Below are 58,834 nucleotides of genomic sequence, written 5' to 3' on the forward strand. Positions count from 1 at the left end.
CAAGGTCAGGCTGTGTGTGTTTATTGAAGTATGCAAAGTGAAAACATCAGCGAAAACGGAATAGACCAGCAACTAAACGTCCTTATACATATTCAGACTCAGTGGAAATAAAACTGTAGCTGTGCAGGAACGGTCTCACAGTTTGATCTTTATTTTTAAAATGACCATTTCCAGTTCAGTAATACTAGGCTATATTACATTATAATCAGGTCTGTTCAGTACCTGTCCAGTGAATACGGCGATGAAGAAATAGAAAGCTAGTATAGATATACTTATAACAAACTGCTCTTGCTGTATACTGTATCATATTTACACATTTTTAAAAACACTACAAAAGAAATGAATAATGGAACAATTGTATGCTCGCTACAAGTCGACATGAAACGCAGCCTGCAACCCATTTCACTTCTATATTGTGAAACATGATATTCGACGGTACAAAAATTATTTTTTTCCCCACCAAGGAACTAATTTAATTTTGATTTCATGGATACTTGACTTTGAATATATATGAAATACTGAACGCTATATTGTGTTGAAATAATTCTGCCTGTAGCTGTGTGCAGGAAGAGTGGGGGTAAGATGTGTCACCCATTTATTCTAGCAAACTTTGCATATTTTTTTGTAGATAAGTGATAAGCAGTAAACATATTTTTGGGTTGGGTTATGACAATGCAAATTATGTGCAGCAACATATAGACTTTAGAAAGGGATTATGCATTAGTAAATATATTTACATTTTCCCAATTATTCAATGTACCCCATTATATGTCACAGGTTACCCTTAAAACATGGGCAAGTTGTGTCACTGAACCACTGTGGCTATTAGACACTTCTCATTTCAGTCGACATCCTGAAATATGATGATAAATATTAAGGTACAGTCACTTTAGTTAAATTTCAGCAGAAAATGACAGGAAACAAAAGGTCCATTGTCTATTGTCAATGGTGTAGCGATGCTTGAAGCACAACACATTTCAAACCCAGCAGCTTTCTATTGGTCAAAACAGCGAATCTGGTGAGAAAATATGTTTCCGGCACAGAATAAAAAAATAAAAAAGGTAACTCGACTTTTTATCTCACAATTTATTTAAAAATTTTTAACGTTTATATCTTATTCATTAGAAAAAAAGTCAGAATAGTGGCATATAAACTTGCAATCGTGAGAAAAAGTCAGAATTGTGAGAAAAAACTTGCGAGAAAGAAGTCAAGATTTGTGAGATAGTCGCATGTACCTTTTTAATCTTTTATAATTCCCTGGCAGAAAATAAGCTTCCATAGATTTCACATGCAAAAATTCACCATACAATGGTAAATGTGACAACACCTTTAGTCTTGTGTTTGAGTCAAATAAATCTTAATAAGCGGCACAGTTTACCCCACTCTCCCCTACTTATCATTCTTTTATTTTGCTTTTACTGACTATTAATAAATTATAAACGACACCATTCAGTAGTTAATATACATAAATTCATAAGAACGTTAACAACAGTTCTCAGAACCTCCTTCTAATTTTCATAAATCATAAACTCAAAGTGCTATTCTAGCAGGTGACCTTTGACCTGAGTGGATTCAATTGACCTATTTCAGCTGTTTATACTCTGAAACAAAAGTAGTCAGTTGTACGATGACAGTAACATTTAAAAAGCGTTGTGATTTTTTTCTTTTAGAGAAAAAAAATCCATTCAGAGTCATCACAATCATCATCGACTCATTAGCATCCTTGAAAGATCACCATTAGAAATGTTTAAAGTTATTTTTACACAGTCCGTCATAAATGCGGTGAACTTTCACTGTTCCTCTGGACACCCCAGAAGCTCCGCCCTCATAGTGATGCGTCCGTACCACGACCACGGAAGAATCCGGATGAATCGGGCGTAGATCGGCGGATCAATCACATTCTTTCTGTGTGTTTCATTGTCAAAGTTTCCTTGGAAGATCTGCCAATGACACAGAAGGACAAAGAGTTATTAAAAATGCTGAATCAGTTGAAAGCAAGTTCTGATGTCATTTTAAAAAGTGCTCAATAATGTGGTGGTAAAATAGGCCATAAAAGCAAACGTTTGGCTTTCATACACCCTTAACCTGCGCTCTTTTAATAGCACTCGTTAAAGGACGTCGTTCACAGATTAGTCCTCGGAGAGAATCTATTCCAGTAGACCGTCTCTTATCAGCGCTGTCAGAATAGATTACCCAGCCAACACCACTAACAACCCCCAACCATGACCTTACAGTGTGTGTGTGTGTGTGTGTGTGTGTGTGTGTGTGTGTGTGTGTGTGTATTCAGAGGACAAAAACTCTGTCTCTGTGTATTCAGAGGGAAGGAAGAGGGTTATGATGAGAAAAGATCACAAAAATGTGGTCAGTATTACTCAACCTCATGAATAAACCTGTATGACTTAATTCCGGGGAACATACAATTTTGAAAAATGTGCTAGTGATTCATTTGCATCATCATTCGGAAGTCATTTATTACAATTATTTAGTCATAAATAACATTATTGGCCTAAACTACCATTCAAAATTTAGAGTCTCTTACAGGATGCTCACCATGCTGCATTTATTTGATAAAAAATACAGGAAAAACTGAAATATTGTGAAATATTTATTAATTTAAAAGACATGGTTGCTATTTTCATATAATTTTAAAATGTAATTTATTCCTGTGATTCAAAGCGGAATTTTCAGCATTATTACTCCAGTCTTCAGTGTCACATGATCCTTCAGAAATCATTCTAATATGCTGATTTGCTGCTCAAGAAACATTTCATATTATTATTATCAATGTTGAAAACAGTTGTGCTGCTTAATATTTAGTGGAAACAGTGATAAATTTTTTGTCAGAATTCACTGATGTTCCAAAGAACAGCATTTATTTTAAATAGAAATCTTTTGTAAACTTATAAATATCCTTACTGTCACTTTTGATCAATTTAATGCATCCTTGCTGAAAAAAGTATTATTTATCTTAATGACCTCATACTTTTGAATGGTAGTGTGCTTATATATTATTACTGTATGTATAAAAGTCTGTTTGTGTTTATTTAATTACAAAGCTGGAAAACATGCTATGATTATTTCAAGACTTTCACTGCATTTTAGTTCTTATATTAAACAATCTACCCGGCAACAGTGGCTGTTAGAAAATAATATAGTTATATATTGAATATAGCCAAAAATCTAAACATATTTAATTTATATTAATATAAATGATTAATATTTAATAATTCTGATTATATTTAGTTTAAAAATAATAAATAAATAATCAATCAATCAGTGCACTCAGAACACCTTAGCAATCGCATAGCAACACTGGCATCAGTCAAGTTATATTTGTCTAATGAACGTTAAATGGAAACAACTGTCTCTCTTCTCCACAGAATGACTCCTGCTGGAGTTTTGTCTGACAAAAGCTTGAAAAAGCTGAAAAAAAGTCTTGTCAGCTGCAGCCGCTCCGGACGGGAAGCATGGAGGTGATTCTTCAGCTGGAGGTGAGAGATTGTCATAAAAATGCTGAGAGCTTTAAAATTTCTCAAGGCTAATGCCAAAGTCATGTCCTTCACTGAGTTTGTGTGAGAGGCTCCATCTCTTCCTTACAATCAGCTGAGGGAGTTTTATAAAAGACATTCAATTCTCGTAAAATGTATTTCGAATAGCATCAAAAACGAAACGTAGGGGTTCGTTCACATACTCTGTTGAACACAGCAAGTGTCCTACCTTATCCTTCTGTTGCTTCTCATCCTGATATATGAGCCATCTCTCTCCATCATTACTGAATGCCAATTTAAAGGAACCAACGAACTGCACATGCCCGAAATCTTTGGCTCCTTGGGTGATAATTCCTGTGATTTTGGTTGTAATCAGCAAATCCATCTGGTGATAATATGAGAGATAGAGAGAGAGAGAGAAATACAGTTCTACATACAGTATATCACTTAAAGGGTTAGTTCACCCAAAAATGAAAATTCTGTCAGTAATTACTCACCCTCATGTTGTTCCAGCCCCGTAAGACCTTCGTTCATCTTCGGAACACAAATTAAGATATTTTTGATTAAATCTGAGAGCTGGCTCACTCCTTCATAGGCTTCTAAGACACTATAACTTGCTGGCCTAGAAAATGCATTAAAGACATTGTTAATATAGTCCAAGTGACTACAGTGGCTCAATCTTAAGTTTATAAAGCGACGAGAATACTTTTTGTGCGCAAAAAACAAACAAAAATAACGACTTTATTCCACTTTTCATTCCCTTCTCTCTGGGCCTCGAGTTGGTTCACGTAGTGTTTTAGCGCAGCGCGTCTGTGTTGTACGTCACACGTAGGCTCACTATTGGCCGACGCTGGTCATGTGTGTGATGCGTGTGACGTGCAACACAGATGCGCTACGCAGTTACACTACGTGAAAAAACTCGAGGCCCAGAGAGAAGGAAATTAATAGTGGAATAAAGTCGTTATTTTTGTTTGTTTTTTGCGCACAAAAAGTATTCTCGTCGCTTTATAAACTTAAGATTGAGCCACTGTAGTCACTTGGACTATATTAATGATGTCTTTAATGCATTTTCTGGGCCAGCAAGTTATAGTGTCTTAGAAGCCTATGGAGGAGTGATCCAGCTCTCAGATTTAATCAAAAATATCTTAATTTGTGTTCCGAAGATGAACGAAGGTCTTACGGGGCTGGAACAACATGAGGGTGAGTAATTACTGACAGAATTTTCATTTTTGGGTGAACTAACCCTTTAAGAAGCACATTTTACGGTAAAAAAATGTTGTTCGTAGAAAATTGTATTTTCTTTCATCAGCATACACAGCTAATTTTGAATGGCAGTCGATGGAGAAAATGGTGTAGTGAGCTCAAAGGTAGATTTCAGCAACAATAAAATAAAATGCTGAAAAGGGGAAAGTGAAATAGCAGGAGTAGCTGCGCAAAAATAGAAACGGGGCATCCAACTGAAGGTGCGACGGGCTCTAGCAATGTAGACACGTCTAAAAGTGGCATTGTAAAGTAGGTTATACCTCTGCAAATGACTAGAAAGGTGTCTGAAGTTACAAACAAATCTCCCACCTGCTTTGGTAGGACTCTCTCTAAACCTGTTATCTGTTTAAAACAGCCCTTCACGGGATGATTGACGTCAGAGTTTCCCCTCGGAGGACCGGAGTAAATCAGCGGCACTGACACCGCAGGAACATCTTCAGGCCGCTGGGTTTTTGTAAGTCTATTACTTTAGAGGTATTACAGGGTTTCAGGGCTGCTGTAATGAACTGCTCTGAAGCTTCTTGTTTTCGCTAAAACAGCCAGACCTGATTAATGAACTTGGCTTTTATTAAAATAAGCCGTGCCTCATGAAGGTGAAGATGACGATGCCCAAAGGCCTGAAACTAAAGTGTGCTTCTCTCGAAATCCATCAAATGCATTTCTGGATGGTTAGGGTTGAACTGAATTGGCCACACCCACAGGGCGTGTTTATGTAAATACACATGTATTTAAAACGTAAAAAAATACCTAATTTAGACCATTTATACCTGATCGTTTGGGTCAAATAACTTTATAATAAGATTATAATAAAATAATTCTAATTATTTAAGTCTCTAAATTCTTAATTCACTGTGAAAATAAGTAATACAATCATCAAAGCAGAATTTAAATAAAAGCACCATATTCTTTTTAAATAGCTCTATAAAATAATGACATAACAATTTCTCACGATTCAGTATTAGTATATAATGAAATAAGTTAAGACATTTGTACTTATTTCATTATATTGAATAAATTCACATCATTTATATATATATATATATTTTTTTTTTATATAATATTTTTATTCTTAGTTTTTACAGTTAAAATTAGTTTAGAGAAATATCTCTATTCAGATGAGAAAAAAACATTAAAATAAATTATAAATGAAAATGTAAATATAATGAAATAAGTTCAAATTTGTACAGCACATTTGTACTTATTTCATTATATTTAATAAATTAACATCACAGATGACACTTTTCAATATTTTATTCGATTTATTTTAAAATAGAATTTCTATTCTTAATTGTTTTTACAGTATTGAAATTAGTCATTAAATTCTGGAAATACCTCAATTTCTGGAAATACCTCATATGATAAGATATTTATGGATAATTCATATTAAACAATATGTAGGCATAGTATTAAAATATACAGCTGTTATATGAATAAGCTATTCCGTTTCCTACATCCTGAACGGGACACAACTGCGCAGTCAGTTTCTCTCTCTCTCTCTCTCTCTCTCTCTCTCTCTCTCTCTCTCTCTCTCTCTCTCTCTCTCTCTCTCTCTCTCTCTCTCTCTCTCCTCCTGCCTCTGTATTATTTTTTCATGAGGACTGAGGTTCTGCTTTCTGACCTGGCCTGACGTGAGCGGCATTCATAGCAGCTCTGCAATCTCAGAGGAGTGTTTGAGCGGCTGGGCTCGGCTCTGCAAGCGTGCCGGTGTCATATAATATATACATTAGGCTGTTCTCTCGGATCCAATTTCCCAATCTCAGTTCAATGGATGCAGACTCAGCCATTTAAAAACATCACGGCCCTCCGTTCTGAGACCGAGCTCAGATTTACGGTTCACTGATAACGATAACAGTCTACCGGTTTAGCTAGATTAGTGATGTTGGTGGTACAGTAGCTGACCTCAAACTGACCTGAGTGTACATGGAAGATTATGGACTAAATGAAAGATTATCCTGCAGAATTTTGATTGCATGAGGATGAATATGTTTATACGGCATGGGAAATTTTGGCTAAAATCATTTAAATAGATTGTGTCAACCCACCATGTGTCAAATTCAGCCCACTTGGATTTCTAAATGATCCCATCGGCTGAAATAACTTTTGTGATATGGTATCCTATTTGGTGCCTCCTTAGAAATCCTGAAATCACCACATAAATACTCTCTGGTTGTCTTAAAAATAATACCAGCTGTTTATCACTCCAGTTTGTGCGTGTCACTGTGTGACTTTTTAACTCCCTCAGAGGCAGAAATTGAAAATGAAAGTTTCTGCGACTGAACAAAGTCATGGATATTTAATGAAGTAAACATTGTATGGCTCATGATTGGCTGCCAGAGAGGGCTTCATAAACCAGAATATATAGTGTTTTTAACTATGGGTTAAAAAACAGCGAGAACACAGAGAAAAGCTTTATATCGTATAGCTTGCTGATCTATTTCATTTTAATGAGCAAAATCTATATTTTTTCACTTTTGATCAATTTAATGTGTCCTTGCTGAATAAAAGTATTGATTTCTTCCAAAAAAAGAAATGTTACTGACCCTAAACTTTTGAACAGTAGATATATACAGTATACACTCACCAGACATTAGGTACACCTGTTCAACTGTTCTTTGGCGCAAATATCTAATCAGCCAATCACATGGCAGCAACTCAAAGCATTTAGACATTTAGACATGATCAAGACGTTCTGCTGAAGTTCAAGCTGAGCATCAGAATGGGGAAGAAAGGTGATTTAAGTGACTTTGAACATGGCATGGTTGTTGGTGTCAGACGGGCTGGTCTGAGTATTTCAGAAACTGCTGATCTACTGGGATTTTCACACACAACCATCTCTAGGCTTTACAGAGAATGGACCGAAAAAGAGAAAATATGCAGTGAGTGGCAGGTCTGTGGGAGAAAATGCCTTGTTGATGCCAGAGGTCAGAGGAGAATGGTCAGACTGGTTCAGCTGATATAAAGACAACAGTAACTCAAATAAGCTCTCGTTACAACCGAGGTGCAGAAGAGCATCTCTGAACACACAACATGTCAAACCTTGAAGCAGAAGAGCATCTCTGAACACACAACACGTCAAAGCTTGAAGCAGAAGAGCATCTCTGAACACACAACACGTCAAAGCTTGAAGCAGAAGAGCATCTCTGAACACACAACACGTCAAAGCTTGAAGCAGAAGAGCATCTCTGAACACACAACACGTCAAACCTTGAACCAGAAGAGCATCTCTGAACACACAACACGTCAAAGCTTGAAGCAGAAGAGCATCTCTGAACACACAACACGTCAAAGCTTGAAGCAGAAGAGCATCTCTGAACACACAACACGTCAAAGCTTGAAGCAGAAGAGCATCTCTGAACACACAACACGTCAAAGCTTGAAGCAGAAGAGCATCTCTGAACACACAACACGTCAAAGCTTGAAGCAGAAGAGCATCTCTGAACACACAACATGTCAAACCTTGAAGCAGAAGAGCATCTCTGAACACACAACATGTCAAACCTTGAAGCAGAAGAGCATCTCTGAACAGACAACATGTCAAACCTTGAAGCAGAAGAGCATCTCTGAACAGACAACATGTCAAACCTTGAAGCAGAAGAGCATCTCTGAACACACAACATGTCAAACCTTGAAGCAGAAGAGCATCTCTGAACACACACACAACACGTCAAACCTTGAAACAGAAGAGCATCTCTGAACACACAACACGTCAAACCTTGAAGCAGAAGAGCATCTCTGAACACACAACACGTCAAAGCTTGAAGCAGAAGAGCTCCAGCAGCAGAAGACACACACCGGTGACACTCCAGTCAGCTGAGAACTGGAGACTGAAGCTACAATTCACACAGACTCACCAAAACTGGACAATAGAAGATTGGAAAAACATTGCCAGGTCTGATGAGTCTGGATTTCTGCTGGGTTGTTCAGATGGTTGGGTCAGAATTTGGCGTAAACAACATGAAAGCATGGATTCATCCTGTCTTGTATCAGCAGTTCAGGCTGCTGGTGCTGTAATGGTGTGGGGAATATTTTCTTGGCACACTTTGGGCCTCTTAGTACCAACTGAGCATCATTAAACACCACAGCCGACCTGAGTAATTGTTGCTGACCATGTCCATCCCTTCATGACCACAGATGGTGCACCATCTTCTGATGGCTACTTCCAGCTGGATAACGCTCCATGTCACAAAGCTCAAATCATCTCAAACTGGTTTCTTGGACATGACAATGAATTCACTGAACTCAAATGGCCTCCACAGTCACCAGATCTCAACCCAATAGAGCAGCTTTGGGATGTGCTGGAAAGGGAGATTCGCATCATGGATCTGCAGCAACTGATGCTCTCATGCCAATATGGACCAAAATCTCTGAGGAATGTTTCCAGCACCTTGTTGAATCTATGCCACGAAGAATTAGGGCAGTTTTGAAGGAAAAAGGGTACTAGCAAGGTGTACCTAATAAAGTGGCTGGTGAGTGTACAGTATATACAGTAATAGTGTAATACAGTATGAAAGTCTAAAGTCTGACCTGCAGCCACTGTGATTGGTCATTATGGGCTGATGTCCACGCATTGACCTTGCCCTGTTTGTCCAGTCTGGCCTTGGAGGGTTCCCAGGAGAACATGTCCATGTTTAGGGTCTGAAACACACTGGAGGAGGTTATTTGATAGTCCTGGATGTGTCCGGTTTTCATCCCCATGGGCTCTGAGCATCCTGAAAAACAATTGCAAGAGTGAACATAATTCTCATGACTCATGACTGTGTCGAACACTGCGCCCATAGTGTCAAAACACAGACCTGTGAGCTCACAGCCCAGGAGCTCCATTCGCAGGGTGCAGTGTTTCCTGCAGACTTGTGGGTAAATGCGGATATACTGCGCTTCAATCGGCGGGCTGAAGGAGTTGGCAGAGGGGGCGTTGTTATCGGTATTTCCTGTGAATATCTGCATTAAAATAACAAAACTATTAATAGCTAAAATAATCATGGTCAAATATATCAATACAATAATGCTAAATAAATCATATAATAAGTTAGTTTCATGTTTCATATGAACACTGCACTGTTTTTAACCCACATCCACTACTATTCAAAAGTTCGGGGTCAGTAAGATTAAAAAAGAAAGAAAAAAAAAGAATAATAATCATAGAAATTAATACTTATATTCTGCAAGGATTTAATTAATTGATCAAAAGTGACAGTAAAAACATTTATAATGTTACAAAAGATTTCCATTTAAATACCACATAAATGCTGTTCTTTGAAATTTCAATTAATCAAATATTTTTTGAGCAGAAAATTAAGCATATTAAAATGATTTCTGAAGGATCATGTGACACCGAAGGCTGGAGTAATGATGCTGAAAATTCAGCTTTGCACCGAAGAAGTAAATTACATTTTAAAATGTATTTAAATTGAAAACAGTTACTTTAAGTTGTAATAATATTTCAAAATATTACTTATTTCAAAAATATGATTAATATAATATAACTTAATATATAAATAGCCTTGGTATAAGGCTATAAGAGACTTCTTTCATTAAAAATTTTTTTTTTGTTCTTACTGGCCCCAAAATGTTAAACAAAAGTGTATTTTAATTATTTAATATATTATAATTTTAATTATATAATTTAAAGTCAAATCAATATGTACTTTTATTTATTTATCATTATCATAAAAGCCATAATTCATATATAGCTGGCTTAAATTATGATAAATGCTACATTGAAGGGATAAAATAGTTTTCAGGCAGATTTGTTGCAGATATATTAAATCAGAGGAGTCGGACTGATAAAAATAAAAACTGGAAATAGGGCCGAGTCGGCAGGAGAAGTTCTTAAGCGGACAGTTTCTTAATTTAAAAAAATCCCCCTAGGGCTCTCTCATCTCGTCTGGAACGAACGTCGTGCCCCGTCTTACCATGTCCTCATCTGTGTCCTTGACTTTAAACATGCTCCAGGCCTTCCCGTCTTCGCTGTACGCCACTTTATATGATTTCACATACTCAGGGCTTCCGATTCGCTTGGCACCCTGTGTTATCAGTCCGGTCACCCTCATCCTGCGCTGTAGATTTATCTGTGAGGGTACAGCACAAAATCGATGGCCTCCGCTTACAAGATGAACGAGTGAAGCCTCGTGGGCTGTGGAGTAATAATTTGTCCCTATCAGAAATTGCTGTGGTTGAGAAAATAATGGCTATGTATCTGGAGAGGGGCTGTGTGGAAGTTAGCTATGAAAGTTTGCACTGTAAAAAGAAAATAAATCTGATTTAAATTGCAAATAGAGTTCAACAGTCGAGTTCTGGAAGTAAAAAACGGCATTTAATTTTTTCCACAGGGAAATGTTCTTCTATGCTTATAAACAGGGCCTAAAATTAACACTCGCCAAGCAACAAATGCAAGTAGAAAGCTCTCTTTCGCGTCTTCTTGAACTTGAAAGGACAAATTCACATGAAGTATCCTAGTAAACATAGTCGTTATGTCTTAAGCGAACGTAAATAGTTGAGAAAGAAAACGCATGTGTGTACAGTATCAGTATAGTGGATCCGTGCAGGTCTTAGTGACATCAATAGTCCTTCTGATGTCAGTGTCATTAATGGAAATCATCAACAAAAGACAAAGAGAAAATCACTTACTGCTCTTGTCTGAATAACTTTTTTGACTTTAATAAGGATTAGTCTATGTTTAATTTATACATTTTTACAACAGCCATGTTATTTTAAATTTGTTCACTTTATTAAATTTCTGAACCTGAAAATTGTGAATTTTCACTGGTGTCATTACTGCCTGTTTTTGCAAAAACACTTTCATGGCCGGTAAAAAATATTTACGGCTGGTAACCGTAACCATTGGAAAGAAGTTAGTGTTAGGCCCGGCTTGTAAACCTTACAAGACAGACCTGTTGGGAGATGCGAGGTTGTTAATTATTAATTAGTGGTGAAAAACTACATTACCCATGATGCTGTACAGAAAATTGAGAGAGTAGTGGCGAGAAAATCACCCCCAAAAGAACTGCCGAGTCCCAATGAAGCGCCACGACTCCAGACGGCATATTTTGCAACAAATTTAAAATATATAGATATTATCATCAACTTTAAGTGAATAGCTTTTTACACCATAGTTTTTAATTCAATTATGTAATTTGCAATGCTTAATGGGATTGTAGTTCTTTCCATCAGGAAAGTCGTTAAGTCCGACTAAATGGAAAAAATGCTTCCGCTACAACATCGTTGAAACTTCCCACTGGCGGGAACTATTGAACTCCGATAGTGTTGGTAACAGTTTAACAGTTAACATGAACTAATAATGAACTGCACTTCTACAGCATTTATTAATCTTTGTTAATGTTACACAAAAATGTACTAGATTATTAAAATCAAAAGTTGTATTTGTTAACATTAGTTAATGCACTGTGAACTAACATGAACAAACAATGAACAGCTGGATTTGTATTAACTAACATTAACAAAGCGTATCAAATACAGTAACAAATGTATTGCTCATGGTTAGTTTATGTTAGTTAATACGTTAGTTAATATGTTAGTTACAAATGAGACCTTAAAAAAGTGTTACCATAAAATGAAAACAAATTAAATGTATTTTATTTATTATTAATTTGTATTTACATTTGTTTTTGCTTTAGTAGAATGACAATGTAAAGGCCAATTATTTCATTTTGAAAACAAAGTCTTTACATCACACATTTTTATTTGAGGGTCCTTGCCATCTAGTTGTTTGAAAACCCATTCTGGGTTGGATCACCAGTTGATGTCCAATATAAAATGTGGGTCCTGATGCAAAAACCAACTCTGATGCAGCAATGAGAACATCTTAGGACTAGACAAACAGGTAATGCCGTTTTCCAGCAACAAATTGAGGTCTTATTTAAAAGCATTGGCATCAAAGCCTTCTTTAATCTTGAGAGCACAAAAATTGAGTCAGGCTGACACAGGACGCCAAACAGAACAAGGCCAGGGACGCTGGTGTTGAGTGGGCATAGCTGGTGGCAATGTGTGGTTACCACTTAAGTCATTACTGTGGCTGTGAACACCCACAATGTTCTTTCTGTGTGTCTCCTAATGAAATCGCGCCTTTAGAAGTCCTAAAATCTCTAATGTAATTTGCCTCCAAGTATAAACTAATTACTGTGGGGTACTGTGCTGCAAGGTTGGTATACAGCTTTGAAGTAATGTTAAGTTAGTTGTTAGCTAGTGGTTTTGCTAAGGCAAGCACCACTATTTCTAATGCAATTTTTTTCTTGAATGTGTACTGTATTAATAAATGAATAGTCTTTATGGTGACGTTAGATTGGCAGATTTTCATTTAATGCAGTCAATGTGGCAGGATTACCTGAATCCACGGATATCGGTCGCCCTCGGCTGAGCTCCAGGCATTGACGAGGCCCTTCTTGTTGAGTCGGGCGAAGTACGGGAACCACTTCTGCAGGCCGAACAGAGCTCGATGTGTGGAGGAAGCTGTTACCTGTTGGTTCGAAATGATCCCTCCTTCCATTCCTAAAGGTCCAGAACATTCTGAGAGAATAAACATTGAGAAGAGATGATCACATATACCATATTCTCATCTTAAAATATTCAGTTGTTTCCTTCTCATAGACATTTAACTGGATTTTGCTTAACCCTCTGGTGCTGTTCAGTCATATTCAGGTTTTTTCCCCAGAATTTTTTACTTCATCGGAATGGTACAAAACTTGGTAAAGGTTTTGGCACTTGCTGTGTGAACACAAAAAAAATCATGGACATGATTTAATGGTCCTGAACAAAATAGTCACACTTGCATTGTTTGCGGTCAAAAATGACCGCATTAGAAATTAATGGGAGACTAATTTCACCTATTGGAAAAGTTTGGTACTACGCCCAAACAAAGTCTTACTGAAAGCTCTTTTTTTAAAGATATCAACCTCAAATTTGGAACACAGCTTGTTTAGATTTATGGCTTTGATTTTCCTCACAGTTTTAGAGTAAAATGTGTTTTGGAAAATATATATTTCATATAAAAAAAAATATTTGTATTTTTGTGCATTTTTTTTTAATTAAAAATTGTTGTAAAACTTTTTTCAAGTTTACTTTTTAAACTTTTTTCACTTCAGCAATAATCTCTTTAATAAGAGAAAAAACTTAAGTCTGTGCTCCAAAGCATTCAATATTTATGACAGTTTAAAGTGGAAATTTAATTTTCAGGTCTATGCTCCAAAACTGAATGAACGACTCTTCTTCTTACTGAATCAAATGCATACAGCGCCAAATTAGTATAGTTTGATTTAAGAACGGATGACTCTTATGAGTCAATTGTTTTTAGTTAATCAACAACATACCACTCGAACAGTGAAGTATGATTCCTGCAAAAATGACTCTTGTGAGCTGGTTCTAGTGAATTTAGTGAATAGTAAAAATTCACGTACAGCTTACAACTTTTTGTCAATGAAAATACATTTATGAAATATGTTGTTCAGTATATAGGCTATATAGCTAAGACGTGTTATTTTAGTATTATTGAAATACTATTCTACTTTTCCTTTTTAATTTTATTTTAAATTAAAGTTTTAGTATTTTTTGGGTTATTTTTATTCATATGTCTTTATATATATATATAATAAAAAAACTTATTTCAGTTTTAGTTTTATTAGTCAAGTTAAACCATGAAAATGAGAAATATTTCCTTGCCAACTAGCTGAAATTAAATAAGCATAAGTTTTTGGTAACACTTTATTTTACAGTGTCCTTGTTATATAGGTTACATGTACTTACCATAGTAATAAGAGTAAATTATGCATAATTACATGCAATTAACCCTCAACTAAATCCTAATCCTACCCTAACCCCATAGTAAGTACTTAGTACTTAAATATATAATTACACTGTAACAATGACACCTTAAAATAAAGTGTTACCAATATATATATATATAAACTTGGTTACACTTTATATATATAATTTATTTTTTCAGTTAAAGTTAATTTTATTTGAAGTAATGAAAATGTATTTTTTATGTTTTAGTTAACTCTAATAACCCTGGCTAAGACCAATAATTAGATTAATTAATTGCACCTCAATTTAAAAATATATTTAAAAAGTCTGAAAACTTAACTCATGTGAGAATTGATTTTAATCAAATTATTATCAAAATTATCTTATTTGGAAAAGTCTCCTGAACTATTAATAGAAAATGGGTTTTTTTTTCCTTTAAGAATAAATATAATAAGGGAAGATAAAGCAATTCAAAGGAATACCACAAACGCAGAGTTCTTTGGTCTCAAATGCTAATATCATAATATCATTCTCGCAGGTTCCCGCCACAGGCTCCGTGTCGGCCCCTGAAATGTCATCTTTCTCCGTTTTGTCCTCAAACACCTCTGTCAGCCCTGAACTTCTGGAGGCAGCGTCCTTGGATTCATCGATGGATGTTGTGTCCTTGCTCTCACACACAGAGATGCTGTTTTCACTCTCGAAGCCCAAGATGTCCTCCCTAGGGTCATTGCTGTCATCGTTTCGTCCACCTGCGGAGATGGCTCTCGCTCGCTGGGATATTAACGGAGTACTTGAACCACTTAATGATCCACGCGCCGACTGGGGAGATTCGAAAAGGAGCCGTAGGCTGTTCAGACTTGCCCGAAGGGAGTTTTGCCTGCTGTGCTTGGACAGCATGATTGCAAACCAAACCTTATCAAGGGATGTAACTTTATATATGCTCCTCTGAGAGCCGTGTAAGTAAGAGTGCATGACTTTAATCTTCAGCTAATTCTTTTATGCATTCGTAGAAGTGTTAAGCTACAGATAGGGAAAATCTTGTTTTGAGTCAGCACAAAAAATACCAACAAATAAGTCATGGTTATGTAAGTGTCGGTATCCTCTCGAGTCCTAGAGCGTACCGTGAGTTATGAGGCGTTTCTGGCATGCTCAGGCGCACAAACGTCTAGGAAATGTTGCATGGACAAAAATAAGCAAAACAGAATCAGTTCCCCGCCGGAATTCATTGAAATGACAGAATGATTTCATGAGCAATGTGGTACCCTACTCTGTCAATGTCATATTGGCCTCATTCACTCAGATTCTCCTAAAAACGCGGTCGAAGGGAGATGGCTCTCATCCCCAAGTTGACACACCGAATCTAGTTTTAGTTTTCTCCTCAAGAGATGATAAGAAATATTTACGCACATGGGTTTAATTAAATGAGGTGATGAAGTCGATTCTCACTTACTGTACTGACAGTTCCGCCCCATGTATTCGCCGGGACATTGGCAGGTGTAGTTCGCTCGCAGGTCTGTGCAGCTGCCTCCATTTTTGCAGGGATTTTTCTCGCACTCGTTAACATCTGAAAAGACAAGCAGACATCCACGGACACCTCAGGAAATGATCCAAAGCGACAACTTGAAAAAAGATCCAAAATGTCAAATATTGTTTCTAGGGGTGTAACAATATATCGTGTCACAATATACTGCAATACAAAAATGTAGTTACAATAGTGACAATATTGTGTAAAGTTCACCCAAAATAATAATTTTTCAGAGTTTTAGCGTCAGTACTACAGGGTGGGCCATTTATATGGATACACCGCAACAACATGGGAATGGCTGGTGACACCAAAGTCCCGTTTGTGGCACACCAGTACATGTGAGGGGGAAAACTCCTCAAGATGGGTGGTGACCATGACATATACTAATGTGCCACAAACAGGACCTCAATATCACCAACCACTCCCATGCCACCACGGTGTATCCATATAAATGGCCCACCCTGTACATTAAACTACTATACAGTATATAATGTTGAATATAATGTATAATAATTAGTGGTGGGCCGTTATCGGCGTTAACGTGCTGCGTTAACGCGAGACTCTTATCGCACGATAAAAAAAATATCGCCGTTAATCTATTCTCCAAGTTGGGTTGGGAGATGGCTCTATACTACACAAGCTATGATGACGCAATCTACCCGCGGCCGCGAGGTAAACCCGGCTGCAACGCATATTCGTCGTCATCTTAAGTAAACACGGCTGAAAGTGAAAGCTGGTGAAAAAGATCGGTGCAACATCCATTATTTGGACTTGGTTCGGGTTTAAGCCGTCAGACGAGCAGCAGCAAACTATATACAGAGTGTGTGGGCCGGGGTAACAGTTCAGTAAGTTAACACACGACTAATCCGTTCTACCACCTCAAATTCAAAACGAAACATGATATCACTGAATACCAGCGCGCGCGTATTATTCCCATTCCAATATATCTTAGTGGTGTAGCACATAATCTCGATTTTAAGAATCGTTGTTGTGTTTCTTTTTAACTGAAAAGACATCAGTTAGACAATATTCTCATTTTAAATTTGGGGTTTCATAAGCTCCAAGCCATAATAAACATTAGACCTACTTAAGTCTCTGCAGCTAGTGTACTTAAATTTTATTTATCTGCAAAATTATGTTGTATACTTACAGTTTTGCACAATATATGTTCTCAAAACTACATACACCCTTTAAAAAAAAAACATTTAGCAGTTGTTTAGCAGGGTCTGTAATCTGTTCTGAAATGGTTTTATTATAAAATACTGTATATCGTTATCGCAAGAGGCTGCAATGTATATCACAATATAGATTTTAGGCCATATCGCCCATCTCTAATTGATAGCTTATAGTAGTTGATAATAACATAGGCCTACCTAATGTTGCCTACGGACGGTAACAGTACAGTAGTAACCTTTTACAGTCTATGAGTAGAACAGCTTTCTCAAGTAGTTTGTGATGCATTTTGGAAACAGGAGATGAGCCCCTGGTCTAATGCGCCACCTGGCTTGAGAAACCCGTTCTCAAAGACTTACTTTTATAGTCATTATTTGGGTAGCACACATATTCTGAATGCCTCCGGCAGAATTCAAATGAGCCATTTTAATCTAGATTAATCTAGATTAATTTCAAAATTAATCTAGATTAATCTAGATTAAAAAAATTAATCTATGCCCACCTCTAATAATAATGCAATGGGGGAATATTTGATAATGCCAAATGTCTTATGTTACCAGTAAAAAGTGGCCTACATTATTTTAAATATACTGTATATAGTATACAAAGTGCAAGCATAATTGTATTTTCAGCTTCAGAATCATCAATATTTTTATTCTGGTGTCACTATTGTCCTGTGCATTGGGTTACCAGCACCAAGTCCAAGTCTATTCATTTACACCCACAATGTAATACCAAATTTAATCAACAGTACATTTTTTGTTAACCTTTTACCATATGTCTTGGAGTATCATATCGCGAGTTCAGTATCGTGATATATATTGAATCGTGACATGAGGGTATCGTTACACCCCTAATTGTTTTTCATTATGTGTTGATTTGCCACAGCGATGAAAATTATCTCTCATCATACTGATTTACATCGAAACTTGCTAAGATAAATTAAATACAGAGAGGGAAATAGTATTGCTTAAATGTTGTCCATAGGAGACTTTGATACTGAAGTATCTACTTTTTCTGATGTGATTTTATGGAAATGTACACATAAGATTGTATTTGCCGCCAATTCGCTAAAACGTAAAATAGTTACGAATTGCCACGAAAGTTCGCGTGATGTTAATTTCATAAGCAGGCTTTGTGATAAACTCCTGGCAGAAAAGCTCATGTTGTCGTATCTTAGACTTAAGCTGCACTGACCTCTGGCTTTGATTTTTAAGCAGAACGAAAGGAACTCAAGAGACTCGTTACAGACAGCATGACGCGGGGTCATCCGAGCAGAAATTCGGGGATCTGCAAGGTGGAGCAAGGCTCAACTGTGTCAGGTATCTGACAGAGATAAAGCACACCTTTGGGTTTTCCACAGCAGAAGAACACAGGAGGGCAACAACCAAATCCACAGCTTAAACAGCGTTACAGAACAACCTCAAGAACAAACGAGGGCTTTAAGGATCTGATGTAAGATGGGGTGGTGTCAGAGTAAAAAGAAAAGCTAAAGGAATAGGACTTTTAAAATCTCATTGCAATTTCAAAACTCGACGTTTGCATTTTTAGAAGAATATGTGAGTGGGTCTTGCTCATTGTCACGATGCTAAAGTGTTTTGGAAGGTTTCCAGCACTTTGCTGCAAAGGTTTTCAGGGTAGTATGTTGCTATGCGGTTGCTATTCTAGCCTAAATCAGTCTGATATTCTGGTCTCTAGATATGCCTCAATTCCCTCAGTGTAAGTCTACAGGATTTTTTTTTTTTTTGCTCATTTTATCAGAAAGTAGAGCAATAGTAGTAGTAATGGTGACACAATCACTCCACAGATGTAGTTCAGTTTTGTACTGAAAATTACAATCTTGTTGCATTTTAGGTGCATTTTACTTGCTTGAATTAATCAGGCTGTTTTTGATACTGCACATTTAAGCACTACAATGTAAATCTCCTCTGTTGTGATATGCCAACCTGTAGTTCTCACTGTTCTCACCTGGGTGCAGTGATGAATATGCATTGATATAAATGTAGGTGGTCATATGTCACTGTGCTCATACTGTACTTGTGATGATGACCATTAAGGGCCAGATTTACTAAACAGGTCAAAATTAGCATGCAGCCGATGGGAGTGGAAATTTCTGTGGGTGATCTACTGACATATTAAATTTCATCTCAGGCACACAATCACTTATGCCTTTTTTGGGTTTGTAAGTACTGGTGCAAAAACCACTAAACTGACTACCACAAACCTTAGTAAATCACCTCGCATGATTCATTTAAAGGGATACTTCACCTCTGGAAAGATGAATGTGTATTTAAAATAGGTCATTTATGTAGAAGAAATGTGAAGACATTTTTGAATTTGGAGCTTTCTAGACTGAGAAAAGCCAGAAAATGTATTTTTGGCTTATGTGGATGAAAGACAACAACTCCCAGAATGCACTTGCTTCGCTGCTCTACGAGGCCACTCCCAAGCCACGCCTACCGGTTAGAGAGCGCAGTTGAAAACAACAAGGTTAGACTAAGAGACTCCGTGACGAGTTTGCCCGGGATATGGAGATCTCCCAAAATGTCCGGGATTCGGCTTTTGCGTTCTACAGTCGCCATTCATCATGTTTACTGTGGCGAGCAGGACGAGGCTGAAGGCCGCGGAAGAACGGCGCGAGGCTGGTGGCGTGATTACTGAGACGCACCGATCTCGTATCTCTCACGGAGGAGCGGGAATTTTCTTAGCAATGTTAAAACGCACATCAACCGATCACTTGTTTAGCGTTCATGTAAACACTACATTCAGATTCACCAATCGGAATGAATTCAGTTAGATTGAAACAAAAGGTGTGCATGTAAACAATGAATGGCGACTGCAGAAAGCAAAAGCCGAGTCCCAGACATTTTGGACGATCTCAACGGCCAGACATGTCCGGGAAAAAGAGGATGGTAACCCCTAATACTCAGCTTTCTCCTACTACTCAGCTTTCTCCACAGAACAAGAGCCTGTTAGCTTAGCTTCCAAAGAAAGACGGCTGACACTGTGTACATTCTGTGAGTGAGATCCCACCTCCTATGGGCGGGCTGAAAACATGCGGGACAGCCCCTGCTTCTGGCTGTAGTCTTTAGCCTCTGGCCAGAAAATCCTCCAATGACGCAAAATGACGATTTTTGCGTCATCGGAGGATTTTTTTCAGACAAAAAATACATAAATCTCGCATCTCAGGGAGATATGAGGGTGGAAAGCACGGTAATTCGAAAATACTACAGGTTTTCTACTAATACAAAGCTTAATGCTAAATCCTGAAGTATCCCTTTAAATACTCTCCACCCATACATTTTGCGTCTGAAAGGGAAACTCCTACAAATGCATATGCAATAAGGTCAGCCGCAAAAATCATTGTCCAGGCTTTTTCAGTGCTAATTTCTCATTGTGTGTCTTATGTAAATCCTGTCAGTAGTTTTTAATTTCTAAAGAGGGTTTGCGTTGGCACAAGCTGTTAGTAAATCTGGCTCTTAGAATTTAGTTTTGCATTGTGAACATTAGAATATGTCACATACACACAACCGTTCAAAAGTTGAGGTTAGTAAGAAAAAAATGTGTAATACTTGAATTCTGCAAGTATGCATTAAACTGATCAAAAGCGACAGTGAAGATATTAGGCCTATAATGTTACAAAATATTTACATTTCAAATAAATGCTGTACCTTTTAACTTTCAGGGTTTCCACAAAAATATTAAGCATTAAACATTTTCAACATTGATAAATATCAGAAATATTTCTTGAGCAGCAAATCAGCATATTAGAATGATTTCCGAAGGATCATGCGACACTGAAGACTGGAGTAATGATGGTGAAAATTCAGCTTTGCCATCACAGGAATTAATTATATATACATAAACATATATTTATTCATATATATATATATATATATATATATATATATTAAATTATAAAATTTTATTTAACATTATTTGTAAAAAAAAAAATTAAGTAATTGTGGTAATTCATTGAACTCTTATTTCAAAAAAGAAAGAAATCTGTTTCCATTATATGACCCCAACACAACATTGTTTTGTTCTTTTGGCACATTCATAGTGGGGAACGACCATTGGCATTCAGCCTTCATACAAGTCATGTGCATCCAAGCACCGCTGTCAGTTGCGATAGAACAAACTCGGATTCCTGATTGGAGGGATTCCCTCCGTGGGGCCAAAGTCCAGGCAGTCAAGCAAGTAAATTGGTGTGAGGAGCAGAGGGGGGTTGGTCAGCTGTCACGCTGGATTTGTGGTACTGTACGCTACTTCCATAGAAAAACACAGAGCCTCTGACCTAATAAATGTCATTTTGAGATGCCCAGTCCTTTTGGTTGCCTCTTTTCCTGATCAGAGTTCGTGCCATTGTTGAACACATGCTGATTTCAGCACTCCATTTCTTAAGAAATGCAAATTCATTGTGCTCAGTTGTGCCAAGGCAACTAGGTTAATGAAGTCAGTGGTGCTTGACACAGAATAAACAGTAAGTCAGAACCAGCGTCAGATCCTGGCATAGCCGATAGAGATGAGGATGGCAGCACTCCCCGAGGTGGCATGCACTTCACTTCTTTATGGCTCCTCTACAACAGTTTCACAGGATTGCACCAATTCTCCTGTGAACCTCTTATTGAAAATGAATTGTGATTTAGCAGGTAACTTTTCCCCTGCGCTATACTCAGCTATACACACATTTTAGGCTTAATATTAAGAAATGTGCATTGTGCAATAAAGTACTCCAAATAAAGTTTAATTATAATATTTAGTTAGTAAGTCTCAAGTGATATGTCAGTAAATATGATAATGGATTTGTAGTATACTTAATGTGAAATAAACGTATTTTAAATACATTTTGGTATAGTTTTTTTTTTTTTTTTTTCACTATAGGGCAAGCTTTGCGTTATAATAGGCTAATGGTCTAAGCACCGGATGTCATTTATGTGTAGTGACATCCATGGTTTTTGATACATGTCACACTCTGCTAAACATCCTACATGAGGCCAATGCTGTGAAGTCTAGTTATAATGAAAAAGCTTGAGCAGGTCATGGGGACTGGGGCAGATAATGAATCTGAATGTCATTCTCCAAAAAGAGTTTTCTAAGGCCATTGCTACAGTCTGTTTTCGCCCAGCCTCCAGCTGCTAACCAAGCCTCAGTGTCTTATCTTTCTCAGCTGTACTTTCACTCTGGCATTAATTATAGACTAGGCTCAGAAGTCAATTCAGGAGACAGTGCAAATTAAGGTCACTGATGCACATGTGCGATGCGTATTAGGCAGTATAGCACAGAGCACAATATTCCTTCTAATCCAAGAAAAATGCAGGAGGTGTGAGGTAACCACAGAAACAAGAGAACCGTGACAACAACAAAACAAATAATAACAAGCCCTTACAGCAAACAGACAAAAATAGCTGTTTGCTAATTATGTATTTTATTTTATTTTTTAGATAAAATGAAGCAGAAAAACATGGATATTCACTTTATTGCGGATTCTGTTTCTACACAAGTGAGACTAACGCCAAAATAATACACTATAGCAAGTGTGCTGTCCTGTTGGACATACTTGACATGCGTTTATTCAGTACTCAAGTGGGCGATAGATAATGGGCATTCATTCAGATGTATGTAGCTTTAAACTAGACGTGTTATTATTATGGTAGCAAGAGATAGAGATTTATGTATATTTGTGTGTGTGCATATATATATATATATATATATATATATAGTGTTAGGGGCATTACAAGTATGTGCTTTACTTATTCAGATTACTTTTTTGATGTAACGAGTAAAGTAACACAATACTTTATAACACATTAATATTTGAGTTACTTTTTATAAAAAAAAGTAATGCACATTACTTTTCAGTTTAATTAATTTACTTGAATATTTTTAAACTACTGAATTAAATGTCTTCTCCATAACATAGTCACTTAGACATGCGCACTCATGCTTGCGTGGAAACAGACAAAAAAGTACAAAAGTAACAAAACACTTTCAATCAATTTTCAAAACAAAACAATTTCTTTCATCTTCCAATAAAAAGAGTTAGACGGGTAATATAACCCTATTGTTTAGAGATCCTTTGTATGGCATACATAGCTCTAGGGATCAGGACATATTCTTAGTGGTCAGAGAATACCGGTATAATATTCCAAATGAGTTTTTAAAAGAAAATAAAGGTACATGTTATATAGACTATGTTGTTGAAAGTCCCCCTGTATTCCCCCTGTAATCATTTTATCACTTAAAACTCACCTTTGATCACCAGAATGACATAATTAAGCGTTATTTTCTTTAAAAAAAGTATTAATGCCTTAAAATAGCTTGATTGTAACTCTACACCCTTGCCTCGTTTAGTATACGTGGTTCTCTGAATATGCAAATTAGCCCCGCCTCCACTCACTCACACCAGCTCAGAGATCCACTCGTTGACGATCACATGTTGTTGATCTGATTGGTTACAAGGTAGTTTGTGACGTCAGAAACACCAGCGATTTCAACCCGCGTTTTTGAAACTGTCAATGCAGTTTTAAGGATAAAATACTCAGCAATGGTGTTGACTTATGAATTTACACATTTGTTGACTTATGACTTTAAACACATGCAACAATAATATATATATATATATGTAGGATAGAAACATATCTGCTGATAAGGTACACTCATATTGATAAGTTTACCCATATTATTACTGAAACTATAATAATGTGCCTAAAAAAGACAATGTTTCTTACTGTGTTGGCAGTGGACACCATCGAAGCCAAGTGGACATCTGCACAAATATCCGACAAAAGTGTCACCGCGGTAGGTGTCACTGAGTTCACACACCCCTCCGTTGTGACACGGGTTCGGGCGGCAGAGCCCTGCATCAGAAAAACACAGTATCTGAAATCTGCAGGATTCATTTGAAGTGCTATTTAAAGTCATACATTGGTTCATGTATAAGTGAACTTGATGTTTAGTGTGCTTGATCACACACACTATTCCCACAAGGTGATTATTATTTCATGCTTTTCAGCTCAGTCTGAACATCACACTTTAAATACTGCATTGGCTGTAAAAGACGATTCCAGACAGTGTGACTTCCTAATGAACGTTAAGCAGATGCTTATGTGAATTAACAAGTGAATGGAAATCGAGGCTGACATAATTTATGTTCACGGCTCATAAGCCGAACGTGAGCCATCTGCTTAATATGGCATTCATATCTGGAGTCTCAGTGAGGAAGCTCTTTTGAACCTTTCTTAAAATGAAGAGAACAGACCATTAAAGGAGACTTCAAATAAACAAACTCACCGATTTCAGATTGCTCTTCCCAGCCTGATGCTGTTGAGAGAGCAGAATGTACAGTTCGTGAAATTCTGATATATTCTATTGTCACTATTAAAAATAAAGATTCCAATTAGATGAAACAGTAGATCCTTCTAAAGTTCCACTACAAACTTTTAATTCATTTACAGCAAAATAATGTGAAAATGCTACAGTAAAAAACAGTAATTTACCACTTACATAAGTTAGCTTATCATACTGTACCATATTTATTAGGCTATATGTAATTTTATTGTAAAATACTGTCAAACAAAAACAATGACTTAATATTTTACTGTGAAAAACACTACAAGGACATTCCCATAGGCCTACGTCTCTGCCTGACACCACATATTATATTTTGTATAAATAATTTTATTTTCTACATTTGTAAGCCAAAATTCTGATCTGAAGAACCATCTAGCAACTCAAAAACAGCCAAAACTGATTCGTGATAAGAAAGGGTTCTTTGCTGAATCTAAAAATCTTTGGAGAAGCTTTATTTGTATGAGTTTGGAGAAATAAAACATCACTTTAGGCCCGTTCACACCAAGAACGATAACTATAAAGATAACGATAAATATATAGCTGTAAAAATCATTCTAAATTTTAAAGAATAGTGGAGTCCACACCACAACTTCAACGATAAAAAGGCACTGAGAAACGATATCGTTGGAATCACTTTCAGAACGATTTTTCCCAGCTGATAAACGATAAAAACACTTGCAGCCAATCAGAATCCATCATGCTTTAAAGAGCTCGAGCATTTAAAGGGCCAGGCGCTAAACTTCAGTGTGTGCTTAGAATAAACAAAACGATGTTGTGTGTTGGTGTGGATGCTAATATAGTTATCATTATCATTATAGTTATCGTTCTTCGTATGAACGGGCCTTTAAACCTTGCAAACTCATGATACGTTGTCAGATAATGATAAATAGGAAAACACTTAAAACTCAACTCAGAGGCACATATCGCTCCATAAACATTGTCTTACAGAGAAAAATTTAAAGAAATGAAATCTCATGGGCCTTTAGGCTTCTCGAATCCAAAAGGACACATTAAAAGTGGCTTAAAAACTCACAGGAAACATTTTCTTCAGCTGGTGTAGTGGGACAGTCAGCACCGTTCTCACACGGAACCGGTTCACATACTTCACCTACAAAACGTGTAAACGTGTAACCATACTGTATACACAGGAAATGAATACATCTTCTTTTCCAAAGACAAGTCAACTCTATAACTTGGAAATGTGTGTTGCAGACTGATTGTGTTTGTGATGCTATCCTTAGCCACGCTGCATGTCATTTCCACCTGAATTATTCAGCCACAGGAATCTGGAGTGGAACTTTGTGTTTTCACAGGTGTCCGTGTCGGCTAAACTTGGAATACACTTGCGGACTCTTAAAGATGCAGCGCAGATGTTTGGTGGTGACAAAATGACAGTGGTTCAGAAATGTGTAAGGTTAAGTGAGATGGGAAATAGGAGAAAATTATTTGTGTTCAAAAAGAAACACGGCTGATGGAGCTGTCTAGATTCACAATGACCCGACACAAACTGAGGGCGTAGAGCTCAGAGTGGATTACAGTAGCACGATCCACTCGGTACAATGAATTTCACACTGCCAGGAACATTTGTTGTGTTATGTGCATTGATACAAAAACACTGGCACTGAAAACTTGCTGCAATCTGATTATGGATAACACAGTAAATCGGGAAGGAAAGGAATGATTCCTCAAAGCTTACAGTTCTATTTTAACAAAACCCCTACCGAAATGTACCAAGGTAAGCCTAATTACAGTTTCCACCAAAAAGTAAGCCTAGTTATTGCTACTGGGATAAAACTGTGGTACTGTAACTTCACTAACAAAAAATACTATCGTATCATGGTAATAATGTAGTAGTTGGGACAGACCCCAAGCCAATATCATGTTTTTGTACATGTGGTTTGAAGAGCACTACCAAAAGTTTGGGGTCAGTAAAAGTTATTATTATATATTATTATTTTATTTTATTTTTACAAAATGAATACTTAAGAATGCATTAAATTGATCAAAAGAGACAGTAAAGACATTTTATTTTTATTTTGATGAATAAGAAGAATCCTGGGGGGAAAAAAACATTACAGTTTCCACAAAAATATTTAGCAGCACAACTGTTGTCAATATTAGTAATAAGAAGAAATGTTTCTTGGGCAGCAAATAATCATATTAGAATCATCATATTTCTGACACTGGAGTAATGACGCTGAAAATTCAGCTTTGAATCACAGGAATAAATTACATATTTATTATTTTAAAGTAGGCTATATTGAAATAGAAAACTGATATTTTTCAAACTGCAATAATATTTCACAATATTACTGTTTTTTGGTGGAAACTATGGCTCATAAGTACATTGTACATTTTTGTAAATATCTGTGATAATAATTTTAATAATTTGTAGGTTTAAAAACAAAACAAATCTGTTTTTTGAAGGAATTTACAGTTTGAAGTAAACTAAAAACTGTAGTAAATATGGTATTTTGGTTGAAACTATGCACAATGTACACATTTTGTAAGTGTTACAATGATAATATTCATTTTAATAAATTGTGTGAAAAAACAATAGGTTTATAGCTAAAAAAAGCTCTAATAAGTAATATTACACCAAAACTATATCACAACAACACTAACCCAGTTGATTTCTAATGACATCTCAGTGACAGTCCATTACTGAGTCATCCGTAAAGGTCAGAAAGAGATGCACATGACATTTAACAACAATCACACTGAGTTAAGCCATTAAAAACACCAAGGTGATGTTTCAGTCTTGCAGATGATAGTCTTTTTATGCCAATTTATTGTTCAGATGACCTCTGGATCACCTCAAAGTAATATCAAACAAATATCACAGATCATAACAGTTATGAGCAATGAAACATGCACAAGCAGGCGTTTTACTATTCATTGCCATCTTTATGTGTCAAGCAGATGCATGTAGGCTACTTGGATTAATATCATATTTAATTGAATGTCTTTTAGAGGGCTCTGATCAAGTGATCATAAGCCCGAAATAACCCAGCATCTCATTATCATCTCCCTCATGAATTATGTCTGAGGACGTTTGAATAAAACACCGAAGTGATGCTGCTGTTATCCGACCTGTGAATAAACGCATTAAACGTTGTCTGGAAGTTCTGGCGTGTGTGATGAACTTAATCTAGGTTTGTTTTGTGAAAATGCGAGTCGCATGTTAAACACAGAGAGTTGTGTTCAGTGAACTCACCCGTGGATGTCGAATGTGGGATGGACGCGGCAATGCGGGCGACCAGGAACAAAAATAAAGGAAGCATCGCGAGGAAACTTGTGTATGTCCGCTGGTTCTCCGGTAAAGCCTCGATCCGTCCCGTGTTTCAGCTGTGATGGTGCAGATCTAATGTCAGAGAGATGCTGTGACTCCGAGCAGTGATGCTGCTGCTGCTGCTGCTGATGCTTCTTACTGCAGTGATGAAGATGATGATGGAGACTCGACACTGGCAGGATTCACAGCATCAGTGAAGACGCACCCACCGATCCATTCATCCGTTCATCAAACAATAAACTTTCATATCTATGGCATACAGGGAATTTAAATGTTAACATAATACAAAACAAACAAAGAAATGAAAGAAAAAAATAAGGGCACGTACTTGATTTGACTCTCCAATATCCCTGATGTGCAACTTAAAATTCGTGCAAATGTAAAATGTTATAATGTCTAATCTTAGCCTACTTTATTGGCTGTTTTACAAGAAAATAAAAACACGTCTGACATCGAAGATAATCATGTTTTATGGTGTGTTCTCATTATGATTACAAACATGTTTATTTATTGCACATGTATTGATGTTCTTCATTGCACATTCATACATTTGCAGTATAGCTTGATGATAACCTCAAAGTTTGTGTGTGTATGTGTGTGTGTGTGTGTGTGTGTGTGTGTGTGTGTGTGTGTGTGTGTGTCTGCCGCCCTCTGTAGGTCAACAATAGGAAGTAACAGCATTCGACATAGTAGGCTAAATGTTCAAGAATCTTCGAATTAATTTATAATTTTAACCCGATTAAGTAGGCTATGCACATTTTGCAGAAAATCTCGATTCTGATTATCCATAATAATACTCATCTTTAATTATGAAAACCGTATAAAGTTGCAATAAAACTGAGAAAATAGTTTCTATAAAACAATAGAAACGTGATAGTCTACATGACTTGCCACCGCAGCCTTTAAAAATAAATTAGCTAATAAAAAAACAACAACAAAAAAAACAACAACAACTGCATTCATAATGTATTATTCTGATTTACAGTATTAACATAAATTTTAGTTGACTGTATGGCAGAAACCATTGTTACCATGCTATTTTTTGTGAAGGGTGGTAAGGCACGGGCACGCGTCATGAGCGCGGCGGGCGGGCTCACGCGTGGTGGGAGTGTTTGAGGGGCGCGAGGGCTGCGCGAGACTTCACAACACAACTCTCAACATGAAACTAGCCAAAGTGAGTGATACAAAAGTAACGAAAAACTTCCTTAACGTCGTTTTTAACATCTCTTCCCCACTCTTTAACACTCCTGCCTGACTGTTAATAAGCCTAAGCGCTTAACTAACCTCAAACGCTGGACTTTTGTGGTGTCAATCTTGGCCAGAACCAAACTAACGTTAAGCTAACGAGCTAACGCACATAGCCGTCATTTGTGTGCACATTTGATTTTATTCTGTTTGTCTTTAGGCTTATTCTTGCTGAAATACAGTTTTACAGTTCTTCATAATAGTTTTAATGTTTATCTCCAGATAAATGAAATCTTGTTGTGATTACAAAGGCAAAATGTGCTAGCATCATGTGGAAAAATAATATTTCTAAGTCGTATTCCAGTATTTTGAGTTACTGTGTCCTTTCCTATTTTCAGATAAGGAGAAAATCAAACATTGAAGACCTGAAGCTATCTGTCTTGTGTTAGACCTAAACCAACACATTGAATTAGGGGGGAAACTGTCTCCTAAAAGGGAATAAAGGTGTAGTTGTGGGTTTCAGGAGGGGAAACCCTCCTGAACTTTGTCAGCTTTCATTGTCAACTTCCCAGGGTGACAATGATGGCAACCCAGGGTGGTGGCGATGAGCCTGATCCCTTTTCGGTGGTGACCCGGATGGCTGGGGCAGGAGGAGACGGTACCACCCATTTACCAGCCTGTTGCAGCCAGGGGATACAGATCTCGGACCTGAGCTCAACTTTGTCTGCGGTTTTACCACCTAAACAGCCTCCTGGGGTCACATATTCCGTCTTTGGGAAGGATCCGAGACCTGGAACGGTCATGTTTGCCTCAAAGGGAGGTGGTATCAGTGCTGGACATGTTATATCAGGGTCTTTTTCAGGAGTTGGGAGAGGGATGTCAGATCCTACACAGGAAGGTGCTGTCGGTCAAATGCCATCCACATCCCTGAGTCCCGAGGTGTGCCTGGCATCCCCTTCGTTTCACTCGCTGGGTACAGTTGAAGAAGGTGATGCTCTGGATGTGCAGGAAATTGGAGAGGATGAGGAAGTTGTTTTAACCCTCACTGCACCGCCTCCTAATCAGTAAGTCTCTGTAATATGACATTTTACATCCTATGAGTGTAAAACTCTGATGAAAATAGTAAAAGATCATTAGGCAAGTACATAATGCAGTTTGTAACTCGACAGGTGGTATCATGGGAAGCTGGACCGGATGATTGCAGAGGAGCGTTTGCTTCAGGCCCGGGCGGCGGGTAGCTACCTCATCAGGGAGAGTGACCGCAGACCAGGCTCATTTGTGTTATCCTTCCTTAACATGAACAACACAGTCAGCCATTTCAGGTGTTTGTTTTTTTATTCCCTTTATCTTTCTCCACAGCCTCAGTGTCTAATCAAACCACATCTTTATATTGAGCCATCACTAATGATCATGACAATTTTTTCGGTTTTCTTTCATTTTAATGTAAAAGATTTTATGCCTTGATAATGAGATGGTGTCTGTGGTGACCGGAGTAATGAATGTTTGCAGGATCATCGCCATGTGTGGCGATTATTACATTGGAGGCCGTCGTTTCTCCTCTCTGTCAGATCTGATTGGTTATTACAGTTACGTGTCCTGTCTGCTGAAAGGAGAGACGTTGATATCACCAGTTGCCCCTCCAGAGGTAGACACGTGATGTTAACATTTTGTATTATTTAAAAAATGACTGTCATTTCCGTAATGTATAAAAAACTATACGTTTTGTTTTCTAAGCCTGTTGAAGACCGCAGGAGGGTCCGAGCAATTCTCCCATATACCAAAGTGCCCGAAACTGATGAGATCAGGTCATTTGATTTTATTAAAAGTATTCTTTCTAATACTGTATATACACTAGCGTTCAAAAGTTTGGAGTTAATAGAAAATAACATATATTTAGCAAGGACACTTTATTTTGGTCAAAAGTGACAGTAGAGACATTTATATTATTACAACTGCTTTTTTTACTTTCTATTCATCAAAGACAAAGTATCAATGTAATGTAAAAAACAACAAGAATGTATCAAAAAATATTTCCAACCCCAAATTTATAATTTATATATATATATATATATATACACTCACCTAAAGGATTATTAGGAACACCTGTTCAATTTCTCATTAATGCAATTATCTAATCAACCAATCACATGGCAGTTGCTTCAATGCATTTAGGGGTGTGGTCCTGGTCAAGACAATCTCCTGAACTCCAAACTGAATGTCAGAATGGGAAAGAAAGGTGATTTAAGCAATTTTGAGCGTGGCATGGTTGTTGGTGCCAGACGGGCCGGTCTGAGTATTTCACAATCTGCTCAGTTACTGGGATTTTCACGCACAACCATTTCTAGGGTTTACAAAGAATGGTGTGAAAAGGGAAAAACATCCAGTATGCGGCAGTCCTGTGGGCGAAAATGCCTTGTTGATGCTAGAGGTCAGAGGAGAATGGGCCGACTGATTCAAGCTGATAGAAGAGCAACTTTGACTGAAATAACCACTCGTTACAACCGAGGTATGCAGCAAAGCATTTGTGAAGCCACAACACGCATAACCTTGAGGCGGACGGGCTACAACAGCAGAAGACCCCACCGGGTACCACTCATCTCCTCTACAAATAGGAAAAAGAGGCTACAATTTGCACAAGCTCACCAAAATTGGACAGTTGAAGACTGGAAAAATTTTGCCTGGTCTGATGAGTCTCGATTTCTGTTGAGACATTCAGATGGTAGAGTCAGAATTTGGCGTAAACAGAATGAGAACATGGATCCATCATGCCTTGTTACCACTGTGCTGGCTGGTGGTGGTGGTGTAATGGTGCGGGGGATGTTTTCTTGGCACACTTTAGGCCCCTTAGTGCCAATTGGGCATCGTTTAAATGCCACGGCCTACCTGAGCATTGTTTCTGACCATGTCCATCCCTTTATGACCACCGTGTACCCATCCTCTGATGGCTACTTCCAGCAGGATAATGCACCATGTCACAAAGCTCGAATCATTTCAAATTGGTTTCTTGAACATGACAATGAGTTCACTGTACTAAAATGTCACAGTCACCAGATCTCAACCCAATAGAGCATCTTTGGGATGTGGAGGAACGGGAGCTTCGTGCCCTGGATGTGCATCCCACAAATCTCCATCAACTGCAAGATGCTATCCTATCAATATGTGCCAACATTTCTAAAGAATGCTTTCAGCACCTTGTTGAATCAATGCCACATAGAATTAAGGCAGTTCTGAAGGCGAAAGGGGGTCAAACACAGTATTAGTATGGTGTTCCTATAATCCTTTAGGTGAGTGTACATACATACATACATACAAACACTCACATATATCCTGAAAAATCTTTACTGACACTTTTTATTTACTATTATAGAATGTATTAATATTTTATGTTTTTAGGTATTATATTTATATTTTAAGTTTTAATTTTAGTAAAAAAAAATTGTAATTTTGTTTATATTGCGTTTTATTATTACTATTTATATGTTAATTGATTTTTATAAAAATTTTATTTCAGTTTTTTTTTCTTTTTTTTTTTGTCAGTAATTTTTGTGATTCTGTTTTTTAAAAAATAATCAAATATATATGTATATAAAATAATAATAATAAAAATGTCATTGTGATTAAAGTTTACTTGAATTGACTTCTTTTGCTCACAGTTTCTTCAAAGGTGACACATTTATAGTTCATAATGAACTGGAGGATGGCTGGTTGTGGGTGACAAATGTCCGAACAGATGAGCAGGGACTCATAGTTGAGGACCTAGTGAAGGAAGTGGTGAGTGGAAACACTTTCAATTTTAAATCATGTGTCAGTTATAGGAAGAATATCAAAAGATACAGTATATTGACAGAGGTTGTCCTTGTATTGACACTTTCATAGGGACGTGAGGAAGACCCGCATGAGGGGAAAGCGTGAGTTTAATTTGTTTTGATTTCTAGTTGAGAAGTAGTAATGCATTGCAAACTATATACAACATAAAATTAATAGGAATATTTAAATCTTCTGTCTGTGTTAGCTGGTTTCATGGCAAGATCAACAAGCAAGAGGCTTATAATCTACTGATGACAGGTCTGTCTGAAAAAAAGAAATAAAAAAATTGAAAAGAAATAAATAGCACCTGCTAAACTTCTGTAATCACTCTCCCTAGTTGGGCAAGTGGGCAGTTTTTTAATGCGGCCGTCCGACAGCACACCTGGGGACTATTCGCTGTACTTCCGCACCACTGAGACCATTCAGCGCTTCAAAATCAGCCCCACACCCAGCAACCAGTTCATGATGGGAGGCCGTTACTACAACAGGTAATGCAATTTGCAGGTGTTTCAAGGCTTTTGAAACGTATAAATTGAGTTTCATGACACACATTGCTTGTGTCTATGTTTGAACAGCATTGACGACATCGTTGCACACTACAGGAAGGAACAGATAGTTGAGGGCCACAACCTTAAAGATGCTCTATCTGTCCAAGTACGTGCAACAACCATTTGGAAAACGCAAAAAAAATAATATATATTTTATTGTGTCAAATGTTTTAAAATGTGTGATTTCATCAGCACCAGGAGCAGGTGCTTACAGACACCGTCGAAGGCAAAGAAATCTACAACACCATCCGTAGAAAGACCAAGGATGCTTTCTATAAAAACATTGTGAAGAAAGGTTATGTCCTGTTCAATAAAGGTATCGCCAACACTTAAGAGTAGATTTACGTTGAAGGCATTATCAAAATAATTTTACTAAGACATTGTCTTGTGTCTTTTATAGGAAAAGGAAAAAGATGGAAAAATCTATATTTCATCCTTGAGGGTAATGATTCCCAGCTGATCTACTTCGAGAGTGAGAAACGAGCAACTAAACCAAAGGGTTTAATTGATTTGAGTGTGTGTTCTGTGTATGAGGTCCATGACAGCATGTTTGGCAGGTTTGTTTCTCGCTGTATTATGTGCTTATAGTGGTTACACTTAAAATTCACTTGAAACTACAAATAAGTAATTTTTTTTGCAGGCCAAACTGTTTCCAGATAGTTGTGCAGCACTTTAGCGAGGAGCAGTGTATCTTTTACTTTGCAGGCGAGACGCCAGAACAAGCTCAGGTAACGATTCTTTCATTAGCAATGCTGGCTAATGCACTACCATTAGAGTAATACTGTTTCCAAGTGTTAAATCACACATCTTCCATGTTAATCAGAGTTTATGTCTTGAGTTTAGGGTGAGAAATAATGCATTAGTAAGTCAGTCGGTTTTAGTCTCACATACACCACTGAAACACTGGCCAATATAGTTGGAGGATTCATGCCTAAATATGCGTGGCCTTCACTGATTTCACATTCCATCAGTAAGAGCAGAGTGTGAAGGTTGAATTAGCAGAGCAATAGCGCAGCTGTACATAAAATATTGAACTCCACACAGCATAATGGGAGACATATCAGAGTTCAAATTGTTGGTGTGCATCTCACTGGCTCATCTGTGACCAGGACAGTAAGTCTTTGTGGCGTATCGAAAGCTATGGTATTCAGGTTAATGTCGGCATTCCACTACATAGGACGAACCGCATCCAACAGGAATAACTGTGGATGCAAGAGAAAGCTGTCTGAAAGAGATGTCCAGCTACTAACCCAGATTGTATAAAAAAAAAAACATAAAACCACAGCTGCCCAACTCACTGCAGAATTAAACACGCACCTCAACTCTCATGTTTCCATCAAAACTGTTCATCTGGAGCTCCACATGGTTAATATTCACAGTCGGGCTGCTTTAGCCAAACCTTTGGTCACTCGTGCCAACGCCAGATGTCAGTTTCATTGGTGCCAACAGTGGAAATCTTGGGCTGTGGACAATGTGAAACATGTATTGTTCTCTGATGTGTCCATCTCACTGTCTTACCCACATACGAGAGAGTTGCGGTGTGGAGAAGCCCAGAAGAGTCTTAACACCATTTTGCTGCCCAGAGTGAAACACAGATAGATCAGTGATGGTTTGGGCTGCAATATCATGGCATTGTGACTGTGCTTGATGGGAACGTCACTGCCAAGGACTACCGAACCAATCTGGAGACCATGTGCACCTAATGCTTCAAACATTGAACCCTGAAGGGGGTGCAGAGTATCAGCATGATAATGCAACAATACACACTGCAAGACAGAGTGGTTTAATCAATGTGAAGATGAAGTTGAACTTTAACATCTCCCATGGCTTTCACAGTCACCAGATCTGAATATTATCGAGCCACTTTGGGGTGTTTTGGTGGAGCAAGTCTGGAAACACTTTCCTCCATCAGCATCACATAGTGACCTGGCCACAGTTCCTCAAGAGGAATTGCTCCAAATCCTGCTGGCTACTGTGCAGGACTTGTAGCTGTCATTCCCAAGACGAACCGATGTTGTTTTGGCCCCAAAAGGAGGTCTTACACCCCATACTAATAAGTTAATGTGGTCTAAAACCAGGTGTTTGTTTAATTGTCCAACCCCTGTATTAGATTGATAAATAATATATGATCTGTTTGGCTGTTTACATTTGTCATCTCGCATCATCTAAATGACTTATGACTTCGCTCTGTAGAAAACTGTGAATATGATTGTTAAAGGTATTCTTGCTGTCTTCTTACACCCTTCATCTGTTCTTTCTAAACTGTGTAGGACTGGATGAAATGTCTGCAAACCTTTTGCAGTAATTTGAAGAAACCCAGCCAGCCATGCTCAAACAAACGCCTGCGTCAGGTAAACTCTAGTTGCTTCTTGATGTCTAATGTCGATGAATTTCACAGTGCTACCCCTCGTGTGTTACTCACATGTATCTTTACAGGTCAGCAGTTTATTTCTGAATGTTGAGGAGGCTCACAATCTGCCCAGTAAACATTTCACAAATGCTTACTGCAACATTTACCTGAACAGCATTCAGGTAGCAAAGACCCATCCGCGGGAGGGCCAGAACCCTGTGTGGACAGAGGAATTCATTTTTGAGTAAGCCGCCACCTAAGATGTTGATATTAATTGTATAAAACTGAATATCTTTATTAACGTGTTTCTCAATATTCCTGCAGTGACTTGTCCAGTGAAATCAACAGGTTTGAGATCAGCCTGAGCAACAAGACGAAAAAAAGCAAAGAGAATGATATTTGTATGTTCCTCCTTATTACGTCATGCTCAGACTTTCAATACTGTTTTGTATAAGGAATAATGTACTCTTCTTGCGCTCTCCCGCAGTGTTCATGTGCTGCCCGCTGTGTCGGCTTCAGAGGGGTCAGATGATTGACGAGTGGTTTCCCCTGAGCTCTCACGTGCCCCTGAAGAACGTGGTGCCCAGCTCACTCCGCCTGAGAGTGCGCTACTCTGTGGAGAAGATCATGCCTGTGGAGGTGTACAATGAGTTAAAAGAGGTGGGAACATACATTTGTTGTTATATATAGGGTCCACATATAAATAAAATCAGTTACTCTGGCCATTTGGAAAATTACAACATATTATTATTATTATTATCATATAACATATTTAAATCACAATGTTAGAACATTAGTCTGACCATTGCCGATGAAAGTGGCATCCTTTTTTAATGAAATGTTAGAAAATACAGAGTAATAGAGAAATATTCATGGCATTTGATAGTGTTTTTTTAGTATATACTATTATAGTTTTTATTAATGTTTTGAATCATAATAAAAAATGTTTTGAGCTTTTATTTTTGTATTTTAATTTGATTAAATTTTTTTGGTAATTTGATGTGCTTTTTTGTTATTACTTGTTATTACTATTTAGGTTATTGTTTTATTCAGTTTTAATTGTAGTTCAGTTTTAGTTTTTATTTCATAAATTATATTAATATGCTGATTTAGTGCTCAATTATTATTAGTGATTATTGGTGCTCTATTAATGGTTTTTATTATTTACAATGTTGAAAACTGTTTTGTTGCTTAATTTTTGTGGAAACTGATAGATTTTTTTCAGGATTCTTTGATGAATAGAAATTTCAATGAGCAACATTTATTTAAAATAGAAATCTTTTATAACATTATAAATGTATTTACTTTGAACCAACTTAATGTGTCCTTGTTGAATAAAATTAATAATTTCTATAAAACATTTTTTTTACTACATTTACAAAAATGTTCTATTTACTAAAATGGTAGTGTATCTTGGTTTCCACAAAAATATGTTTTCACAACTGTTTTCAACATTGATAATCTTAAGAACTGTTTCTTGAACATCAAATCAGCATCTTAGAATGATTTGTGAAGGATCATGTGACACTGAAGACTGGAGTAATGATGCTGAAAATTCAGCTTTGCATCACAGGAATAAATTGCATTAAAACATATTTTTTAAATAAAACAGTTATGTAATAATATTTCAGAATATGACTGTTTTTACTGTATTTTTGGGTCAAATAAATGCAGCCTTGGTGAGCAGAAGACGCTTCTTTCAAAATCATTAAAAACTCTTTATTATTCCAAACATTTGACCGACAGTGTATATTTCAATTAACAGAAATAGTTTAACAACAAATATACCCTGGTTTATATGATATTTGATCCTTTACAGCTGGTTCTGCTGAAGGAGTTGCACGTGATCAACGCTTTGGCCCACGTTTGTGGACAGAACCGCACTCTCCTGGCCAGTGTTCTGCTCAGGATATTCAGACATGAGAACCTGGAGGCCCAGCTGCTAAGAGAGCTCAATGACCGAGAGATCAGCGCTGAAGGTGCTTCTTTTATTATTGTTATGTTGCATGGCTGGGTTCTCAGAATTATTCACTGAGTTGCTTGTTTTTCCAGATGAAGCTACAACTCTTTTTCGCGCCACCACTCTGGCCAGTACCCTGATGGAGCAGTACATGAAGGCCACGGCCACTCCATTCGTTCACCACGCTCTTAAAGACACCATCCTGAAGATCATGGAGTCTAGACAGTCTTGTGAGGTATTTGTTTTTATGGTAACTAAAGTGGCATATAGTAGGGCTGTCACAATTTTATACTTAAAGGGATAGTTCACCCAAAGATAAAAAGAAATTAGCCCATGATTTACTCACCCTCAAGACATCCTAGGTGTATATGACATTCTTCTTTCAGAGGAATACAATCGGAGTTATATTAAAAAATGTCCTCGCTCTTCCAAGCTTTATAATGGGAGTCAATGAGTATTTTTTTTGGAAGTCCATCAAAGTGCATCAATCCATGATAAAAGTGCTCGACATAGCTCTGGCGGGATAATAAAGGCCTTCTGAAGTGATACTCTTTCGCCGTAAATCGGTGCGTACGGCCGCCTGCCAGAAGCTAGTTATTTTAGTCGATAAAGTTTTAAATATGGATATTTTTCTTACACGAACGCATCGCTTCGCTTCAGAAGGCCTTTATTATCCCGCCAGAGCTGTGTTGAGCACTTTTATCATGGATTGATGCGCTTTGATGGACTTCCAAAAACATATACCCATTGACTCCCATTATAAAGCTTGGAAGAGCCAGGACATTTTTTTTATATAACTCCGATTGTATTCGTCTGAAAGAAGAATGTCATATACACTTAGGATGACTTCAGGGTGAGTAAATCATGGGCTAATTTTCATTTTTGGGTGAACTAACCCTTTAAATATGAGTAATAGGGATGTCAACGATTAATCGACGATCGATTAATTGTCGATAATACATTTAATCGATATAACTTATCGATCATCGATTAAGCAGGTCTTCATGCGTGTGCGTGCTGCTCAACCGCGAAACATGTAAAGCGAGCGCCCCGGAGTTATGTTTGGGACCATTTTACACCTTCATCATGACTATAAGTTTGCGTGTGCATTCGCAGCCTTTTGTTTTGTGCAAATGTAAGTTGTAATACTGTTTATTTTGTGTATGCCTATCTATATCTGATTTATCTCATATTGGATGCATTTGGTTAAGAATTAACTCTGTAGTAAAGCGTTAGCTTCAGCGCGCGCAGCTCAAACGGCAGTGCACGACTAATAATGACTATTGGGACTGTAATATTACATAACATTATAAAGAGAACAATATTGTAATAAAACATTGTGAATTATTTGGGTTTAGTTGCCGTGTCGCGTTGCTCCAGGAAGACCGCGTCCACAACATGAGTAGTTCTGAATGAATGGCACGTAACTTAGTTCAAGTTCACTTGTGCATGAATTTGCGTCATTTTGTGCAGATATAATTTGTAATATTATGTTTATTTTGAATATATCTGATTAATCTCATATAGGATGCGTTTCTTTTAGATAAATAACTTGCTAGCAAAGTGCTCCAGTTTAACGGTAGCAGATTCATTCAGCGCGTGCAGTTGTTCCAGGAAGAGCGCATCCACAACAGTCACACATTCTAAGCGCATGAGGCGGCGTTGGTGACACGTTGTATTAGTAGTTATATTTGATTATTAAATAATTAATTTAATTATCAATCACATCGAAACATTTTACAATCCTACAAGCCCTTTATTTATATTTAAAACCATTCTCATTGATTTGGTGAGGAACATAGCGTTTTGAGCAGCATTTGCAGCCCCTTGTCATGCTGTTGGCCATAGCTACTGCTGACGCATATCGCAGTATTAAGGCTAACGATTAATCGATTAATTGATCGTTAATTTAAATGACGATCGATCATGGGAATTTGTGAAAATTGACATCCCTAATGAGTAATATTTGAATTTAAAAAGGCATAATTTCAGTTAGGGAGAGAAAGTTTGATTTGTCTCCTGAGGCCACAAGAGGACGTAATGAGCAAAATATTAATGCACCGCGTTAAATTGTTTATTCAGATCAATGAAATAACATGACTGTCTGTACAAAAAAAGTCTATAATGTTTATAAATAAAATATAATTTCATAAATTGCATAAACAATTATGAACAAAACAGCATAGTGTATTTATGCATAGTTTAATACAAAGAGATGAAGCTCCAATCACGTAGAGTACTTTTTGCATTTAAAAATATGAGATGCAGAGGAATGGAAAGTCTCACAACATGTTTTTTAAAAGTTGAACTTCTTTTAACTTTACAAGGCTTTCTAAACAGTTGTGTGAGATGCGAGTGCAATGGTCAAAGATGTCTGTCTAGCACTTGTTTACATGGAACACAATGGAAAAGCAGCGCAGAAAATGCGTTCTGTGTGAATTGCTTGGTTGCGGTTTTGACATAACCAAAATCTTCTCCGCATTGAGCTTGAGTTTTGAATGAACAACCCAGCAGTGCCACATCATTCTAACAAAAAAACTAACACACAATAACTCTTACATCATCACTGCATCTCGTGTGTCACTTAAGGTTGCTTTACACCTAATATTCAAATGCACCTTTTTTGCATTCGAATGTGGATTATTCTTTTAAATTCAATGAATTTTTGAAGAATTTCAATGAATTTTTAATTGTCCTAGCAAATAGATGATCATTATGAAAGGCCCCTTATCCTCCTTTTGTAGCACTTTATTTATTTTTTTCCACCAAGGTCTACTAATAATGTTAGTCAAGGATTCTTGCATTAAAAACAATCATTTACTTATTAGTTAAAACTATATTGTATTTTAGTTTAATTATTTGTAATTTATTTTAAATGACAAGTTCACCCCTTAGAATTAAACAGGATCTTTTATACTTAAATATTTAAATAACCTATTATGTTTTATGACTGTCAAATGACACTACTAATATCCTTGAATGAATGAATGAACCGTTTTTGCTTATTTGTGCATAAGTTTGTTTATTTGTGAATGTCATTAGAAATGTTCCGTAACCTTGTTTCCACTATACATTAGCTCAATCCCTCTAAACTGGAGAAGAATGAGGATGTGAACGTGAATCTCGCTAATCTCCTGAGCATCGTGTCTGAGCTGGTGGAGAAAATATTCATGGCTGCTGAAATCCTGCCTCCGTGAGTCTCTGTCATAACTTTTAAGGAATTCAGCCAATAAAACTCTTCAATCAGGATATAATGTGAGAGAATGGAGTTTCACGCACATTGTTGCCTTTTCTTTGTTGCAGAACTCTCAGGTTTATTTATGGATGTTTACAGAAAACTGTACAGCAAAAGTGGCCCAGAAACACAACCATGAAAACTAGAGTTGTAAGGTATGGAATTTTGCATTTTTAAATGTATTTAAATTTAATAACAATACGTTTAATAAATTTTTAACACAATTATACTAAAATAATTGTATGAATTGGTATAAATATATCAACAACTGTATAATATAATTTATTGTATGTATTTAAACATACATTTTTTTTTTTTCTGTTTCTTTCAGTGGATTTGTCTTCCTCAGATTGATCTGTCCTGCTATTGTCAACCCAAGAATTTTTAACATCATTGCTGGTGAGCTGTGAATGATCAATTCAAATTGTTTAAATTGTTTTTATTAAACAGGCATCAACAACAATTTTGGCAGGCTTTAAAGAGATGTCTTTTAATAAATCTTTTAAATGTAATAAAAGAAATTGCATGTTTATTTCTGCAGACCCTCCTTCCCCTATCGCTTCCCGAACACTCACTTTAGTGGCCAAAGCTGTGCAGAATCTGGCCAACCTGGTGGAATTTGGTGCCAAAGTAAACACAAGAACTTCAATTGGATTTCAATAGTTTTTGTAGACTTTCCAGGCTCAATAATTGTTTCTTTCTTCAAAAAAAATTTCCCCCCCCATCTCAGGAGCCATACATGGAAGGAGTGAATCCATTCATCAAGAGCAACAAACACAGAATGATCAAGTTTTTGGACGAGCTTGGGGTTTGTCAGCATCTCTAAATCTGCTTAATTTGCTGCAAATGTTGCTAGTACATTCGGGGAAAAAAATGAAAGATTTACTTTGAAATGATTTTCACTCAGAAATTGCTAGTAAATTTCACAAATAATTACAGAGAAACCGCAATTAGCACATTGAATTAAACATGACATTTTTAAGTAGAAAGCCTAAATAGTACTTTCTGGTCAAACATACTAAAATAATATTTGTTTTATGTACAACTTTGGGAATTTTTTGTTGTTGTTGCTGTGCAACTCTTCTTTTAAGACACAAAGTAACTTCCTCCAGGGGGCGCAAATCCTCCATGATCCATATTCATCAACATTGAAATGCACAACAGCTGTTTTCATTCCACTTGTGCACAGAATTGGAATATATCATAAAACATTTGCGATTAAAGCACTGTTTCCATCCTATGTGTTCCAGAGAACAAAATCGCCATGTCCTGGGAAAATGGTGCAAAATATCTGTAATATGGAAGTTTCTGCAATCGAGGATTTTTTTCTACATCATAAATGACTTGCGTCTCAGAATGCAGAGATGAAAATGCAATAAACGCTGTCATGTTTATTCAGTATATGTATTTCCATCGTAGTTTATGCGCATGTCGTCTTATCGGATACATTTTTTTTTGTCGGCCTCAATTGAACACATGTTGTTTTATGCACATTTTTAGAATTAAGGTGCTTTTTTTATGCAATATCCCAATATTCACATAAAAGTAGATGGATAAGCACAACGACAAAGTCATGTTCACGTGGCCTATGCAGAATGTCCAGTGTGTCTTTAGTATTTGCATACGTTTGCTCTTTTCAGAACGTCCCTGAGCTGCCTGAACCCACCGAGCACTTTAACACGGACCTGGCCCGTGACCTCGCCGCCCTACACCAGCTCTGTGTCACACACTTAAATGAACTGAGGATCCTCAGCAATGAGAGGGGCACGCAGCAGGTAACATTAGAACTTGACATATTTCATGCTGACAGCCAGTACTTGTGTCTCATGTTGTGTTTCTCTCACAGCACATCTTGAAAAAACTCTTGGCAGTCACTGAACTTCTGCAGCAGACCCAAACTCAGTATGCAGTGACCAACAGCAGCCGATAGACGACAGTCCTACACACTTTAAAAGCTTTTACATGTCTGTTCTGTGACATTATAAACCACTTTTGATCAGAAACGTCACGAGGTAGTGAAACAGAGTGAATGTTTCTGTTTATCTGTGCACCCTTATTTACGGGATGTTTTCTTAAAGAGATCAAAATAAATTAAATTAAGCAAGAGAAACTTTACACAGCTGCCATTAAAAAATGGACAGTTTTTTCCAGGTGACAGAAGTGTTCATGACTGCTGTTTGCATTCTGCAACGTTAAACACTATTAAGAGTTTTTTTGTTTTTGCTCCGAAAACAAACAAAAAATCAAATTTAACTGAGAAGTCGGATGCTTGACAAGTGGATAAATAAGAAAAAAAGCATTTATCTAACTGATGCCGTGGAAAAAATGCTTTGAAAGACCAAATATGCTTTATGAACTGGTTTGTTTTTCCTTTTATGTGTTGTGCTTAAGCAGACCATCAAGAGAAAACATTCTTTATATCTGATTTGACATATCTATAGGAACTACCAAGAAATGCAAAAGAAGCTATTTTGTATCAAAACTATTTTCATACTTGGAATCATGGAATTGAAAAAAAGAAATGAAAAAATGCATTTTGCTTTTGAATTGTTCTAAAAATGATTTCATGACAATATGCATAAAGATGTGGGTGACATTACACTATCAGGTATGCATGCACTCATTTAATACATTCTTGTAAAAATACAATAATTGTTTTCTAATATATATGCAAATAAATCATAGGATTTGTCATTTGTTTGTCAGTTTTTTTTAATGAATTTCTTGCCATTTCTGTATTTATAGTTTTCATTCTGTGGTGTTTTAAAATGTATATAAGGTGATCTTCCCTCATAGGAGTAAATCAGTGACAATTCAGATAAGCCTTAAAGGTATTTTTGTTGTTGTTTTGTAAGTTCTTGTTTTACTAAACTTTAGTAAACTAGTAACTAAAGGCTGGAATACGCTAAGCGACTAAAACAGATTTTAAAACACGAGGTATCATACACTTGCTGACGTTGTAAATAGTTGTTAAACACTAGATGCTTGACAAATTAAACCAATGTTTTCTGAAATTGCCTCAAATATAAAACTAGAATTCTGTAAAGTCTGTCGACTCCGAATGTCCAAAATCTGTAGACTGGCTGTGATTGGGCAAAAGTCGAATAGTGTATTCCAACCTTGAGATTACAAAATATATTTGAGGTCTTCTCTTGTTTAAAAGAGAGAGAGAAAAAAAAACAATTGTACCTCTAGATGGCAGCATTTCACTTCATTCTCAGGATCGTTCTGTCGAAATTGCGTCCACTCTGTGCCTTACAAGGAATTCAAAGCTGTATTATGTAGTGAATTCTGCTTTTGTAAAATGTTTACTATAAAATATAAGAACATTATTTAAATGTAATAGAAAAGCAAATTATACTAATGCAATCCTTCCGCTAGAAGATATAGACCCGGGGCGTAATAATAAACATCTATGAGAGCTGCGCGTGAGTTTTAGTCGTCTAGGTGTTTAAGCGTGGCTGAACATTACGTTTTGAAATCATTGTTAGGTGTAGTAGATAATATACGCATATATTCACACACACACACACACACACACACACACACACACACACACACACACGCCTATGACCTTATTTTTCATTTTGTAATAACTCTATCGCGACATCTCGTTCGGTCCAAACCCACAGGCCCTGCGTTGAAGCTGCAGGACTCTGGTGGAGTGATTTAATTGTCCTGTGACGAGGCACAATAGAGATTACAAGCACCCACCGACAGCACAGTTGGCCAGCAGAAGGGACTGTATGCCCCCTATTCCTGCCTCAGTTTTCTCATTATTTGCCTCTTTCAAAGGGCCCAAATAGAGCCCAGCAGGTTTGAGTAAAGAGACCTGAAAGAACGTCTTCCTACTAACTTATCAGCCGGTGAACAAAAGATTAACGTTTTATCTTTTCCCAGCAATGATTAAATCAATGTCAGCACAACCAAAATCAACACGAGATCAAATGAAAAGAGCATAGATAGAGTTGTTTTCAACATACTGTTTAACAGTGTACATTACAAAATGAGCGGGACACATTATCCATTATAAGTGGAAAATCACTTCCATCGGACAGGATCAGACGATATGTTGTAGATGCATTTACACCCCTGTGTGTCATCAGTTGGAGTATGAAAACTTAAGCAGACAGAAATGGACCTGCAGGTTTGCACGTAGAGGATTGTGGAATATCATAAGCACAAAAAATAGCCTACAAACAAGTGCCATTAATAACTATCATGATTGATGGAATGTGGAAAAGCAACGTCTATAAATATCTTTAGCCCGTGACCTCGTGCCCTGTGGACTTCATATGTCACCCCATGAGCAGACCTCATGCCCTTAACCACTCTACTGGTTTTGTGAACTAAAGGAGGGCAAGGTCTATTTTCAATTATGGGTTTCGGCCCCTCTAACACAAACCATTTAACCCCTGACCTCCCTTAGGGCAGCCGGACTGCCTACCGCTGGGCCGAGCGTTACTACCACCTTGTAATCCATCCGCTCTGAATGACCGGAGTCCCGCGAGCAGCTGCCCTCTCAGTCCACGCACATTGAAGTCAAAACCAACAGACCTGCCCTCCACTTCAGGGGACTTGTTATTGAGTTCTGAGTTTACAACATCCCGCTGTCTGTTCCTGCATGTTTCACAAAGGAGGACAGAACTGACTTAATTACAGGCTATTTGTTCTATCACACAAAAAAAGAAAGGGAAAAAAAAAAAGCACCTTTAAACAATAGGTTTTATTATCTCACTATATTGACACTTTAAATTGTTAAATATACATACAAACTATTTTTAGATAACATGTTTTTGTTGGCAATTTAACCATTTTAAATGGTGGGCAATTTTTTTTAAAATTCTGGGTAAAGCAGTGCATTGTGGTTAATTTTTTGAGCACACTTCCCACAAGAGCTGGAAGTACCTTCGGACAAGCAGGATTTTAGGACTCTGGGAACATAATTGACGTCAGCCATTCAATTGCCACTCAATGCATAATTATTGCCCACAGATGGTTTTAACAATATGTTAAAATTTGCATTTTAGGGAGACAGCCATGGGGGACACTTGTGTCTCAGTCACATTTATTGTCTGTAATTCTAGATGACATTTAAAAAAAAAAAAAAAGAAGCTATTTGGCAAAATATTTGTTATTTTTATTTCATTTTAAATTTAAATTCTACCTTAACTAACATTTGCCATTAATTAATAAGGCATTTAATTTAGCTTGAAATAAATATTTTAAATGTTTTAGTCTATTTTTTATTTTATTTATTTTTTTGGTAAAACAAAAGGACATTATAATAAAAAAAAAAAAGCAATTTTTTTAATTTAACAAATTGTAATACTTTTTGGTAAATTGATTTGTTTAAATTTGGTTACCTTAGCTGGATTGCACATGCATTTTATTTTGCATGAAAATTACTCTTTTACTTGATTACTCTTTTAATGCTTTGATAAAAAAAAGTTAAAGATTTTTTTTGTAAAAAAATAAAAGCATATTACCTATAATAAAAAAAGAAAAGAAAATGTAAAAAAATGTTTGTACATACTGTACCACATACTATTTGGTAAATTGATTAGTTTAAATTTGGTTACCTTAGCTGGACTACACATGCATTTCATTTTTGCATGAAACAAATACACTTTAAAATGTATCAGTTAAATTTTTTACTCTTTTAATGCTTTAAAAAAATCTTAGTTTTCTTTATCAAATTGCACATATTTCAAATATTTTACAAATCTTTTTGTCACATTTGGAATGCTTTAAACTTTCATTTGATCACAAAATATATCTCAGATAGACTAATCAATTTTTTAAATATTTATAATATTATTTCATGCTTGTTGTCATTTGCTTTTAGTAATTGCGGTTAACAGAAAGAGGTTATGCACCAGTGGTGCGACGTCTGTCATGCGGTCATGAGTCAGCAGGTCAAACCAATAGTTGACCAAGTGGATTTCAATGACTCTCTTTGAGCAGTGGTCACTTCACTTTGTGGTACAAAATGAAGACACTAACCAGCACTCACTTAACCTGTTTCATTGTCTCTCCATATGGACATGCCAAAAAGTGTGTTGTCCAGGCGTCCCTGGGGCCAGAGGGGAAGTGGACAACACACATTTATAGGCCCTTGTTGACTTGCATTAATATTTGAAATCTGAAAGGCAGAAGAGAATATACTTGGATCTGAACACCCGAGATTTTTTAACACGATCATCAAAAAAAAAATGTCCATAGTTTGTGTGCGTGTGTATGTTCTTGTGTTAGCGACTGTGCGCCAGACAGCAACAGAAACGGCCCCTGAGTGATGAATATAGTTGTAAAAGAAAGGCTTTGTCTCAGACGGCCCTGTTGGGATGAAGCATTGTCGCTGGCTGACCTTTTGGGTCAGTGCAAACTCTCCCAGTACCAGGAAGCTGATGGACCACTTTTTCCCACGCGTTGTAAAGCTCTTTGTCTCATGCCGAGAGCTGCCATTAACGTTTGAACCTTCCCTTTTGGGCTGCTGCAGTCGGCCACTGGGTCGCGGTGCGTCTCCCTGGTACGTTAGATAAAAACCCACCAATAGCTCCCTTGGAAACGTGGATAATAAGGATCAGCTAAGCTAACTGTGACAGCGTGGGCCAATTTTCCGGCCTGCTGAGTCTGTAAGGGGTTTTTCTGGAACACACGACTGGAGCCGAGGAGTTTTCAATGGAGTGTTTGTGTGAGAGGGAACGACACGCGGAGATCGGAGCGAGAGTTTGTAAAAAAGATGATAGATAGATAGATAGATAGATAGATAGATAGATAAATGGAACGAATGATTGATCAATCAAACAATGGATGGATCGAACGATAGATAGATAGATAGATAGATGGTTCAATCAATGGATGGATGGATGGATGGATGGATGGATGGATGGATGGATGGATGGATGGATGGATGAAACGATTGATAGATCCGTCGATAGATAGAAAGAACAATGGATGGAACGAACGATTGATCGATCAATCAATCGATAGATCAAACAATGGATGGATTGACGGATGGATCGGATGGATCGGATGAACAAACAAACGAGCGATTGATCCATCAATCAATAGACATAAAACGATGGATGGCTGAATTGGATATTTTTTTGCATTTGTTATGAATAATCTTATCTTTAGATTTTTGAGATAAGAGAAAATAAACAACATGAATGAGATTAAATGAATCTGAACAATTTTCCCAGCAAAAAAATTAAATTATTTAAATATGAAGAGTTCAGATGCAAAAGCCTCTAAGTGCCATCTGAAATTTTCTTCTAGAATTATCTTTTTATCAAGCTCGTATATTTAAGTTCAGTCATTTCACTTAAATGACAATTAATAGGTAATCTTCATTGCCATTTAAGTGAAATTACTGAACTTAAATATATGAGCTTGATAAAAATGATCATTCTAGAAGAAAATTTCAGATGGCACTTAGAGGCTTTTGCATCTGAACTCTTCATATATAGCCTACTGTTGCCATGATTTTAGCCATAATGAATATCATAATGTTCCCAATATGCCCATTTATTAAGATGCAAAGGAAGCATAATTCACATCCCTTTTCTTTTGGTCTGTCTTTGCCTGCAACGTTTCACACGTCTGAACGAGACGTGGCCAAGAGAGGGAGCAAAGCGTTCTCCCAGTCTCCTCTGTCAGCTTTTCCAAGAACATAATGACGGAAGTGGAGTCTCTCAGACAGGAAACACTCCTTTTAATCAGAGTCAGAGCGAAAGAAAGAAAAACACTGAACCTCCATAATGCTAATCACCCTCAGGCTCGGGTGCTAATGGAGGACCTAGCTTGTTAGCCGAGCGCTAATTAGCGTGCACGTCGGGGCGGAGGGCCGTGATTCACGGTGTGATGTGAATGTCTAATGTACGAAGCCTTTTTACAGCCTCTTTGCATTTCGCTAATGCATTAGAAGTCTGCGTAGCGTGCTCTCTTGTACACACATTAGTACAGTTATACCACTGCGTGAGCTTTTTCCTGCTCTTTGTCCTCGCCGGCGAGACGAGAGGCCAGAACATTCATTTCCAACGACAGCCTTTATACCTCCACCCATACCTTGTCTAGATCATGCCAGGAGTCACACTGTGGGATGCCAGACGGGAAAGATAGTTTTGGCCCTCGTACCCTGGCAACTGTCCCCGGAGACAGCGGGTCAACGGCTACAGACTCCCCTTTCCCTGGAGCTCAGACGCGCCTCTGATGAATGAGGCCTGGGTGAAATGAAATAATCGAGCCCTTGATGTTTGAAATAAATCTGACAGGCCTTTCTAGCAAAGTTCCAGCCTAGTTTTCATCTGTCTCTGCCGTCAGCTCGTTTTGTTATATATTATGACAGTCGCACCATGTAGCGGAATGGCTGCTGATGTCACAATTTACAATCATGCATTGTGTTCGACGAAAACACCCGGGCTGTAGTATTTAAAGCCGTCTCCGATGCACAAAAAACCTTTAGGTTCTGCACAGCTGGAGGGACGTGAGTAAAGGGGCACCGTCACAGGGTCTGTTCTTTCTGTCTTTTATTATGCAGCGAGATCTGGTAATCCTATAGATGTACTGAATTATTATTATTAAGTTGGCTTGAGAGAGCCAACTTACTGATATTGTACTTAAACTTAATATTATTATTCTTCTTCTGAGACTAAAAAAATATAACTTTAATACAGCCTAGAGCTTTAACTCTACATACTCCAAACTCGGCTCAGACCTTCAGACTATTCTGACTCGGTATGCTATATCTTTTCTAACTGATCGGACTTACGGTTTTCCTAAAAATGACGATCAAAACTCGGAAAAACTCCCATTGACTTTTTCAAACTGACCAACCGACAAAAATTCAAATCTAAATCCCTTGAAGACTAAACCAAACTGCCGTTCTATATACTATATGAGCCATTGAGACTCATTTAAACTAATAAACTCATCTATCTATCTACTTCAAACTAAATTAAACTTCAAACTAAATTAAACTTCAAACTAATTTAAACTTTAAACTAATTTAAACTTCAAACTACTAAATTTACTTCATTTAAACTAATAAACTCATCTATCTACTTCAAACTAAATTAAACTTCAAACTACTACATTTACTTCATTTAAACTTATAAACTCTAAACTCATACACTTATAAACTAATTAACTTATAAACTCATGAATTCATAGACTTATGAACTCTTAAACTCATAAATGTATAAACTCTGAACTCTTAAACTCAAACTTATAAACTGTAAACTCATTTAAACTTATAAACTCTAAACTCAAAAACTCGTACACTTATAAACTCATCAATTTATACTTATAAACTCTAAACTCATAAACTCTGAGTGTGCGTGTGAGCGAGTTAGTGTGTGTGTGTCTGTCTGTCTATCAATCTAACTTATCTATCTATCTATCTATCTATCTATCTATCTATCATAAACTTCAAACTACTTTAAACTTCAAACCACTTTAAACTTCAAACCACTTTAAACTTCAAACCACTTTAAACTTCAAACCACTTTAAACTTCTTAATTTAAATATACCAGCTCCAAAGCAACGCCATAGCAACCAAACTTGAGTACCCTAGCAACCGTTTTGCAAGACCTATATCTCTGTATCAGAACATCGTATAGAGATGAGGTTTGGCTCTTTTGACTCATGCTAGCAAACAGCACTTTCAACATGCTACACATGCTAGCAGTGAATAGCTACATGCTAATAGCGATTAGTTAAGTAAGAACTCTATAAAAACTCCATAGTAACCATCTGTGACAACTACCAGCCAACCTAGTAACACCATATCAACCACCCAAAAGACCCTAGCAACCACCCAAAATATCCTAGCAACCACCCAGAACACCCTAGCAACCACCTAGCAACCACCCAAAACATCCTAGCAACCGCCTAGCAACCACCCAAAAGACCCTAGCAACCACCCAAAATACCCTAGCAACACCATAGCAACCACACAAAACATCCTGGTAACCACCCATAACACCCAAGCAACCACCTAGCAACCACCCAAACACCCTAGCAACCACCCAAAACACCCTAGCAACCACCCAAAATACCCTAGCAACACCATAGCAACCACACAAAACATCCTGGTAACCACCCATAACACCCTAGCAACCGCCTAGCAACCACCCAGAACACCCTAGCAACCACCCAAAACACCATAGCAACCACCCAAAATATCCTAGCAACCGCCTAGCAACCACCCAGAATACCCTAGCAACCACCCAAAACACCCTAGCAACCACCCAAAATAGCCTAGCAACCATCCAAAATACCCTAGCAACCACCCAGAATACCCTAGCAACCACCCAAAATACCCTAGCAACCGCCTAGCAACCACCCAAAAGACCCTAGCAACCACCCTAAATATCCTAGCAACCGCATAGCAACCACCCAGAATACCCTAGCAACCACCCAGAACACCCTAGCAACCGCCTAGCAACCACCCAAAAGACCCTAGCAACCACCCAAAAGACCCTAGCAACCACCCAAAATATCCTAGCAACCACCCAGAATACCCTAGCAACCACCCAAAACAACCTAGCAACCACCCAAAAGACCTTAGCAACCACCCAGGACACCCTAGCAACCACCTAGCAACCACCCAGAACACCCTAGCAACCTCCCAAAATGCCCTAGCAACACCATAGCAACCACCCATAACATCCTAGCAACCGCCTAGCAAAAAACTTTCTGGTCCAAACTTTCTCAAGCCAACTTAAAGTTTGTCTCGACGAACTTTCGCATCTAGTTATTATTATTATCTGTGCATATGCGTCATGTTACACTACTCTTCTAAAAAAAATATTGAGCAAGAATGCATTAAATTGATCAAAAGTGACAGTAAAGAATTTCTTACACAACATTTCGGTTTTCAAATTAATGCTGTTATTTTGAACTTCTATTTATCAAAGAATCCTGTAAAAATGTATGTTTTTTTGTTTTTTTTTACAGAAATATTAAGCAGCACATCTACGTTCAACATTGATAATAATACGAAATGCTTCTTGAGCAGCAAATCAGAATGATTTCTGAAGTAGGCAAGTCATGTGACACTGAAGACTGGAGAAATGATGATGCTGAAAATTCAGCTTTGCATCCCAGGAATAAATTCCATTTTAAAATATATTTAAGTGGAAAGCAGTTATTTTAAATTGTAATAATATTCCACAATATAACAAATTTTCTTGTATTTTTGATCAAATAAATGCAGTCTTGGTGAGCATAAGAGGCTTCTTTTAAAAATATATTTTCTGACCCCAAACTTTTGAATGGTAATGGTAAATGATTTAGATAAGGTCATCCTTAACCCTAACCCTAACCCACGGACAGCAGGGAAAAAATCGTAAAAAGTCCAAACTAACCAACATATAATCAAACATGGTTAGGATGGAAATATAACTATACTTATTAACTATTAAAGGGATAGTTCACTTTGAAATTAAATTTTGGTATGTTTTAGCTTACCTCAAGGGCATCCAAGATGTAGGTGTCTTTTTTTCCGCAGTAGTTTCAATTTTGATATTTTTAGGTCAAACCGTTCTTGTCTGTCAGTCATATAATGCAGGTCGATGGTCACTGTCTCAAAGAGCATGCACAGAGTCCAAATTAAACAATTCCCCATCGTTAGTACACATTGATGGCCCAAGACACGAAACGAACAGTATTTATATCGTTTTTACCTCTTGAACACAGCCACGTCCAAGTGATCTGAGAGCGCGGGCGGGTATAGATATATACACTAGATGTCGCATTGGCTAAAAATATCAAAATTGAAACTACTGCGGAAAAAAAGACACCTACAACTTGGATGCCCTTGAGGTAAGCTAAAACATACCAAAATTTAATTTCAAAGTGAACTATCCCTTTAAAAGGAAGAAGAAAACACTACATATTTTGTTGTTGACACCAAAGGCTGTGTGTTCATTAAACGCTACAATATTTTGCAGCAGTCAATGAATAAAACCGAATATGACACAGAGTTAAACACAGGTTAACTTTCCAACCACTTTGTGTTTTGTGCGGTGAATTAATCGGCCGCTGAGAGCATGAAGCAATTAATCAAGAGACATTTACTAAAAATTCAGTAATTTTGCATACTTGGGTCTGAAGAGTTCAAAGTAATATTAATAAATAGCAATGTTTGACTTGAATAACATTTGTTCACTTTTGTACGACAAAAACATTTCAGTGCCGTGTTGGGTCACCACTTGATGTCCGAAAAGCCAAAGGAGCTGAGAAGCAGTGCTGATTTTGCTGGACAGTGATAATTACTGGGCTCTCAGGACTGGCTGCTCTTAACAATCAGGTCTGTGGAGCTGCTGCCGAGGTCTTTTGTGAAGCAGCACTTTGAGTGAATGTGCACAAGCTGTCAGAAACCGCCCTCCAGATCTAGGGCTGTTACCCCCCCGCGGGGAGATCAGTAACACCGGTGGCACACAGATTTGTGGAAATCAAACCTGGAATCAAAGATTGCAGAAAGAATCTCTTAAACAGTGCAATGAAGATGCGTTTTTCAATTGGTCAAATACAGAATTGTTTAGCACTATTTAGCAATGCTTTAAATCATTGTTGTTTAAAGCCTGTTGGATTTTCATATAAAACTAGTCCATAATACTTCAAATTACTTTGAAGTCTTTTCATCACACATTACTAGTATTAGCCAAGTGATTATTTGCCAAAAAATAAAACAAAATAAAAAATCCCCTCCATTGCAACAAAAATTTGTTAAATGGTTCGCAACAGACCAAATTTGAATATGTGAATGAGATTTGAGCACTGCACAGCAGAGCCGCCCACGGACCGTTGGCGGAACATCTGATGCATATGGCACACAAAATGTGAAACACTTCAGGAGTTTCGAAGTCGTCACTTGATTGGTTGAATTCTACAGGATTTCTGGGAGACGTGTGTGTCGCATTCTTAAACGGTCTGCCTGGAAACAAAGCCACCGTGATCGTAGATATGAATACATAGGTGCCACATTCGACCACTCCAGACACATGGTGCGACGTCTGCTGAAGTCTATTGCAGATATAGATATTCATACATGCGTCCAATTACGGATTCAGATGCTCATCAACTTGCTCTCTAATATTCACGGACCGGCTTCTACCATTCCAAAATGGCGGACAGATTACGTATAGCGGCCCATAGAAACGGGCGCTAATGAGGCATTATGTACATCTATGGTAGTGATGCCAAACCCCCTCATGGAAGAATGCCGTCGTGTTCACAACTGTGACAATGAGCGCTTATCAGGATCAACTAAACGCTGGATTTTCAAAAGCATGTGAAGTTTGCAGCGCACAATGTTCTTAAATGAATAATTTAGTAGAAACACACCGGTCTGTTATCGTAGGGATATCGACTTTATATTTCCACATCCCTAAACATGACGCGGAACAAAACAAACTGTGATTGGTTGCTTTACATGTCAGTCAGACGGCCTCTTGGGAGGTCCTTGGCCAATGAAAGCTGCTATGAGTCCAGACCTTCTGCCGTTAGTCTAAAGGTTTGGCTACGCGAGAGAGACTAGTCTTCCTCACACAAACCTATCATTTCACTTCAGAGCAAAAAACAATTATAAAAACGTTATCCCCTGGTTTCATAGATGAGCTTTAAGCCTAGTAAAATGCATGTTTGAGCTGTTTTAACTGAAAGCAACTTGCACTGATATATCTTAAAATATGTCAGTTCCATTGTTTTGTCTCAAGATGCACACCAGTAATGTTTTTTTTCCAAAGGCACATTTATAAAAGATACTTAAATGTCCTAACTGAACTAAGGCCTTAAAGGCACACAATGCAAGATTTGTACCTTAATATAACAGCTTCGAAGTCATTTCGATGGTAAAGGAACTCGTAATAGGGCGAACCATCCCGATAGCAAAGCGGGGGGGACGCCGCTGGCAAAACCAGCAATGCAGGTTTGAGAGGTGGCGCCCCGCCAAATCTGGCGAGAATCACGACTTGCTTTACGGCACGACGTCACATACATCAACAACATATGAAGCAGCCTCTATGGAAGACACTAGCACGCACTTCAGACGTGAATCATGGCAGAGTCGACGAAGAAAACGAAGAAAGCACGGTCGGAAGAGTGCAGAGACGGCTCTGCGTGAGTGGTATTTACGACAGTAACGTTAAATACAAGTACTCCACAGCGACTCTAGGGGTCACTGTTTGACAAAAACGGAAACTGCATAGTGTGCCTTTAATCTAAGCCCTGTCTGTGAAACCAGGCCTATATTGACAATTCAAATATTTCAGTAACCACAATTAACAATGTCTTTCGCCTGAAGTACTATTGTTAAAGCGTTTGTTTTTTTTTGTTTTTTTTGTTAGGATCATCAGTGAATGATCACTGAAACTTAATGTCATTATTTACCATTTTATAAAACAAAATTTTGTTTGTTTGTTTGTTTCCAAAAAATCTGGAAAAGGTATTAGCTTTAGCTAACTGCACTGGGAGCACCAAGGGAGGCTCGAGGGAAATCTCAACAGATTGCTCGCCGAAAATTTCCTACCAAAATTCCTTTCAAAAAGTCAAACCCTCAGAAAGAAGACATTGTATATAAGATCGCATACTGCATTAGAATCTTAAATGCTTTTTTTGATAAAATTCTTCCTTTGAACAGGTTTTGAAACTTCAAAAAGGCAAACCCCTTTAAAACCCTCAGATTACACCATCACAACCTCTGTTCTTGTCTTCAAATTATCCTAACGGCAAAAATAGCCCGTCATCACGCATGTCACTTCCGCCAGGCGTCAAGCACCCTCAGGTGTTCGAGTGTCCATTAGTTGCGATCTAGATCCCCGAGGTGATGGCAACATCTCGATACATTAGGGGAGTTAAGCGACTTGACTCTACTCACGGCTAATTGAAGGCTGCAAATTTCTTAGACAAGTAACCTCTCACCTCTTCAAGCGCTCATTCGCTCGTCTGACAACATATCATGTAGATCTGTCTTTGACAGGCCAGAGACATCCCAAGAGTGCTGATATTATTGCTCATGTGACACTGCTCACAGTAAGCGGATGCTTGCTTCCAAACCATTCCGGTTGGCTGGAATACAACGAACATCCATAAGGGTTATTCTTTTCAGAAATCACATCGAACACAAGAACAAATAGGCTGCATTTTCTTTCTTTAATGTGTCCCCAACTGGTTTGGCTTCAGCTAAACCACTGGAAAAACTCTGATGCATGTGCTCTAATTGTGTAGCGGCTGTAGATTCACTGCAGTGTTCTTGAGCTCATGGGGCATGGAGCTCTTGTTTGACAAGCCGATCACAGGCTCATTATATTGGCCCCAGGCTTGGGTTTAAGTCAGCGGGGGCCCAAGGGCCCCTTTTAAACAGTAAGAGATCCAGTTGTTGCTACGGAGATTGTAAACCACGTACGGTGACTAGTAGTGACTTTCCTCATGCATGGCTAAACCGACCACATGTCTTATTAAAACAAGATGACCCTTATTTATGATGTTGTTTACTCATGGTAATGTGCTATTTAAATGTTGTTGTTTTTTACCATAGTAACCATGGTTACCTGCTGTGTTATATAACATGAAAAAAAAAAAACCCATAATTTAAATTTACATAAACAAAAGACTGAGTTACATAAAGCCAGCATCATGAATGTTGGGGGAAAGTTACTTTTAAAAGTAATGCATTACAATATTGTGTTACTCGCAAAAAGTAACTAATTGCATTAATTAGTTACTTTTTATGGAAAGTAATGTTATGTTACTTTTGTGTTTCCTTTTTCTTACCTGGGCTGGGCTTGCTTGTTTGTTTTTTAATAACAAAAAAGAAACAAAAGTTCTATTTTTTGCAAATGTAAAGGCCCTCATTCACCATCCCCTACATTAGTCCACTAATATAGTTCACTTGAAGGAGTGAATGAAAAGGAGAGAGTGATTCGGACACTGAGTGCACAGGAAGAACTGCTGCTTCCGCATTGTTTGTGCTTGCGGTTTAATAATCATTTGAAACTTAGCAAACTGGCAGCTCCAGTAGTAATGAAAAGATTTATCTTGAACTCTGTTGTGGAAACTAGCATGTATAAACCTTAGTTAAACAATTTAATAATCAATCAAAAAGCAATTAATACCTGTATGATATTACGTTGTACCCACATTGGACCTGCGGTTTGGAAAATGGATGGATGGATGATTCAGCTGCGGCGCCATCTTCTGGCGAGACGAGGGAATTCATTCAGGTCGACCTTCACAGTGCATTATGGGTATTCTCTAGCTGTTGAGTGTACATTGGTTGTACACATAAAGAAATGGACACAGCGACCCCATTGGATTCAACGGAGAAAAGTGAAGTCAATTAGAAGCACTCACTTCCTGATGGCTGAGCGTTCTGCGCAGACTCAAACTAAGCTTGACGACGTAGATGTGACGTGAGCAACCTGTCTGTCTTTTAGTAGCTGTGCCAAGAGAAATCTGAATCATTCCCTTCCGAAACTTGCAGAGACAGAGAGTGTGAGTAGGAGGTGTCCATGAGCTAGGAGCAGGAGAAACTTTTGCTAAGTATTCTGATAAATTATTTTGTCATTTTGCCTCCACGTCCCCCCGATTGCCCGCGAGCTTCTCCTCCTGTCCATACGGTAATCTCTCTACTGTGCGACAGAGAGTCGCGTGGTTATGACGCAATCGTTAGCCTATTTTTACAAAAACTGCTTCTACGGGGCCATAACGTAAGAACAAGGTAATGGAGCCTTTTATACATTTTCGTGTTTCTTTAGAAATAAATAATGGACAAATGGAGTCTTTAAACGCCTCAGATGTAAAGTTATTCGCTGTCAAAGTGACGCCAAAATGAATGGGAGTCAATGGATTGCTAACAGCAGGTGATGGTCCGCTAATCAATGGCGGCGCCCAGGGAAGCTTCAGTGTTTTCTGAAACATTACCCCCTTGGTTGTACACTCGTTATTGCGGTGCATTATGGGATTGAATGAGTGCACTCCCACTATAGTTTCGGGCACCACTACAAATAGCTGTTCCCTCCAATCGTGCCCTAAGGGGGCAATTTCAGACACAGACACTCTTACTTCAGCAATAAAAACAACAAAATGAAACACAAATGTTATGTTTATCTAAAGACATTTTTGCTTATTAGTAGTCGAATTGGATCATCAAAGGTCAGCAGCAAAGACATTGGTTGATAAAATGAGATTAAATACATAAAGCATATTTGTGTTATTTAACATATTTAATTATTGCAAGTTTGCGTAATATTCTGAATTTGCATTTCACTGTTTGTATTAATTTTGAGGAATACTGAATCTGTTTTTTTATGAGATGAGTAAATGCTCACATGTAGTCAGACCTACAATAACCATCATGTTTTCACACAGCGCACACAACACCTCTGCACTTACTCTCGACATGGGGACAGGAGAGCTGTCAGTCAATAAATGGGAAATCAACTTGCGTTACTTATTTGAAAAAGTAGCTATTTTGTAAGTATTTTGTTGTAAATTTAAAAGTAATGCATTACTTTACAAGTTACAAAAGTAATCTGATTATGTAACTTGCGTTACTTGTAATGTGTACCCCCAACAAGGATCATGAGTAATTATTTACCACAAGCTATGACAGAAATTACCATGATACCCATAGTTTCCACCAAAATACCATAGTAAAACTATAGTATCCAGTAACAAAAATACAAGACAAAACATTCTGAAAGCTTTTGACACTTATCCAATATTAATTTACTATGGTTTTACAACGGTTTATATCTGTATAACTCTTTTATGGCAGAAATGAGGTCACCATGGTAGATTTTTGTAAGGGATATGCACAGTAACAGTACCATTTTGCACTGTATCAGTACAACAACACACAAAACTACTCAAACTAAAATGAAAATGAAA

General features: G+C 37.5%; 2 protein-coding genes and 1 long non-coding RNA gene across 3 annotated transcripts; 2 read left to right on the forward strand and 1 right to left on the reverse strand.

Moving 5' to 3' along the window:
* Positions 1-1,097: 1,097 nt before the first annotated feature.
* On the reverse strand, positions 1,098-28,195 carry edil3b (EGF-like repeats and discoidin I-like domains 3b). The gene is made up of 11 exons (XM_082157023.1): positions 27,776-28,195; positions 25,592-25,666; positions 24,499-24,528; positions 23,937-24,065; positions 15,958-16,071; positions 13,093-13,274; positions 10,664-10,819; positions 9,545-9,689; positions 9,276-9,460; positions 3,718-3,873; positions 1,098-1,940 (listed from the first exon to the last, which is right to left on the reverse strand). Exons 1-11 carry the CDS (start codon positions 27,840-27,842, stop codon positions 1,791-1,793), a joined length of 1,389 nt encoding a protein of 462 aa, XP_082013149.1. The 5' UTR covers positions 27,843-28,195; the 3' UTR covers positions 1,098-1,790.
* LOC309488707 lies at positions 3,307-13,193 on the forward strand. The gene is made up of 3 exons (XR_014202242.1): positions 3,307-3,491; positions 5,107-5,205; positions 13,087-13,193. It is a non-coding gene; the product is annotated as an uncharacterized lncRNA (long non-coding RNA).
* Positions 28,196-28,891: 696 nt separating the features above from the next.
* Positions 28,892-43,629, forward strand: rasa1b (RAS p21 protein activator (GTPase activating protein) 1b). Its single transcript, XM_082157020.1, has 26 exons — positions 28,892-29,024; positions 29,434-30,099; positions 30,205-30,357; positions 30,545-30,680; positions 30,770-30,840; positions 32,689-32,806; positions 32,912-32,943; positions 33,048-33,100; positions 33,180-33,330; positions 33,418-33,496; positions 33,583-33,706; positions 33,791-33,947; positions 34,031-34,118; positions 35,661-35,741; positions 35,827-35,984; positions 36,065-36,141; positions 36,228-36,400; positions 37,560-37,719; positions 37,793-37,935; positions 40,778-40,893; positions 41,004-41,090; positions 41,267-41,334; positions 41,477-41,565; positions 41,666-41,743; positions 42,576-42,710; positions 42,782-43,629. Exons 2-26 carry the CDS (start codon positions 29,615-29,617, stop codon positions 42,863-42,865), a joined length of 3,096 nt encoding a protein of 1,031 aa, XP_082013146.1. The 5' UTR covers positions 28,892-29,024; positions 29,434-29,614; the 3' UTR covers positions 42,866-43,629.
* Positions 43,630-58,834: the final 15,205 nt, after the last annotated feature.

The sequence above is a fragment of the Leuciscus leuciscus genome (assembly GCF_965113295.1).
Source record: "Leuciscus leuciscus genome assembly, chromosome: 24".
NCBI classification, from domain to species: domain Eukaryota; kingdom Metazoa; phylum Chordata; class Actinopteri; order Cypriniformes; family Leuciscidae; genus Leuciscus; species Leuciscus leuciscus.

What these genes read in the sequence shown, in the direction of transcription:
- edil3b (XM_082157023.1), bottom strand. Translation starts at nt 27,842, where the DNA reads ATGCTTCCTTTATTTTTGTTCCTGGTCGCCCGCATTGCCGCGTCCATC. An exon ending in CCTGGGCTGTGAGCTCACAG is followed by an intron (nt 9,461 to 9,544) that starts GTCTGTGTTTTG and finishes ATTGTTTTTCAG; the next exon opens with GATGCTCAGAGCCCATGGGG. An exon ending in AGAAGCAACAGAAGGATAAG is followed by an intron (nt 1,941 to 3,717) that starts GTAGGACACTTG and finishes TGTCATTGGCAG; the next exon opens with ATCTTCCAAGGAAACTTTGA.
- rasa1b (XM_082157020.1), top strand. Translation starts at nt 29,615, where the DNA reads ATGATGGCAACCCAGGGTGGTGGCGATGAGCCTGATCCCTTTTCGGTG. An exon ending in ATGAAAACTAGAGTTGTAAG is followed by an intron (nt 41,091 to 41,266) that starts GTATGGAATTTT and finishes TGTTTCTTTCAG; the next exon opens with TGGATTTGTCTTCCTCAGAT. An exon ending in ATGAGAGGGGCACGCAGCAG is followed by an intron (nt 42,711 to 42,781) that starts GTAACATTAGAA and finishes TTTCTCTCACAG; the next exon opens with CACATCTTGAAAAAACTCTT.